This window comes from Schistosoma haematobium, chromosome ZW (assembly GCF_000699445.3).
Source record: "Schistosoma haematobium chromosome ZW, whole genome shotgun sequence".
Classification (NCBI taxonomy): domain Eukaryota; kingdom Metazoa; phylum Platyhelminthes; class Trematoda; order Strigeidida; family Schistosomatidae; genus Schistosoma; species Schistosoma haematobium.
The window spans coordinates 45,598,583-45,670,671 of record NC_067195.1 but is presented as its reverse complement, the minus strand read 5'-3'; the positions used below and the strand labels follow the sequence as shown (position 1 = coordinate 45,670,671).

The 72,089-nt window shown below is 32.2% G+C and overlaps 1 protein-coding gene across 1 annotated transcript; it reads right to left on the bottom strand.

Moving 5' to 3' along the window:
• Positions 1 to 44,438: 44,438 nt before the first annotated feature.
• TKR99D (Tachykinin-like peptides receptor 99D) lies at positions 44,439 to 71,516 on the bottom strand. The gene is made up of 5 exons (XM_051218767.1): positions 71,074 to 71,516; positions 55,977 to 56,243; positions 54,154 to 54,304; positions 52,621 to 52,817; positions 44,439 to 44,867 (listed from the first exon to the last, which is right to left on the bottom strand). Exons 1-5 carry the CDS (start codon positions 71,487 to 71,489, stop codon positions 44,753 to 44,755), a joined length of 1,146 nt encoding a protein of 381 aa, XP_051071619.1. The 5' UTR covers positions 71,490 to 71,516; the 3' UTR covers positions 44,439 to 44,752.
• Between the last annotated feature and the right edge of the window lie 573 nt (positions 71,517 to 72,089).

Here is a 72,089-nt window from a genome sequence, read left to right as displayed (position 1 = left end):
TATGTGTATCCAAGACTTCACTAAATAAAAGGTAAATGAAAGTGAGATATTAACTGAACATAAATCAATAAAGTTTTTCAAAATTTTTACAATACTTTTAAACTTTTAGTTAAACATTTTGTGAATATCACGAACTAATCTAAGTTAGACAACCATTTAAAACCTGTGAGTAATGGGAATCCATTTTTACCTGGTATGGGAAAATGGAAAATGATCTTGAAATATTGTCAATTGATTAAAACTAAACATGTATACCACTAGATAGCAGCTCATTGGTCTGGAAATAAAGCGTTTACGTTTGAAAAAGATGGTTCTAGGTTTAATTCTTGCTTATAGGGTTGTAGGTTTGCTCTTCTGAGAAGTGTCATACTAGGAAGGGACGTTTGTATATATATAGATATATTTAGATGGTTAAGATCATGAGTCAATTGAAGCTAGACAACCATGGAAAACCTGGAAGCACTGGACAACCATTCCGTCCTATTATAGGGCTCCTCAGCAGTGCGCATTCACGATCTCGCCCCCCTGCGAGATTCGAACCCAGGACCTATCAGCCTCGCGCGTGAGTGCTTAACCACTAGATCACTGAACAGGCATCGAACGGTGTTAATGTCTAACTTCAATCAATCCACGAAATTGAGCAACACATCCGCTATTATCATCAGTGAGTTACCACCTCACAACAGACGTGGTTGAACTTCAGTGGTCACTACTTCTCACTAGAACTCCACGATATACCTCTTGAAGCCAGTCACTAGTGACTCACTGAAGACAGTGGTGGATGTGTCGCTCAATTTCGTGGATTAGTTGAAGTTAGACATTAACACCGTTGGATGCCAGCCGGCTTAGTGGTTTAGTGGTTAAGTACTCGCGCGCGAAACCAGTAGGTCCTGGTTTCGAATCTCACAGAGGGCGAGGTCGTGGATGCGCACTGCTGAAGAGTCCCACAATAGGACGAAACGGCCTTCCAGTGCTTCCAGATTTTCCATGGTGATCTAGCTTCAACTGATCCATGATCGTAACCATTGGAATTACTATAACATCCGCAAAACCCACCTGATATATATATACATATACATTATCATCGAAGTAGAATCTATTGTTATTCTATTCTAAATCTCTACTTGATCCTACGAATTATATAACAATTTTATTTGTGAATTTTTTCTAAAAACAAATTCAGTCTAAGAAAAGTTCTATCTCATTTTTCTTTCTGTTTTTCAAAAAAAGCAAACAAACAGAGAAATAGAAGGGAATAAACACTCATTAAATGAAATAATATAATCATATTAACTAAATATTTCGTTTAATGATCAATTTGTCATTTTCATTCTATTTTTCTCTTTTTTTTAATTGCTTGATGAAAATACCCACCACCCTTCACCCTAGTGACTTGAATTTAGTCGAATTTTATTTAATTTAAGAAAAAATACTTAAGTGTTAACTCTTATATCACTTGGATACTTCTCATTAAGAATTTCTTTGTATATATATATATAATAAACAAATAATACAGAATATTTTATATTAGAATTAGTAAATGTATCAAACATAATTTTAGATAAAAGATGATGATTTTCAACAGATTAAGGCGTGATAATATGAAATGACTTGAATTCTTATCGACATCTCTTAGCTTATTTAACTTTGAATCAAGTAAAAAAAATAACGTTTAATAATAAAAAGGAAAGAAGAAGAAGAAAATTCTTCTTTGTACTTTAATCACCAAGCAATTTATTTTTGTTAATAATTATCATTGATAAAATGATGAATGCTGATAAAAGTATAAACGAAATGTTATTGAATGAAAATTATTGGTTGTCTAACTTAATTTTTTTTAGAAAAAGAAATAATAAACCGTTAACGAATAATAAAATTCTATTGAATATTTTGAATATAACGGCTTCTAGATTTTCAGTAATGGTCTAACATTCATGCAATAGCCTTATGTGGGAGAGGACAAACCAGTTTTCAGATGTAGAAGAAATTAGGAAAGGACATTGAAAGTAAATAGGACATACATTACGCAAATCATTAAATTGCATCATGAGGCAGGCCCTAACTTGGAATCCTGAAGGAAAATGGAAAACAGGAAGGCCAAAGAACACAATACTTCGGGAAATACAAGCAAATATGAAAAGGATGAATAGCAACTGGAAAGAGCTGGAAAGGATTACCCTGGACAGGGTTGGATGGAAAGTGATAGTGGGCGGTCTATGCTTCTTCACGAGAAGTAACAGGCGTTGGTAAGTAAGTACATTAGGAAACTGAGAGGTGATTAAAGTTAGGCTCAAACCCAAAACGATACAAAGATGATTCATAGTTTACATATCTGTTCGTTGTATTAAATTAACCAACAATCAACGATCTATAAAATTAGTAAATCACTTAGACAGTTAACATAACATTATTTTCTTATTTTGAATCTACTTTAATACTGAACATTTCTAATAATATCTTTGAGACTTTTCATATTTACTATTCAACTCGAAGGAAATGCTTATTCAATCTGTAGAGAACTGTAAATGTTTGAATTTTATTTAATTAAGATATTATTGTGAGTTCTTTAATTAAATTTGATATAATTAAGTTAACTTGATACAATGAAATGTATTTTAACAATCACATTTTATATTACAGTATTAAGTCAGTTAATAAATGTGGTTTGTTATTTAAATTTTTTATGTAGTTTTGTGAATAAACAAATTCTATACTCATAGTAATAAAAGTAAATTTGATTAATTTACAAATAAATTTAACACAGTAGTATCTGGGCTTATTTTTTTAAATAAAAAAGTAGTATTTTTACTTGGTGTATTATACCAAATCTTTCTGATGGATTTTAGGATTCATTCAAACTAAACTACCCTTATATGTAGTAGTATACGAATTGTTATATCAAATATTAGATTGGATAAATTTTGAAAAAAGAATGCTAAAATGAACGTTAATTGAAGCGAAAGACCGAAAAAGATATTACTGACTCCCAGGTGGGTATTGTAAAAATAACATTCTCCTAGTAATAAATTTTATGTAAACATAGATTATACTAAATTAAAAGGATTGAGAATTTAAAATGACTATGTAGTTGACTAGAGTTTATTTTTTTAAAAATGTAACTTAAATGATAATTCCTTATTGATAAATTAGTAAATTTATTTTTTATTTATTTATTTATGTTACTCCTTGTGAAAGATTATAGACCGCTAACGATGATCCTCCATCGAACTCTGTCTTGAACAATACGTTTCAGGTATTTCTAGTTGTTATTCATCATTTTCATGTCTGCCTCCAATTTACGACACAGTGTATTCTTTGGTCTCATTCATTTCCATTTTTCTTCAGGATTTCAAGTTAGTGCTTGCTTCGTGATGCAGTTTGGTGATTTCCGTAATGTATGTTCTATTCACTCCCAATGTCTTTTCCTAATTTACTTTTCAACTAGAAGCAGATATGTTCTCTCCCGCAGTGAGTTGTTGCTGATGGAATCCGGTCAAGGACATTGAGTATCGTGCATAGGCACTTGTTTATAAATGCCTATATATTTTTGATAGTGGTTGTAGTAGTTCTTCAAGTTTCAATACTATACAATAGGACTGCCTTGACGTTCTTATGGAAGATTCTCATCTTCCGATTGTTTGGTAGTTGTTTTGAGTTTCATATGTTCTTCAACTTTAAGAATCCTGCCCTTACTCTGACAATCCGAACGTTCTTATCTATATCAGATCATCCTTGTTCATCTATGATGCTTCCTAGGTAGGTGGATAATTCCAACTTTTCCAGAGCCTCTTCATCAAGTGTGGTTGGATTGGTGCTCGTTATGTTGAAGTTGATAATCTTTGTCTTTCCCTTGTGTATGTTGAGATTTGCTGATGCACAAACCACTGCTACACTGACTGTTTTCACCTTCATTTGTCGGTGTATATGGAATACAAAAGCTAGGTGATCTTTGAAATCCAAATTGTCTTGTTGCATATAAGCTGTTTATAAGACTTCGCGCTTCCCCTAAGACGCGGGGGACTTCACAATCCAACCGGTCACCAGAAGAAATTCAATTTACTAAAGTGAAACTTTCAAGTTAACTCGACGTTCTACACAAAATAAAATAGCACATTTCTTTATTTATTATAAGAAACAAATCAACGCTCACGATTTAAAAGTATGGTCTTTTTTCTTTTTAGTTAATCACATGCATTTATTATTGTCTGGAACTATTCCTTGTTTTGAGCAGAACAGATAGAATATGACTAATAGTGAAATAGAAAATGTTAAATTTTTCCCATTTAAGATTCATTAGGTGAATGAAACTGCACGTGTACCGCTGTCCTGGATTTCACTGCTAGTCACATTATATCTATTTTACGTAAACTTGTAAGATAGTCACTATTTCAAGACAGTTCACACACGACGCAGATATATCAACTAAGACTAATCAAAATTCATTCACAATATCAATGAAGGGATAACCGAAACTACTGTACATTAGAATTAAATTATTTTATAATTTATCTACGAAATATGTACATATATAAATATATATCAAGCAAATTAATACAAAAATGAAGGTTAAAATGTAAATGATGACAGAAATTCCCCAAGAAAAAAAATCGAAAGGAAATTGATGTTATGAGTTAATAAAATAAAACAATCACTTCGAAATCATAATGATGAAGATGAAATAGTGTTTACCGGAAGAATCTAAAACGAAAAAAAAATCAAATAAAATGAATAGAAAGTCAAGTCACTTAAAAAAAATATACATCGAAAGTAATTATATTAAAACAATATTTAATAAATATTAAAAAGAAAACCATTTCTCATTGGTTAAACATAAAATATTTAAATAGATTTTATTAAATCTTTTCATGGTAACCATTTTTTCTTTCTTTTTTTTCTTTCTTAATTTCATTCACTATGACAATGGTGTAATAAATTAAATCTGTTTGGAATTTGATTTCTTTTATAAATCGATCATAAAAGTAACAATTTTGTGTGTGTGTGTGAGAGAGAGCTAGAGAAAGAGAGAGAAGTGAGAGAGAGAGAGAGCTAAATAAGATTGTTTCTTTGTTCTTTTTACCGAAATAAACAAATTTAGTAAATCTGCATTTTTAAGAAATACAATATTTTAAATTAAATATATGTATTCAGTAGTTGGAGATTAAAAGAATTTTAATAAAAAAAACTTATATTATCATATTTAATGCTGGTAGATTACAGAATTAATTTATGATAGTATATGACTGAAAAATTAAACAGTTATAGAACACATGATGAAAATTTTAAGAAAAATCAAAACAAGAAGTAGGTGATAAAACAATGAAGAGTAATATGGGTTAACTAGTTTTACTTATGTAACATATGCATTATGTTAAATATATCCAAGACTCCATGAAATCGATAATTAGTTTCTGATAGCTTATTAATTATTGGATAGTGTTAATTGCAATATAGCTTGCAGTCTAAAAGACTCAACAATATGATCTACCCTGTTTGATTCCAAAGAGTTAGAGGTAATTAACAGATAACCTAGAACCTATGTTTCATTTTAACTATAAATCGCCAATGAACCGTATCTGTTATCTTAATCAAAACTATTACTGTACTTTGAAATCAAATTGATGCTACATAGAATAAAAAGCAGAGCTGTTACCATTGAGTTACTATTATTTAGTTAATGACTGTGCCTAAGCCAACGGGAAATAACAGTTTTCTGAGAATACAGGATAAATTTGTTGACATATGTCAATTAATAAACAGCCTAGATTCAGTGATTCATACTGGCCTCCATCAACCATCTATTATCAGTACTTACAAAATGAATCAAAATACTTTGTATTTAATGATTTAATTTTGGATACTTGGTCGTATTGATAAATAAGTTCAAGACTCAGTAGGACAAAATAATAATAAACGATGAAGAATTGATCAATGACATTGATTCTCTGTATTACTAAGTTATGATGAAACATCTTTCGTTCCAATGTCAATAATCTTTGTTACATACATGATTTAAAGTCAAATATATGGTAACCTTGTAACATATAGTTTTGAGTTAAATAACTTTTACTCAATCCGTGAACCTCAATTTTTATTATTTGTTCAATCATTTTCCTACTGAGTATAATAATAATCACTTGTTTCAGTATTAGAACAGAATGAATAACGAAAGCCTAAACGTTCAAGAAACATATTTAGCCCTATTATTTAAACTGAACACTATATTATGATGTAAGATAGCTGGAACATCAAAACAAGATCATAATGAAAAATATTTTGTAAATGCATTGCTATTTATTCTAATGGTATTGGTTCAATGACAGAGTATTGCGAACTCTTAACAAAATAATACTATACTTGTAAAATGTTCTAATTTATATCAGCTTTTTCGATTGATTTATTTTAATTCACATTAGTAAACAGCCCAAGGCAAGTCCTAGCTTGGAATCCTGAAGGGAAGTGGAAAAGAGGAAGGCCGAATAACATACTACGTCAGGAGTGAATAGCAACTGAGAAGAACTTGAAAAGATTTCCCAGGACAGAGTTGGATGGAGAGTGCTGGTGGGTGGCATATGCGCCTTCACGAGGAGTAACAGACGTAAGTAAATAAGGAAGGAATTAAGGAAGTAAGTAAACAGCCATTTATTTTCATCATGCATTTTCGTGATGTTCTATGATATTTAATTAACCTACTCTATTTTGAATTTAGTATGATATATAGTCAAAATATATATTAACAAAGAGTGTAAACTATTCTACAGATACTTTGAAATTCTATTATATTGTTGATTGTAAAGGAAATAAGTTTTTGAGAGAACTAACTTATATTTATCATTATGTGCTCAACTTATCTTGTGAAATAATTGATTAATGTCATTTAAATAATAATAATAATATTTTTGTTTAAGAAATTTATAAAGAATGAGCTAGAAGCTCATCAGTGTTTTTATTATTATTTTTTTTGAGTAGGGGGGATATTACATCTGAGTTAGTTATTGCGTACCTTCGAAGGCATTTTATTTATTTATTTGAAATACCGTTACAACTGACTTTCATGTTATACTATCATTTTGCTAAATAATTAATCATTCTTGATCGAATCGATTCGTATATATATATAATTTATGTTGACTTGACTATGCGTTGTAACGTTAATGTAAGGCTTTTACAAATTCTCAATTGTCCCTAAATTTTCTTCTATTTTTGTATATAGATTTATTATTATAATTAACGTTTTGTTCAGTGATAGATTAACTTTGCGAATGCTTGTGTGGAGGAGATGTTCAATTTTTTTCAATATGATTCTTCTGTCAGTTGTATTCATGGATGATATATTTTTTAATTACTGTTGTTTTTTTTAGCTTGCATTACACATTTCTACAGAGTTTACAAAAGCCAAACTCTGAAACTAATCTATATATGAATAAAAGAGTGCCTGTGACATTGAGTAGGTTCCCTTTATTCCAATTACTTTCGCCTGCTACCCTTCGTGCAGCACAATTTGGAGATCACGGATCTCCAATCAGTCCTCTCCAGGGCTCTACTTCACAGTTATTTCCAAGTGTTACTCATCCTTTTGATGTTTGCCTCCGGTTTCTGGTGCAGTGTGTTCTTTTCGTTGTTTTTATTACTTTGTCTTCAGGATTCCTAGTTACAGCACACCTTGTGATAAAGTTTCATGATTAACGTAAAGTGTTCTGATTTCGTTCTCGGTTTGAAGCTGTAAATTGTTGCTGATAGTGGTTAATGGATCCGAAGTATCTTGCGTAGATGGCTATTAATGAATACCCATACATTTTTGACAATGGTTGCAGTAGTTTTCCAAAGGAACTGCCTTGACGTTCTTATATAAGATTCTGACTTTGATATTGTTTAACAGTTGTTTTGGGTTACATATGTTCTTCAACTGAAAGAAAGCCATCCTTAATTGGCTAATCTGTACCTTCTTATCTACATCAGATCATCCTTGTTCGTCAATGATGCTGTCCGGGTACGCGAGAGTTTTCAAATCTTCAAGAGCTTCCTTATCAAATGTGGTTGGGTTGGTGTTCTTCATGCTGTATTTGAGGATCTTGCTTTTTCCCTTGTGTAGGTTGAAATCTAATGCCGCACAGACTAATACTACACTAGTTGTCTTCACCTTCATTTGTCATTGTGTATGGGACTGAAGTGCTAGGTGATCTTCGAATTCCAAATCGTCTGGTTGCATGTAAGCTGTACATTGTATATCGTGCTTTCCTTGAGATATGGAGGTCTTTATAATTCAGCTGCCATGTTTGACATCGCTCTTCACTTGGAATGCGTTTGTCAGCTGTCCTTCATCAATGATTTTGCACTGTAATCCGTCGTATGAATTCCGTATGATGTTGACAATCTTCTTAGGCACACTATAGTGCCGAAGAAGGTTCCATAATGTTCTCATATCCACACTATCAAACGCTTGATGTATAGTGACGACTTCTATTTACTTGACTGTTCAAGGATGATCCGTAGTGCCACAATTCGGTCGACTGACGATCGATCCTTATGAAATTCAGCCTGTTTGTATGACGACCATGATGACAATCCACTCGTTAATGATTCATATTTTAATTATCGAAACATTACACAGTAAACTTGAAGGTCACAGTATTATTTTTAACAAACCATACATCAGTTATTTACTTATAAATGAAAAAAATACAACCTATGAACTATATATAATGCATACTCCTAGTAACGTTTGAAAATGTCTCTGGTACATTCTCTTCTTCATAAATACAATAATCTATTATTCTTAAGATTTAGAAATGTGTTTTATGTGTAAATTTTAATGGTAATACTAATTTTATTCTTATTCTCATTGATATTGTGTCACTTTATCTAAACTCCCAGTTTTGTTATTGTCTTTTTTCCTAAGAAAATTAACTTCAAATTTTATGCAAAAAATCACTTTGTATGTTGTTTGTTACAGACTAAAATGATTCATATAAGCAAGCATAAAATTTTTGTTATACTTTATAAGTAGTAACTACTTCTTAAATTTCCCAATAAACGCAGTAACATTATATATACATGTAAATGGCGAATATTCTAGTACTCTGAACGAGAACGTAAGTGGGGACAATCGAATATCAGTTCAGGTGTTGTGGAGATTGTTAAGTTTTTGATTAAAATCATGAGTCAGTTGAAGCTAGATCAACATGGAAAACCTGGAAGTATTGGACGGCCATTTCGTCCTACTATAGGACCTCTCAATAGTGTGCACTCACTATCCCGCCTTGCTAGATTCGAACCCAGGACCTATCAGTCTCGCGCAGGCGCTTAACCAACTACACCACCGAGCTGGCATCCAACGGTGTTAATGTCTAACTTCAACCAATCCAAGAATCTCACGAGATGCGGGATGGTGGATGCGCACTTCTGAGGAGTCTCATACTAGGACGAAACGGCTGTCCAGTGCTTCCAGGTTTTCCATGGTTGTCTAGCTTCAATTGACTCGTGATTTCAATAAAAAACAATCAAATATATTTGAACACAAAATTACAGAATATTTTTGTACTACCTGAGAACCATACAGTAAATAATTCATTCGTAAAATGTCAATCAATTGTTTCAAACTTCATTGTTCTTTCGTTGCCACACTAGTTATTCTTTGTTCTCATGCTGTTTCCTTTGATCTTTTTAACATTTTTATCTCACTGCATTTCACTTTCGTTTGATGATACATACTACTTATATCTGTCGATATCAATAGCACACACACAATACATATAAATATTTATATTTATTTTATTTCTACCATTTTTTTCAATAGTGTTGTTGATGTTTCATCTTTTTTAAACCCAGTAAAGTACATATTGTACAGTTTTCAAAATAATAATACAAATAATTTATTTAAGAATATCAGTTAAATATTCATAAATGTCTACTATCATTTACATAGACACATTGTAAATGTTACAAATAAAGAAAATATGATGACATAACTAAGTTTCTTTTATTCACTGTAACGTTGATATCGTATAATTGTAGTTAAGACAGATGATAATCAACATTCATGAATGATGTGGATATATATATATATATATATATATATATATATATATATATATATATATATATATGAACAAGGTAAATTATATTTTCATCTGAATGATACATTATTTAATTATAATAGTATTAAGGTCGTTGAAAGATATTATATAATCCTGGCTTTTGTTGTTGTTCATACTTTTTGTGAGCAAAATTGTGTATATTTAGAGACGTAATATAAATGTTACATAAATTTAAAAATGAAGGAATTATAAATTAATAGTTTAGATCATGAGTCAATTGAAGCTAGATCACCATGGAAAACCTGGATGTACTGAATGGCCTTCTCGTCTTATTATGGGACTCCTCAGCAGTGCATATCCACTATCCCATCTCGTGAGATTTGAACCCAAGACTTATCAGTTTTGTGCGCGAATTCTTAAACTCTAGACTACTGAGACGGCATCCAATGGTGTTAATGTCTTCAAACCATCCACGAAATTGCGCGACTATCTTTAATTGTACTGAGGTAGATACATGTCTCTACCCGACATAGATTAGCTCCACAGGTTACTGTTTCTCACTAGAACTCCGAGAATTCACTCATGAAGCTAGTCATTAGTGAACACATTGTAATTATCATTATGAAGTTGTGGAGAATCTCACGAAAGGGATTGCAAATGTGCACTGCTAATGAAATTTTTTGCAAAGTGTTTCTATAATCTTTATGATATGAAGATAAAGTTAGAAATAAATATTCAAGAGTAAGTTTTACTAATTAAGTCCCAAGAAAAAATCGTAAATATGTTATATATCAGTCACAAGAGCTATTTAGTTAGTAAAAGTTTTTTTTTTTTGAAGTCCTTGCTCTCAAGTAATTTTATTGATTTGATGAAAAGAACTGATACTGTAATATTCTCACCAATAATAATTCATAGAAAATTCATATTGGACTTATACAGGACAATTCCTCCTTCTAAAACATTTTTAAGCATATCACATAAAATAATTTTTTCTGTATTGATACAAGTGCTTCGAGTTTCAACTGTCTCTTGATTATGTTTATATTAGATTTTTTAAAACTCTTTTTATAAAAATACACTAAGAACTGATCAGATTGATAATTTTTAGGTTGCCCGATGTTTGACTCCAGTTGGATTGTGTAGCGTGGTGTCTAGTCGCGATTGATTATGGACACCACTACAAGAAGACTACGTGCCAGTTAACCAATAAAATCCGCCGTAAGCCAAATATCAGAAGACAGTTGATGGCTGTAGTCGAGATGCATTTGTTGGCGATCTAGTGGTATCGAAAGGATACCGAGATCGTGCCAAAGGAGTACAAGCGTGGTTACCGAGCGTAACCGAATCCGTGCAAAGTCACAATCAAAGGATAACGGAGCAGTAATATGGCTGTCTTTAGCATAGTTAAACAAACGAGCACAGTAAAATAATCACTGGTACAATTGGTTATAATAATGATTGTTTCCGTTAAATCAATCGCCTCTCGGTAAAAGTAGGTCACTACAATTGTATGAATGTTATTGTAATACTCATGTTACCTATCCTCATATATAATCATCGACGGAATTAAATAAGTCAAATACGTGAATGGATGTTCGAATATATATATTTTGTACACTTATTGTTCTGGGCAGGCAATCAGAGTGACGAAACAAAATGACGCGTGGTGAAGAAGGCATGTAAGCAAAGTCCACATAACCGAGAGTTAATCAATATTTATAGTCACACAAAAATAAGCTACAGACATGTGATGAATAAGATAAAAATTGTACACGCATACGCTCAAATAAAAACAGTCAGGGTTGATAAGTGAATAATTAACAAGGTCAAAACGTGGCTCAAGAAGCATGGATAAATTGGCCTGTTCAGAAGCTAGAATAAGTTATATGGGCTTAGCATAGTACCCGACACTACAAATTCATAACTTCCAAGTAATTTTCAGATTATGTAATTAATGAATTCATTTCGAAATTCTTAATAAATATTAAACTCAATAGTTGAGATCATGAGTCACTTGAAGCTAGATAATCATGGAAAACCTAGAAGCATTAGACGGCCTTTCTTATCCTATTGTGGGACTCCTCAGCAGTGCGCATCCACTATCCGGTCTCGCGAACCCAGGACCTATTGGTCTCGCGCTCAAACGCTTAACCTTTAGACCACTAACTTCAACTGATCCACGAAATTGAGCGACACATCCACCAATATCTTTAGTGGGTTGCCATCTCACATCTTTTAAAGTATCAAAGTATTTCAAATAACTGAACTGTCAAAATGTACACATAAGTACTAAGTAATTGGTAAATTAATAAAATTATAGCCTACTATCATCTATAGAAAATAGATTTTTATAATTATGAATATAAACAACATATCAAATGTTTAAATAATGAAAATTTAAGGTAATGTTTAGTTTGAATATTCCGGTTGGTTAAAATAAACAAAGATGTTTAATTATTCAGTTATTTAGTCAATCGCCGTTTATTTATATTGAAAGAATTATCTTGATGACGATATAAATTATGGGACGTGAAGTGTACATGGCGAAACTATAACTTACGGACGAACTAATCAGGTATAAGATAATAGGTCTCGGATTTTGGCGTGAAATTCACTCATTCATTTGACTAAATAGAGTTTCGGCATTATAGCTGATGTTAGTTCGTGATGAAAACCCTAAATCTAATTCCTAAACTTAACCATCAACTGCAAATCATAATTCTAACTCCTAACACTGGTCTATAACCCTCATTTGGTCCTAGTTATTAGGTAAACACTCTCAAGGTCAGTTTAGCATCGCTCAAACATCGTCCATAAATTATAGTCTCACAGTGTACATGAGTAATGTTAGATTTGATTCTGCATTGTAATTCAAAATTTTTTGTCTCTGTTTAAACTATCAACTATTTTATTTAAGATGATGAACCGATTAATGTCCAACTACCATTGGAAACCTAGAAGCACTGGATGACCATTTAGTTCTATTATGGGACACCTAATTAGTGCACATCTACTATTTTTGATATTATTACATTTTGATTGATTCTAGCGAGATTTTCACTCGAATAAAATTATATTTACATATAACTATAAAAAATATGCACAATTTTGCCCATAGTTAACAAAAAAATGTAATGTATTCAAAGGATTAATTTGTTTTACAACATTCAATCTGAAATTAAATGAACTAGTTATTTCACTGATTGAAATCATGAGTCAACTGAAGCTAGACCACCATGGAAAACCTGGAATCACTAGACGGCCGTTTCATCATAGTATGGGACTCCTCAGAAGTGCGCATCCACCATCCCGAACTCCGCGAGATTCGTGGATTGGTTGAAGTCAGACAATAACACCGTTGGATGCCAGCTCGGTGGTGTAGTTGGTTAAGCACCTGGCACAAGACTGATAGGTCCTGGGTTCGAATCTTGTGGGGTGCGGGATCGTGGATGCGCACTGCTGAGGAGTCCCATAGTAGGACGGAACGGCCGTCCAGTGCTTCCAGGTTTTCCATGTCGATCTAGCTTCAATTGATACGTGATTTCAATCGGTGAAATTTCCAAAACCTCCACAAAACCCTTTCTGATAAAACTAGTAATTGCATAAAACATTTTTTTTCCAATTGTATAGCCTTTTTTTTAGAAAGTAACATTTACCAACCTTTGAGAAACTCTTGAAGTTAGTCGGAAATCACTAATCCATTTATTGATTTAAATTAATTTATAAATTTATTATATGATAAAACTATACAAAACTAAATAAGATTTTGTTTAATTGAGATAATATTGGAGAGAATGTCAGTAAATGATTATTCATTTAAAAAAAGTTTTTCTTTAATGTATATAAATACATATTACTAAGAAACCATGGAAATATTAAAATATTATTTAAGTGAAATATTTTTTGAGTACATTTTCATGTTGGAACTAATTTCTATCAATTATTAAACTAGTTACTTTAGTCTTATAGTTATAGTTATATAATATACCCTTGTGGGCCAGTGTAATTTTGCATTGGTTTTCAGGAGACCCAGACACTATCCAGACTTTCACGTGACAACCCAAAGAGTACAGCTCAATCCCGTTTAACAAGTGAGCCACACACACCCCCAGGCTTAGATTTCATAACTCGAGCAGTATAGCTCAATCTCGCTTCACAGGAGAACCAGACACCTTATAGGTTTTAACGCTACAACCTGAATAGTACAGCTCATTCCTGTGGCGCAACCACACAGGTACCAACCACCCTGGCGGACCATTCGCACCATTCATATACACATTCACATCACATGTATAGTTATTCCGATCAATGATCGCTTGAATCAATTATGCACAGCAAGAACAGGCCAAAGTTGGTCTATTCCGCTTACACGACAGTCAGACTCAATAATGTTAGCAATGGTGACTTGCCTTACAATGTACCAATGACAACGGCCCTTGAGAACGCTGAAAAGCAACCACCAGTATGAATGAAATCGGTTAACCAGCAAAACAATTTTGTGCATGAACAGTCAGGACAGAGTGGATTGGAGAATGCGGCCTATGCTCCATTAGGAGTAACAGGCGAAAGTAAGTAAAGTAAGTAAAGCATGAACAGTCAGTAAAACTTGCCAAAGCAATGCCGAACCATTCACAATACCAATGGCAAACCTCCAGCCTCATATGAGACCTTCAGCTCTACTTAGCCATATAGCTTAGTCTGATAGCTTTAATGACTATTATGAAAATAGCGTCATTCCTTATAAAAAAATCACTTGGTTATATGAACACAAAGATATACATAGTCATGAAAAGATAATCGTTTTTTGAATAGATAGCATATAAGCATGTAAAGTCAATAATTTAAAAATAGCTATAAGTGTTTATTCTGCAATAGATTTTGATCCATGATTATGAAGAGTATGAATAATTAGACAATAGTTTCTTGTTCATATTATTCCATAAATTAGTGAAACTAACATAATTATTATTCTATTATATCTTAAAATAGTTAAAAATGTAAGAATGTTTACTTCAGTCAGATATTGATAACTCACAATAAATGTCCATCTATTAATTTCTTTTACTTTGCGTTTAGATTAGTCAGAATGTTAAAAATAAGTTGTTTTTTTCTGAATATTAAAATGTAAGTGGATTTAATACTTTTTTTCCCAAATGATTATTGAACGCAATCTGAAATTTACTTTTCGGTGCGTAGAACGTGATAAGAGTATGTATCGTTTCAATTGCTAACAGATAACTATCACGAGGTAGAGTCTGAAATGGAATTGTTTTTTTTTGGGGGGGGGAAATAGATTTAGTATTACTATATTTCTGCCTATAGATACGAGAAAAAACAAAGTACAGAACTTTTAAATCCTGTTTTAAAATGTAGCGTAACACCTTAAACCGTTTGCTTTAAATACAACATTTATGTTAAATTTAATTAACTACTGATAAAAACTATGTTTCCACAGATGTAATAATAAAAAAACCAAGAAACTATACAGATATAGGTTCAGTTCATACTTTTTACAATAGCGAAGAGCTATGACTCAAAAGATTTTTGTTAAATAAGAAAAAAGTGACTTCATTCGGCACAAAGTACTGGATAATATGATATCAGTTACTACTAAATGATTAGTTAGTGTAACTTATCATCATGATTTCGGTTCAAATATATTCGAAAAATCTTAGTGATCATTTTTTCTGTCACTATAACTTTATGGCAAAGATCCAATCTTCATCAGTTGCATAAATTACATTGAGTCTGAAAAGTATGCTTTATTGATGAGTTCTGATTGGTACAGGTTTACAGCTATCCTCAGATCATTTCCAAATATCTTTTATCATAACCAATACATTGTGTCCTTGAAACTAATAACAATCTGGAAGTTTGAAAGATGGGATTCGATGAGCTATAAAGATAGTTTAACATAATAGTGACATTTAATAAAGTATTACTCAATGAGAAGTCTCAGTGCATATGATAATGTTGATTCCTAATGATATTTTGATTGCATGATGTCTTAATTTCAATATTTCTTCAAATAATCTAATTCAAATCTCTTTAATTCTGTTATAAAAAGTTACCATCTATATCTATGACAAAAGGCAATATATTTAAAATATAAGCAACGACAGATATTGGCCAGTAGTGAAATCCAGGACGCGCGTCTCGTCTTATTTAAAAATCATCAGTTCAATATACCTCCATCTCATAGTTGATATTCACTCCAAGATTTGAACTTAGTACCACTTTTTAACTGCCAGCCACCATTCATCTTTGCTTAGAATGCTTGTGAATTAAGGTAATACCGAAGTAATCTGCGCAGTATACATTTATGCCAATAACAGACTAATCATTTAAATCCCTAAACATCAATGGGAAGATTCAAGTAAACAATACCAAGTTGTTGTTTAAAACTATGCACATGTAATTATATGGTTTTACAACATTTTTCCAGTTTTTTTCTGTATTTTTTATGATTGGAAAACTCTCACAAATGAATAGCAGAGTTTTTAATGAGACTTAATCTTTGGCTTATTATTTAATTACTTTATTCTGATCATGATGAAATACAAAATTTTCAGCATTTTAAGACAACTAGTAAATGTATATAGGTATGAGATTACATATCTTTGAATTGCATAGAAAATTGGAGACTTTTGCACACTATAACTAACTTCTAAGAGTGTAGTGAACGAGAACACCAGTGAGAACAACCAAATGTATTTGAATACAAAATTACAAAACATCTTAGTAAAATTTGAGAACCTTACAGTAAATACTTCATTTGCAAAATGTCAATTAATTGTCTCATATTTCATTGTTCTTTTATTTCCACAACAATCTTCTTAACCTTCTGCCTCCAGGCATTTCACTTTCGATTGATGATCCATACTACTTATATCTGTCAACATCAGTAACACACACCACAACAGAAGTACTAGAATTGTAATGATGAATTAGTCAGTAATTAATACCATAAAATTTTGTAAGCTGTATTCAGTGGTCATAACCAATCCACGTTATAATTATTTATTTTCATCTATATGAACAAACTATCTAATCGTTATAAAATCGAACGTAGGCTCTCCTTTCTGTTCTGATTTTCAAATATTTTAGGTTGTAAGCAGCTGATGAGAACCTGACGAAATAAAATGAATTCATATTATTCTGCACCAATCTTTGTTCTTTCTCTCTTTAAAATAATAAAGGGAACTATGTGTATAAAATTGAATTTGTTTGGGTGCTAAGAAACACAGTTGAAAAACTTGAAAAAAAAGTTTCCCTTTCTTTATTTGTAAATTCCAAAATTTTAAAAAAAAACAGCTTATGAAATCTCATCTTTTTTAGACAAATTTATTTAAAGTTAAGATAAACCATAAGACTTAAAAGGTAAAACATCTATACTATTCAAATATAAATAAAATGAAGTATTAGACAACTAATCATGTGTATAAAAACGCAAAAATGGTTTAGTAAAATGGAATTGAAAGTTAATATATATTGTACAAGGGTAATTTAGCGTGATAAGACATTACAGTGAATACGTGCTTAGATAATGAATTATTATCTATGAATTTAGTAATCCATATAGACCATACAGTCAATTTATTAGTTATAGTTACTTCAACAGAGATAGATGAACCAATACTAAATTCTACCAACTCAATAAATGGAAAACTTTGACTATTAAATGTTAATGAAATTTTAAAAAAACTATAATATGCAAATTATCATTCATTTTCTTCATCTTCTTAGTGATTATAATTATGAGTTCCATTTCGGTTTATAGGCTATGTGTACTTGCAAAAACAGAATAACTGAACCCTCTAAACATTGTTTTAGCAGTTATTCCTGTTTATGAATTACTACAAGTATATCTAAACTGTTTGATTTCACTAGTTCTCTTCAATATTTAGTAAATAGGATGGTTCTGAAATAAGATTGTTTATATAAAATTATCTTTTAAACAATAATTTCATTTTCATAGATTTGCTTTAAATGAAAAACAAAACAGGAATTTATTGAGTTCTCTTATTTTAAAACTGTAAAGTGAAAGTGCTTGAACCAGATTGCCAGGCGAAACGTTGGGTTTACTTCAAAGGTCATTCGCTGAGATTTTACAAATACACTTTTCCTTTGTAAAGCGATGTTTTGTAAAATCCAATAGATTTATATATGTGTTATACCCGAATGAAGAGTAAATGAATGATAGCTGTTAGGAGTTACTTATGGATTAATATTGTACGTATATTCTTATTGTGTAATTAGATTATATGTATATTAATACTCCTTTCATTATAAGCTTTTATTCGGCCTATTGACTATTATCATACGAGTTAATATTCTTAAGATATTCCCAACTTATTAGTGAAAGTCTCTCAAAACCATAGCTGTTTTTTGGATCGATTTTGTATAATTGTCATTTTCTGTTTTATGGTCTGATAAGGTCTAATTTATTTGTATATAAACCCAGTGTCTGAAAAAAATGACTCGTATCGCAGAGACTGAGATTGGTGTTCTGAACTCAAAAGGCAGGATCAATAAGGACTCTACACTGTTCATACCGTTTAATACGTCATTGTTGTGGCACATTGTTAACATAGTATAAGTCATATTGTGATTGACGAGAAAATCACGTGACATTTAACAGGCTACAAGTCATAACAATAAGGATGTACTTTTTTCTATCCATAAATCTTCCAAAAATGATCATGAATTATTTTTCTTTACTACTATTCGAACCAAACACTGTCTCGTAACTTATTAAACAAAACTAAATAAAAGAATAAACACGACAAAAAATATTGATTCCATCCAAAAATGTCACATTCTTTTTCTATCGTATTAATAATCAGAAGAGGTTTTGTGGAAATTTTAGAAATTTCAATAGTTGAAATCACGAGTCAATTGAAGCTAGACCATCATGGAAAACCTGGAAGCATTGAACGGCCGTTTCGCCCTAGTATGAGACTCTTCAGCAGCGAGCATCCACCATCCCGCTCCCCCGCGAGATTCGAACCCAGGACCTATCAGTCTCGCGCGGGAGACTGTCTAGTGCCTCCAAGTTTTCCATGATGGTCTAGCTTCAATTGACTAATGATTTCAACCATTTATTAATAATCGATTATCTATAGTTTCTTGTTTTTTTTCCCTTACATATTGTAATATATAATAAAAAGATTTATATCATGTAATATAAGATAACCAATATTCATAATTAAAATATAATTAAAACAATGTAAAAAAGAAGATCAATTACAATTTGTTAAGGTTACTTTTAAATAGATAAAAAGAAAACAAAAAGGAACTATAATAACCTATTCAGATCATAAAACAATAGTTCAGTTCATGAAAAAAAAAGAAGAAAATGATAATAAAAAAAGAATAAATAAATCATTCTATAAAGAAAATGTTTCTGTGTATTAAAGTATTTAGCTTATGAAATAGAAAAGTTCTTGAAAAAGAAGAAAAAAAGGAGGTCAACTAGTTACATTTCTTATGATGAAAGATTTGAATGTTTCATAGAAATTTATTAAATTCACCATTGTATAACTCAATTACGAATATTCTCTGTTAGATATTATAAAGAAAATAAGAATGGAATTATATAAAAGTAAATGGAGGTTATGATGGTTTATTGATTTAATGTTTTAATAATAATTAATTAATCTTTATTGAATAGTTTATAATAAAAGTAAATGTTAATCAACGAACTAATCAGATTTACGATAACACGTCATGGATTTCAGCGCAAAATTATTTATATATTTGGCTAAACAGTATCTTGACATTTTAGCTGTTGTGAGTTTGTGATGTAAACCCTAAATCTAATTCCTAACCATAAACATCAAACGAAAATCACAATGCTTATTCGTCACACAGGTTTAAAATCCACATTTAACCCTAGTCAGTCGTTGGACATTCTCAAAGTCACTTTAGCGTCGCTTAAATGTCGTCTATAAATTATAGTCTCACATTCAGTTTTAATTCATTTGCTGACATTTTACGAATACATTCCTCTTCTTTAATGTCTGAAATCAAATCCACGCTCGAATACTGTGAAACTATTTGATGAATTTTATTCAAAAGTTCTTATAGATTTGATATTATGATTACATAACTTTCTACAGATTTTTGTCTGATAAAAGTTCCTTAACTTATGTCAGTCAGTGATGGGACCTGTTTATAAGGTGCATAATTATTAGAAAGTCAGCTAAATAAAAAAAAATACAACTATTTCTACAAAAATAATGTGAAAAGAAAATTTATATACTCCGATTAAAATGTCATGTACATAAAGTCCTGCAGCTCTTTTAACAGTTTAACTTAAGTAAATGAACTCTCAATGTAGTATTATTCACTTAGTGTTGTTTACTTGTATCTTTCCATTGTTATTTTAGCCTGAAATTGATCAGTCTCGTGTTGGCATATGTTCATCCTGTGCGTACTGTTTCAATATTGCCTGAAGTCTCAAATAGGACGAAACGTCCTTTCGGGATTCCATTGCTAGCCACCATTTATCTCAATGAAGTATTTTTGAGCCTAGTTTGCATCTACAGAGAAGTTTTCTACTTCGATTTCTTGTTAAATATAAAATGAAATATTTCCTACTATACTTTTCCAAAGTCATGTTTCCTTCTTGGCTATTACATAACATTTGACTTTAAGTTACATATGCTATTACGAGTATTTCTAGAATTTACTATTCATTTTATTTTTTTAATTGAAAACCAAGAGAGGAGCTGATATAGCATCAGAACAACACTTGCTGGTCGCCAAGATGAAATTGAAACTCAAGAAGTACTGGACAACAGGTCGGACAATATCACAAAAGTTCAATACGGACTTTCTTCGGGATACTAACAAACTCAACGAATTCAAAATAGTCCTCAGCAATAATTTTCAGGCCTTTCATGATCTACTCAGTGGAGGACGAACTACTATGGAGAGCAACTGGAAGGGGGTCAAAGAAGCAATCACTTCAACATGCAATGAGGTTCTAAGCCACAAGAAGCACCATCACAAGGAATGGATCACTGTCGATACACTGGATAAGATTCAAGAAAGGAGGAACAAGAAGGCAGCAATCAATACCAGCCGAACCAGAGCAGAAAAAGCTAAAGCACAAGCTGAATACACAGAAGTAAACAAGCAAGTGAAGAGGAGCATCAGAACTGACAAATGTAAATATGTGGAAGATTTAGCAATGACGGCGGAAAAGGCTGCAAGAGAAGGAAACATGAGAGAACTGTATGACATAACAAAGGAACTCTCTGGAAATCGCCGTAAACCAGAACGACCAGTGAAAAGCAAGGAAGACAAGGTAATCACCAACATTGAAGGACAACGAAACAGGTTGGTAGAACACTTCAGAGAACTCTTGAATCGACCAACCCCACTGAATCAACCCAACATCGAAGTAGACCTCCCAATCGATGTTGGCACACCAACAATTGAAGAAATCAGCATGGCCATCAGACAAATGAAGAGTGGCAAAGCAGCAGGACCAGACAACATTCCAGCAAAGGAACTGAAAGCAGACGTAGCAGTAACTGCAAAGATACTCCACATTCTCTTCAATAAGATTTGGGATGAGGAACAAGTACCAACAGACTGGAAAGAAGGACTTCTGATCAAAATACCAAAGAAAGGCGATCTCAGCAACTGTGATAACTACGTAGACATCACTCTTCTTTCAATACCGGGGAAAGTCTTCAACAGGGTGTTGTTAAATAGGATGAAGGACTGCGTAGACGTCCAACTTCGTGACCAACAGGCAAGATTCCGTAAGGATAGATCGTGTACAGACCAAATCGCAATACTACATATCATTGTGGAACAATCAATTGAATGGAGTTCATTACTCTACATAAACTTCGTTGACTACGAAAAAGTATTTGATAGCGTGGACAGAACAACACTATGGAAGCGTCTTCGATACTACGGCGTGCCTCAAAAAATAGCCAATATCATACGGAATTCCTATGATGGATTAGACTGCAAAATCGTGCATGGAGGACAGTTGAGAGACTCGTTCGAAGTAAAGAATAGTGTCAGGCAAGGTTGCTTACTCGCACCCTTTCTCTTTCTCCTGGTGACTGACTGCAGATCGTGAAGACGTCAACGTCTGAAGGGAAACACGGGATACAGTGGACAGGTAGGATGGAGCTGGACGATATAGACTTCGCAGATGATCTGGCTCTTCTATCGCAAACGCAATAACAAATGCAGGAGAAAAGGACCAGTGTAGCAGCAGTCTCAGCAGCAGTAGGTCTCCATATAAACAAAGAGAGAAGCAAGATTCTCCGATACAACACAGCATGCATCGATCCGGTCACAATTGACGAGGAAGATTTGGAAGATGTAAAATCCTTTACATATTTGGGCAGCATCATTGATGAACACGGTGGATCTGATGCAGATGTGAAAGTGCGGATGGGAAAAGCAAGAGCAGCATATTTACAACTGAAGAACATCTGGAACTCAAAACAACTGTCAACCAACACTAAGGTCAAAATTTTCAATGCAAATGTCGAGGGAGTTCTACTGTATGAGGCGGAAACCTGGAGAACTACGAACGCCATCATTCAGAAGATACAGGTGTTTATTAACAGTTGTTTACGCAAAATACTTCAGATTCGTTGGCCGGACACTATTAGCAACAACCTATTGTGGGAGAGAACAAACCACATTCCAGTGGAGGAGGAAATGGAGGAGAAGAGTCGGAAGTGGATAGGACAACCAATGAGGAAAGCACCGAAATGCGTCACAAGACCATCCCTCACTTGGGATCCCTAAGGTCAAGGGAGAAGAGGAAGTCTAAAGAACACATTACACCGGGAAATGAAGACAGATATGAGAAGAATAAACAACAATTGGATAGAACTAGAAAGGAAGGCCCAGGACAGAGCGGGTTGGAGAATGCTGGTCGGCGGCTTATGCTCCATTAGGAGTAACAGGCGTAAGTAAGTAATATTTTGTTAATAATATTACTATTTGTAGCAGCATTCTCCAACAAATATCAATAAATTTGAATGAATTTAAATAATACAATGTATTTTCAATAATAGAGGACTATACTAAGCATTAAATACAGGAAAATGTTAAAGTAAATATATTTGATCTCGAGATGTATAATGCATTGTATCTTTGAGAGTATGTACAGTCGTAGCATTCCTTCGCAGGTATTACAAATATGTTTCTTTTAAATATTTTAGAAAGAAAAACGTTTTTAAAATATGAAATCATAATACGTTTTAGTATGATTTTATTCACCTCATAGTTACGTTTCAAAAATGAATGAATGCATAAGAGGTTCAAGGTAAATATTTAAATCAATTCACTAATTAATTCAAAAACGAAGTATTTCCATACGAATGCATGGTTTGTATGTACGTACATAGTACCAGTTATATTTCTTAGACTTCATCGAATTATTTTCTGATATCGTAGCTTTTTTTTGCTATGCAAATTTAGATATTCAGGTGGTGAATATATATTCACATTGAATATTGAACTCAAAGTGAATACACATTCTAACTCTTATTCGTAATAAATAAACTTACAATTTTCAAATAAATAGTATAAAACTGTTTTTGATATAAGTGTTTCTTGCTTACATAATTAACCAATTAAGTCAAATTAAGGTGAAGTATCATCATTCGTCTGTAATTCTTCTAGGGTTAATTCACGTCTCGAACCCGGGTAAAAGATTGAGCATAGGGTTAACAACTTCATCCCGTAGAAAAAAACCTCGCTAGAAAAAAAACGTTAACCAGAAAAATTTCTAATAAAAATTATTCTTACAAAGCAATTACAATTTAATGAAGAAATTTGAAACATTTGTAGTTTTTTCAAAAAGAAAATAAAAAGTAAAGTAACACATTGACATTAAAAACTACAATCTTACGTTCAACCTTGTAGACACTTTAAAAATATACTTTACTTATTAGGTTAGTTACTAAAAGATAGTTACAACTAGATCGTTAAATCTTCAAAGTATATTTACATTAAAATGTTAAAAAGATATTTTATTGATTTTTAAAAAAAAAAAATCTGTATCTAAGTAAGGGACAGATTAAATTAAGGAGAATTTTGTTTAACATTGGAAGAAAAAGATTAATTGACAAAAGAAAATTTTTAAGTATAATTTCGTGTTTCTTTTTTGTTTTCTTCTTTTTTTTTCCTGAAAATATCAATAGTTTTGATGAACGTCAATGAATAATGTAACAAAGAAATTTTAATTTTATTTCATAATCAGAAAAATTTGATTTTTAGAATTAAAATAGAAACGTATTTTATTTACTTTAATAATATGGAGTTGAGTATATAGTTCATCAGGTAAATAGTCATATTTGTCCAATGGTACTTAGTGAGTAGCTATAATTTATTTCTGTTGAATTTCTTTTTTACTTACGCCTGTTACTCCTCGTAAAGGAGCATAGGCCGCTCACCACCATTCTCCATCCAACCCTGTTCTGGGCAATCCTTTCCATCTCCTTCCAGTTCTTATTGATTCTTTTCATATCTGCTTCTATTTCCCGACGTAATGTGTTCTTTGGCCTTCCACTTTTCCGCTTCCCTTCAGGATTCCAAGTTAAATCTTGCTTCGTGATGCAGTTTGATGATTTGCGTAATGTATGTTCTATCCACCAACTTCATCGTCTTTTCCTAATTTCCTCTTCAGCTGGAAGCTGGTTTGTTCTCTCTCACAGAAGACTGTTACTGATGGTATCCGGCCAATGGATGTTAAGTATCTTGCGTAGACAACCATTTATAAATACTTGTACTTTCTTGATGGTAGTTGTTGTAGTTCTCCAAGTTTCAGCTCCATACAGTTGAACTGTCTTGACGTTCGTATTGAAGATTGTGACTTTGATATTGGTTGAAAGTTGTTTTGAGTTCCATATGTTCTTCAACTGTAGGAATGCTGTCCTTGCTTTGCCAATCCTCGCCTTTACTTCTGCATCAGATCCTCTTCGTTCATCAATGATGCTTCCCAGGTATGTGAGGAATTCTACATCTTACAGAGTTTCGCCATCAAATGTGGTTGGATTGCTGTTCTCCGTGTTGTATTTGAGGACCTTGGTTTTCCCTTTGTGTATACTGAGGCCTACTGATGCAGAGACAGATTGCTGCTACACTGGCTGTCTTTATCTGAATCTGTTCACGTGTACGTGATAGGAGGGCTAGGTCATCTGCGAAGTCCAGATCGTCTAATTGGTTCTGAGCTGTCCATTGTATTCCGTGTTTTCCTTCAGATGTCGAGGTCTTCATAATCCAGTCGACCACCAGAAGAAAGAGGAATGGAGAGAGTAAACAGCCTTGTCTGACTCCGGTCCTTACTTGGAATGCATCTGTCAGCTGTCCTCCATGCACTACTTTGCACTGTAGTCCGTCGTATGAGTTCCGGATAATATTGACAATCTTCTCAGGAACTCCGTAGTGTCGAAGAAGTTTCCATAATGTCCTCCTATCTACACTGTCGAATGCCTTTTCATAATCAATGAAGTTGATGTATAGTGACGAGTTCCACTCAACTGGCTGTTCGACGATGATCCGTAGTGTCGCAATTTGATCTGTGCACGACCGATCCTTAAGGAATCCAGCTTGTTGTTCTCGAAGTTGGGCGTCTACTGCGTCTTTCATCCGGTTCAGCAACACTCTGTTAAAGACCTTCCCTGGTACTGACAGTAGTGTGATGCCTCTGTAGTTCTCACATTTTCTCAGATCTCCTTCTCTTGGTGAGGTGTCCTTCTTTCCAGTCCATCGTCACTTGTTCCTCCTCCCAAATCTTCTTTAACAGAAGGTGGAGCATGCTTGTAGTTACTTCGATGTCTGACTTCAGTGCTTCAGCTGGTATGTTGTCAGGTTGTGGCGGCCCATTAATCTGACTCCAATTTAGAATGTACGAATGATTGTTATCGCTGATTCTCGTATATAATCGTCGACTTAAATCGCGTTATCCAATAACGGAATTCAATAAGTCGAATAACGAGAATTGACTTGAGAATACATATATTTCGTATATGAAGTGAATGAAGCACAGCAAAGCAAAATGACACGTATGGAAGATGGCTGGGAAGCCAACTCCATTTTAATCAAGCGTTACTCAGCATTTATAGTCAGACAAAAATAAACTACAAACATGTGATGAGTCATGGGACATGAAGTGTACACACATATACGCTCATATATAAAACAGTCAAGACTGATAAGTGAATAATTGACAAGGTCAAAATATGACTCAAGTAGAATGAATAAAATGGAATGTCCGAAAACTAGAATATAAGATATATGGGCTTAAAATAATGACTGACACTACAAGGTCTTACTGCTTTCGCGCTCCTGATTTGTTTGATGGCCATTCTGATTTGTTCCGTCGTAGGCGGATTGACATCTATAAGCTGATGTTAACTACTGTCTTCCTGTTCTTCCTTTCTTTGATCCTGTCCAGTGTTTCTAGAGATCCATTCTTTGTGATGATGCTTCTTGAAGCTTAGAACTTCCTGACACGCTGAAGTTAACGCTTCTTTGATACCTTTCCAGTTGTCCTCCATAGTAGTTTCTTCTTCCTACAGTAGATGCTGTAAGGCTTGGAACATGTTGTTGAGAGCTATCTTGAATTCATTGAGTTTGTCAGTATCTCGAATTAAGGCTGTATTGAACCTTTGTAGTGCTGTTTGTCCACTTGTCCAGTTCTTCTTTAGCTTCAGTTTTAAATTGGCCACAACTAGGTGGTGATCTGAAGCTATGTCAGCTCTTCTCCTGGTTCTTACATCTTCCACTATCCTTCGGGACTCTTTATTGATGCAAATATGATCTATCTGGTTCTCTGTGATGTGGTCCGGTGAGATCCATGTAGCTTTGTGTACACGTTTGTGTGGAAATATTGTGCCCCCTATGACCAATTTGTTGAATGCACACAGATTTACGAATCTTTCCCATTTTTCGTTTCTCTCTCCCAGTCTATGCTATCCCATGATATCTTCATATCCGGTGTTGTCTATCCCGACTTTGGCGTTTAGATCTCCCATCAGAATGGTCAGGTCCTTTCTTTGGCATTCCTCTATGATTGATTGCAGCCGCCTATAGAATTGATCTTTATTGTCGTCACTGCTATCATTGGTGGGTGCATAACATTGGGTAATATTCATTGTGATCCCGTCCTTCTTTGTTTTGAATGATACTTTGATGATTCTGGATCCGTGAGATTCCCATCCTACAAGTGCATTTCGTGCTATTTTGGACAGCATTAGGGCGATTCCCTGAGCATGTGGAGCATTTTCCTCTTCGTAGTCGGAGTTTGGCAGCATCTCTCCCGTATTTAGCCTTTGTTGTCCAGCTTGGGTCCAATGGATTTCTCTGATTCCCAGTACTGTCAATTTGTATCTCTTCATTTCCGTTGCTATTTGACTGGCCTTCCCGGTCTCCCACATTGTTCGGACGTTCCATGTACCTATAAAAAATTTTTCGCTGATTGTTAGAAGGGGCATTGGCCTCGTGGCTTCCGAAGGAACTCGGCTTTCAACATGAGGCGTCATAGTTCTTCTAAATGAGGACCTTCTAACTCCCAGGGCAGAGTTTGAATGGTTTGAATTATTTTTTCTGGTAAGCGTTTTCTTAGCGAGTTAGTTTTCTACAGGATGGGTTCTCTAACCCCATGCCCAACCCTCCTCCTTTACCCGAGCTTGGAACCGGCAGTAACTCTAGAGGAGCTACAGGCGGAGTTATTTCTGTTGAATAAAAATATATATACACAAAACGAGTTATAAACCTTATAAGCGTTAAATTCACTTGGTATTGTTTGTTTGAATCATCCCATTGATTATCAGGACTGTAATTGATTGCCCCCAAATGCCCTGGTATGGCCGAGAGTGGCGAGAGTCTGCTCTCTCTCCAAATGCTCTCATATGGCTACACGTATATAGCTTCTCCCACGGAAGTCCTATTCACTGCCTTCTCGTGGAGAGGGTGTCGTTTATGAAATTGAGAGGACGAAAAGCAGACGTCCGGCTCTTTAACCGAGTTGGTGAACACGGAGAGTCCACCTAGGGGAGTCCGAAAACCCTTATTCCAAACCAATGGTGTACATTGGCTACAGTATCCTGAAGGAACAAATGGCGTATAAACCAATTGTTGGTCACCGGCTACCATGGGACTGCATCTCCTTACGATGCTCCATTGCCTTGTGGATCAGACGTTTAGGTCGAAGGTTCCAGGTTTGTCCCTCTAAGAAAACCACCTGCTTCGGTTTTGGCACCCGGACAGTACCACAGCCCTCACACCTATAAAATGAGATTTGTGTGGCGCATATGTATTTGGTGCTTCCTTGTACCAATATTTATGTGTTCAAATAAATAAATAAATTGATTATTCTCTTGTCGGCATACGTGCATCCTGTGCGCATTGCCTAAGCATTGCCTTAAGTCACAAGCATTATAAACAATGATGGATAGTGGCTATCAGTGGAATCCACGACGTGCGTTTCGTTCTATTTTAGGATTCGTTGTTATCACACCCCGGATTCGAAGTTCACTTTGGGGATCAAACCCACTACCGTTCCCACTGCTAGCCACCATCGATCTTAGCCTTTAATGCTTGTGAATTAATGCAATAATAAGACAATACGCACAGGATGCACATATGCCAATAAGAAACTAATCAATTGCAGTCTTAAATACCAGTAAAAAGATTCAAGCAAGCAATAACAAGTGAATTTTAAATTCACCTCATCGCACAAACAAGTGGCTATCAGGACTCAGTAGTTAAGTGGATAACGCGATGCCTTTTGAAGCGAAGTGAACATCAACTATGGGATGCAGATACATCCGGCTGACGAGTCAGAAATAGGATGAGACGCGCGTCGTGGATTCCACTATTAGCCACTATCCATTTTTGCTTGTAAGCGTTATCTGTAATTATTTTACTTTCCAAATTTTGGAAGGACACATTATCACTCCATGTTTTTACAATGAAGACCTAATAGAACTTTCATTATTAATCACACTATCCCAATACGGTTTACTCGTTAAGAATACAGTTTTAAGAAACCAGAAATCTGATGTTAAGTTATACCAACGCTCAATTTGACAACTCCTAGATTCTTGGTAGAAGCAGACAAAGTCTTATAAAATCAACGTCTGTATATTATTTCTATTTTAATATACCTCGGATTACATCAAAATCGTCGGAACAAGAAGCTTCGTGGCTAGCTTGTTAACCGTTGAAGTGATACTATTGGGTTCAAGTCTCTACATAAAAATCAATATGAAGAATCGGGTACATTCAGATTATCTGAATTTGAGTGTGATATAATTTCTTAATTCCGTTTCTAGCCGCAATCCAAAATCTTCAACAACATACTCAGGTTGATAGCTAAATATTTAATTTTGTTAAAACCTTAAGTTGAATTAATTGAACAAATTATGTAGTATGAATGGTTTCTCTTTTGTGCAAATTGAATGATATATTAGTTTTATTCTTTCGGTCTATCAGATTAGACCATTCACTTGTGAATCTAATGTTTATTTACAAAAGACACTGAATCATGCATAGTGATATCAATAAATTTTGAAGATAGTAGTTTGTTTATCCTAAAAAATCTAATTTTTTTTACTGGAACCATGTTTTTTAATGTTCTCAAGTTATCATTTTCCAACTAACCTTATTGTTCACTTCGATATTAAATTCACATATGGATATGTTGACACATTTATTCAACTACTGATCACTATGAAAACGTTTACCTCAATTAGGATTCAGTTAGGCTTCGAAATATTTGACATTTAGAATTATTTTAAGTAAACGACTAGTCCAGTACGTTTTCACGACAGAAAATTAAGTAAATGCTAAAGAATAATATTTAACTTATTATCGCAAATTGATTTCCTCTTCTTTATGGCTTAGGGTAAAAGTGGTCACGTAGCATCTTACCTTTTGTTAACTAACTGTATTCTTATGTCCAGTTCTTTTAAAAACATTGTTATAAACTTGTAAAGTATTAATATCTATTTGATCAAGAGTGCTAAATTCCTTCATCTACAGTTTTTTCAGCTCCCTTACTGTTTTCATTTGCATACATACGAAAAAAACGTTCTATGTTTAAAAACCCTAAACAAAGAGTCACTTAATGTATTGGTGGCTCAATTCTTTCCTACATAGTAGGAGCTTATCACCGTATCCAAATATGAGCCCCAAACAATCTACCTAAAAGAACAATATTACCTCTCGAACCCGATAGTTTGAGACATATGAATCAATCCCAGAAGACAAAACCTGTGTATCGAAAACAGGTATATTTTGCCTCTTTAGTTACCTTGGTTTATAATCGGGTCACTCTATATCTTAGATGTGCATTGTAAACTCTTACCTACTTTACTAACATTTTGTGTTCATCTTTACTTCATTCCTAATTGAGAATCCATCTTTCTCTTTTGAAATGAATCTCTTTTCATTATTATACTATATGACTATTATCAGTATTATTAATACTGTTATCTCAATTAATCCACTACAACATTTATCCTATTTTCCATTTCATCCACATAATTTATTTGTTTATACTGACTGTAACTTAATACATAAACTTTTCTAAGACGATGTCTGAAATCTATTTAATAACATATTTTGTACGTAATTGAACCACAATCAATATGAAATTTATTATTACAAAACGTAATCCTATTTAACTCAGTAAAATTAAATATGCCCTATTTTGGTCGCCGTAATACATTAGTTATAAATTTAAGACTTTAAAGACAGATAATGTTGTAGTTACTGAAAAAAAAATTTGGATGAGACTATAATTTAAAGACGACTTTTGAACGACGCTAAAGTGACTTTGAGAATGCCCACCGACTGACTAGGGTTAAATGTGGGTTTTAAATCTATGTGCAGGATGAGGATTATGATTGACATTTGGTGTTAATGGATAGAAATTAGATTTAGGGTTTTCATCACAAACTCACAACAGCTAAAATGTCAAGATACTGTTTAGCCAAATATATAAATAATTTTGCGCTGAAATCCATGACGTGTTATCGTAAATCTGATTAGTGCGTCCATAAATTATAGTCTCACCGAAGTGAATTCAACATTTCACCTGGTAATCTGGTCCAATAAAAATATCAGATCAAATAATGGGACTCACTAAGATCCTATGCAGAACATCTATAAGCAACAATTAGATTTTCATAACTCTCATATTTGTTAAACCTTTTGTTTAATATTTTATTGTTACTGAAATTCGGCATGTATTTTAAATGATAAAGTAAATATTAAATATTTAGTACACATTTATATTTGTTTAAACTCCATATGGTCATGTATTTTTTTGATACTTATATATATGATAGACTATGCATACTTGTTATAATGCCTATGTTTTTTATTCGACGATCGACAAATGCTCTCCCTTAAATAAACACTCACATAAAACTGTCAAGGAATAACACTGAATGTTTTCAACTACACTCCTTCACATGTGATAAGTTGTCTGATTGACTACTATAAGTTACATATTTTTGCCTTTAATTTCGAGGTCACTTATATTTGAAGGTAAACATAATACCTTTTAAACGAGATCTTAACTTCTGGCTAAAATGATACAGATATCTCTAAAAAGAACATTTTTTGCTAGCACTGAACATAAAGGAATTACACTCTCAGTTTACCCTCAAACTGGTAAATATCATAGTTTATCAGTGGTTATCACAAACAATCATATGTAAAAATACTAAAAGACTATTAATAAATACACTTGGTACTGTTTGGCTTGTATCTTCCCATTGAGGTTTAAGACTGTAATTGATCAGTCTGTAATTGGCATATGTGCATACTGTGCGTATGCCTCTATATTGCCTTAATTCACAAGCTATTTGTAAGCAATGATGGATAGTGGCTAGCAGTGGAATCCAGGACGCACGTTTCGTCCTATTTGGAACTATTCAGCTGCATGTACCTGCATCTCAGAGTTGATGCTCATTCTTGGATTCGAACTCAGTACCATCCGCCTCAAACGTCATCGCGTTATCCACTCAGCTACTGAGTCCTGATAACCACATGTTTGTGCAATCGGGTGGATTCCAGTGCTAGCCACTATCCATCATTTCTTGCTATTAATAAACAGTTCTATATTTTACTAATTAATATGAATATAATGTTCACTTCTTATTTCGTACTTTTTACCATAATTACGCGTTACATCTACTTGAGAGATAGTTAGCCTTTGAGTGAACAAAATGTATATCTAGAAAAAAACAATTCAAAGTAATTACATCATAGTTTGAAGTGGCCATTAAAAAATAACATTTAGTTTTGTCCACAAATAATAATAGGCGATTCGTTGAACAAAAACTCTTGAAAGTTCTCCGATAAACAATAAAGAGTAAACACGTGATTATCCTTTAAAAAAAAGTCGATTAAGATAAATAAATAATTAAACTATCCGATAAGTTTATTTACAAAATTAACTACAACTTGCTTGTCATCATTATTTCTGTTCTATTAAAATATTCATAAAACGCTTAAACTCGAAATAAAGTTCCTGGTTAACTAAGATAACATTTTGTAAATTCTCTTTGTAAGTAAACCATTTGTAAAGTTTACAGATTATGAACATGTATTCACAATTCATTATAGTTCAGCGATATAGACAGTCACACATTAGACCAACGCATAGTAATTGAAAAAAAATTTCAAGAAATATAAATATGTGAGATTCACGGAAACAGATGTTTATTTTATGAGAAAAAATGGATGGTGGATAGCAATGGAATCCAGGATGTGCGTTTCGTCCCAGTTAGGACTCGTCAGCTTTGTTTATAATGCTTGTGAATTAAGGTAATATCGAGGTAATACGTATGGAATGCACATATGCCAATAAGTGACAGATCAATTGCAGTCCTAAATATCAATGAGAAGAATCAAATAAACAATGCCAAGTGAATTTAAGTGCTTATTTTGTCAATAATTCTTACACAACAATCTAGCAGACAGCTATAACATGTTTAATCAAATTGATTTTGGAATTTTCAATATTTTAAAAATAATAAATATCTCTCTAAGGTAGACAATTTTTATGTACACTAGTAATTATTCAAATCGTGTGTCAGTTGAAAACGTTGGAAATGCGAAAAAAACTATGAGGAATACTCCAGATGCATATATTTAATGCTTTGATGAAATATGTAAGGTTGCTTTTCAATCTATTGTATAAATGATTGTTTTAAATATATATATACACTTACGCCTGTTACTCCTCGTAAAGGAGCATAGGCCGCTCACCATCATTCTCCATCCAACCCTGTTCTGGGCAGTCCTTTCCAGCTCCTTCTAGTTCTTATTCATCCTTTACATATCTGCTTCTATTTCCCGACGTAATGTGTTCTTTGGCCTTCCACTTTTCCGCTTCCCTTCAGGATTCCAAGTTAAATCTTGCTTCGTGATGCAGTTTGATGATTTGCGTAATGTATGTTCTATCCACCAACTTCATCGTCTTTTCCTAATTTCCTCTTCAGCTGGAAGCTGGTTTGTTCTCTCTCACAGAAGACTGTTACTGATGGTATCCGGCCAATGGATGTTAAGTATCTTGCGTAGACAACCATTTATAAATACTTGTACTTTCTTGATGGTAGTTGTTGTAGTTCTCCAAGTTTCAGCTCCATACAGTTGAACTGTCTTGACGTTCGTATTGAAGATTGTGACTTTGATATTGGTTGAAAGTTGTTTTGAGTTCCATATGTTCTTCAACTGTAGGAATGCTGTCCTTGCTTTGCCAATCCTCGCCTTTACTTCTGCATCAGATCCTCTTCGTTCATCAATGATGCTTCCCAGGTATGTGAGGAATTCTACATCTTACAGAGTTTCGCCATCAAATGTGGTTGGATTGCTGTTCTCCGTGTTGTATTTGAGGACCTTGGTTTTCCCTTTGTGTATACTGAGGCCTACTGATGCAGAGACAGATTGCTGCTACACTGGCTGTCTTTATCTTCATTTGTTCGTGCGTATGCGATAGGAGGGCTAGGTCATCTGTGAAGTCCGAATCGTCTAATTGGTTCTGAGCTGTCTATTGTATTCCGTGTTTTCCCTCTGATATCGAGGTCTTCATAATTCAGTCGACCACCAGAAGAAAGAGGGAGGGAGGGAGAGAGGAGACAGCTTTGTCTGTCTCCTGTCCTTACTTGGAATGTATCTGTCAGCTGTTCTCTATGAACTACTTTGCACTGTGGTCCGTCGTATGAGTTCTGGATAATGTTGATAATCTCAGGAACTCCGTAGTGTCGAAGAAGTTTCCATAATGTCGAGGATTTTCATTAACTTCCTGTAAGAGCATTCTGAATATTATACTTATTTTTAGTGAAAACCATCTAATAGGATTTAGTAGGATCATCCCCTACAACTTTGTAGAGTTATCCGATGTATGAGTGAAATCATTCGGTGCGTAATTGGGTTAAGAAAATCGATCAATGTCAGGACAATTGAGTACGTTTTAAAAGAGTACATTCACATTGCTTCAATGAATAAAAGTAAATAAACATACGAACTTCCGAACGAATATATATGTAAAGTATCTATTCAAAATTCATCGGCAGAACTGGTAAAATGAGATTAAGAGAACTAAAATCGAGAATTGATTCTGCACGACAAGTGGGCGTCATACAAGTTCAGAGTAGAAGAAGTCCGTATGGGTATCAATGGGTTACTATATATATATATAAACTACATGATGTATAAACAATTCAAACGATACTGTTCGAAGCATCATTAACCATAGTTTTGGGTTTATTTACATTCAAAAGACCGAAAGATATAAAAAATTAAACTTATTGAAGGAATTATTTTGGTAGAATAACCTATTTTAAAACAACGAACGTAAAAGAATGTAGTGTTTACTAGGAAAATAAAAGTACATTAGATATAGTTCAACCTAATACCATTTTCATGTATTATATAGACTAGAATATTTTATTAGACATTTCCATGTATGACGTTTTTCTTTTATCAATCTCATGATATGTTAATTCAAATCACATTCAATTTCTTTTTTTAAACAATTAAATATTTTGTTTGTCAGGTCGAATATTGATTATCATCTCTGTTTTTGACAATACTTAAAAAATGTACTCTTATTTTTATAATGTTTTGTTCACAATTGTTACAATTTCATGAATTGTCTTAGTAATTAATCCAGTTCATAAGCTAACAACTAATTGTAGAACGATTCAATTAGATTTGTAAGCCATACCAGACTATGTGCTTCATGCTGTGTTAGTATTAATAGACGGGTTGGATGTTGGTGTTTCAATTTGACTAAATTTACTTATTTATACTGTGTTCATAGTGATTAGGTTGTTTGTATGGGTTGAATGGCATATTTCTTGTTTTTTTTATCACAGTACCTAGAGTGTCGATCTCTGATGTCGTGAGATTTTTTTAATAATTTTGAATGTAGATAAAAACTTAATCCATTACGTTCAATATTATATGTACGTTACTCAGAGTTTGTTGTCAAATTATTGTGCCGTTTATTTTGCCTTATGGTGTATAGACGGCAGTGTTCATAGTTTTAGTTCATGATATTCATTTCGCATGTATTATCAAGGTATGAGAGTTGGGACAAAGAGTTAACTGACTTTAACCAAGCTTTTATATCACGCGAGTAAGTATGCTAATTCCTTATGTTTTTAGGTGCAAATTAATTCAGATTGTTTGAGGAATCCTTAAAATATATACCATTTTTTATGCTACCGTTTAGACCCACGAATCGCCAAGTGTACAAATAATTCCGGGACTAGTTATCATCTGACTACAAAGTTTCTACATAAAGGTTATCGACTTGAAGTCTATATTAACATGTCGATGCAGTTTGTTCTGTATATGTATTTTAGAAAAAAAGACATCCTTATCAAAATATTTTCTTGAAGTATTCAAAACTACAATTCCCGATCATCTAAAATATGTTAATAAAGTTTTCTTGAAGGATTATATCTAATCATTATATAGCAGTCAAGTATACTTGGCACAAGAAAATATTGACATGAATGCGTCATTTATATGTAAATATGTTTTATATAACAATTAACTGAACACAATAAGCTCTTAAAAATTCATTAGTTGACATAATGCTAATAAACGCTTGCCACCAGACCATCCAATGGATATATTTTGGGCTTCAGTACCATTGTACCCTGCTGCTAGCGTATCCAGTGTAACATAACTAGACAAGCCGGTTAGCAAACACAATTATAGTAAATATCTGTACTTGAGATTAAATCTCTAATGACAACTACACTTTAATATCTCACATTCCTATGTTAATGAATAATAGATCGTAGTAAATTCAGCCACTCTATGATGTGTTGTTTTTTTCGCTTTTTTTATTTTAAAGAAAAAAAAATGTAGAAACGATCGTATTGTGTTAAACGAAGCATAATGAAAATGTAATAGTCAATTATACTGTTTTCATTTGTTTGTTAGGCATACTCCAATCAACTTACTGCATACTACAACATCAACTGAAATTTATATAAGAAGGGTTTTTGTGGATATTATAGTAATTTCAATGGATGTGTAGTAAAATCATGTATGTAATATGTTAGGTCCTGGGTTCGAATCTCAAGAGGCCGGATCGTAGATGCGCGCTGCTGAGGAGTCCCACCACAGGACGAAACGGCCGTTCAGTGTTTCCATGTTTTCCATAGTGATCTAGCTTCAATTGACTCATGATCTCAACCATTGAAATTTATATAATAGCACATATTTGACCTATAAACAATGATAGCTGATGTCAGAATACCAATAATAATAATGTTTAGTGATGATGCCAGCTTCGTAAGTAGGTAAATATAGAGTAGAACATTGTTTTTGTCAGTTGTACTATAAATCTCATTTACAAAATTTATCTAATTCAGCAAATTATCGTTTTTCTAAACTGAAAGGCTAATTTCCATCATGAAGACTAGATTGTTTGAAGGAATAAAATAAGATATTTAAGATCAGTGTTTTCTATTTGAATACATTGTTCGTTTAATAACTATGGGAATAAGACTCATTCAAAATATTATTTTACAAATACTAGGGTGTAATTGCCTTGTCCTGTTAAAATGTTTCTTTTTTTTCTGTCAATACAATTACTCATCTTGATTTCAGTTGCTTAAACATGTCTACAAGTCTTCAGAAGTTATATTATCTTAGTCTTGTTCAGATTTTGTAAATAACCATCTTAACTGCGAACGTTTTTCCTGAATCGTATATATAAATAACTGTCTCGTCCACTAGTAACAATCCACATATCGATATACCTATTGGAAATGCAATAGATCATGTATTTTTTAAGTTTTAATTAACATATGGTGTTGACGATTGTTATGGTCATGATTGATCTTTATTTATTTATTTATTTATTTGAACACGTAGATATTGGTACAAGGAAGCACCAAATACATATGCGCCACACAAATCTCATTTTATAGGTGTGAGGGCTGTGGTACTGTCCGGGTGCCAAAACCGAAGCAGGTGGTTTTCTTAGAGGGACAAACCTGGAACCTTCGACCTAAACGTCTGATCCACAAGGCAATGGAGCATCGTAAGGAGATGCAGTCCCATGGTAGCCGGTGACCAACAATTGGTTTATACGCCATTTGTTCCTTCAGGATACTGTAGCCAATGTACACCATTGGTTTGGAATAAGGGTTTTCGGACTCCCCTAGGTGGACTCTCCGTGTTCACCAACTCGGTTAAAGAGCCGGACGTCTGCTTTTCGTCCTCTCAATTTCATAAACGACACCCTCTCCACGAGAAGGCAGTGAGTAGGACTTACGTGTGGCCATGTGAGAGCATTTCAAGAGGGAAAGAAGACTCCCCCTACTCTCGGCCGTACCAGGGCGTTTGGGGGCAATCTTCATACTATTTTTATATTACTCAACAGATATTTTATGGGGGGGGGGAAACACTTAAAAATGTTCAGATTATTATTCCGATGGATTACAAGGATATCAATATCATACAAGGAATATCACTTGTAGTCTAGAGGTTAGTATGAAGCAGCAATTTTAATTCGACAAAGAATAAAACGGACCGCTTCATTAAAACAAACAAAAGAAATTTCAAAAACAAAGCAAATTATAGAAAAGGAAAATTAATTTTAATTTTGATAAGACGGAAAAATGGAGTAAACTAGAACAAGGTCGTTCAATGTGTACTTTATCCAAAAGAATTCAAAAACATTATCCGGCGTGGCTAAGAAGAGAAGGGAACGGCTCAATAAGACGTTCAATAATCGGACAACCTGTCAACACAGATCACTCAATCAAGACAAACTCTGCGTTAAAAGTCATCTACAGGGTAAGTAAAAGTCTTCCGAAGACAATTAGACTGCATCTTCTTAGCATTGCCGAAGCAGCACCTATAGATCTGGCAAAACCAGAAATATGTGTCCAAAAGAGATTGGTATAACCTCTTCTTCTAACATGGTCTTAATGTCTTATGGTTCTTTTTTATACCCTTCTTCCTTCATAGTCATCTGCTTCCCCCAACTTGCCTCAAGCTGCATTTACTAAACAGCTACTAAAACTCATTGTTCATCAACATTCTTTAGCGTGGTAAATCAAATGTTATAGGCTTTTAGAGACCATTTTTGTTTCAAAAATGGACAATAGTCTATCTCTGAATTGATAAATAGTGTATTTACTTTTTTGAGTTTAGATTTTTAAAAATAATTACATTAAAATTGACTTAACATTCACCCGGATAGTGAGCAACTACTACGTCAAACTACTACTTTTAGTGGTCCCAATATGATCATGTGGTTCTCATTATCGACTTTTACATCTCATCAATCCTCGTATATATTCATCGACCTAACTCACGTTAGTAAATAACGGAAGTAAACACGTTGAATACGAGAATGAAATTTTGAATACAGTATATTTTGTACAATCATTGATTATAACAGACAGTCAGAGAGACGGAGCGGAGGAAACATAGAGGATAGAGCGAAGTAAAAGGTATTGGAGAAGGCATGTTAGTCAGGTCAATTTAATTAAGTGTTACTCAATATTTATGATCAAATCGAAGCGAGGCAAGGCGAAGCGAATAATTAACAAGGTCAAAATGTGACTCAAGAAGAATGAATAAATTGGCCTGTCTGGAGACTAGAATAAGCTATGTGGGCTTGACATAGCAACTGGCTCTACATACGTATGGGGATAAAAGCTTTATAATAAATACAAACATTAGGAAAATTGACATGTGACTACAGGAATGTTGTTCATAGCTGATAAACAGAGATCTAAAATACTCGAAGTTGAAGTTAGACCTTGACACCGATGGATACCGGCTCAGTGGTCTAAAGGTTAAGGGCTCGTGTGCAAGACCGAAAGGTCCTAGGTTCGAATCTCGAGGGGGCGGGGTCGTGGATGCTCACTGATGAGGAGTCCCATACTAGGGCGAAACGGTCCTCCAAGGCTTGCAGGTTTTCCATGGTGGTCTAGCTTCAATTGACTCATGATTTCAACTATTGAAAGTATAAAATTGTCAACAGTTGAAATGTTAGATCCAATCAAATTTTAACTAAGAAGAACTACAGTTTTCAACATCATTATTGTATTAGTTATATTGAAATGCAACTAAAATTATTAAATATACTATTTGAGCATTGGTATATTATGTGTGTTGAAATCGTTCTTTAAAATTAGAAAGTCATGGACATTGAAAATAAGTCTGCTAACCTAATCATTATTTTAAAATTCCTTGTTTAATATCAAATTATTCTTGATTATTTATAGAAACATTAAATAAGCTAATTTACATACAAATTTTGATTCATATTTGTATGAAATATTTTTATATTCAGTCATACGACGACAGTGTAGGCTATTTTAATTTTCCAGACGTATTCATAAAATGTTTTTGGAATTTGTGGAGATTGTACTATTTTCGGGACTCGGTTCCATAACTTTCAGTGTCGCAAGCAAATTTTTAACCTCTAGACCACTGGGTTGGTCCTTTGTTCAAACCCCACCTGAGAGATTGTGAATGCTTTCTGCTGAGGATTTCCATACTAGGACGAAACGGCCGTCCGATGCTTCTAAATTTTCAATGGTGTTCCAGCTTAAATTAACTCATGAGTTCAATTTTGTCTTCATAAATGTTAAGGTTTATATTAAGAACCATCATTGTTATTTTATCTTCAGAAAGCATTTTTAAAAGGTAAAATACAACAGACTACTCTAAATGTGGCATTCAATTACAACGTTTTAACTGTAATAACAATTATCTATAGTTTTCAAACGTTTGTTCATATGGACGTGATAGTTAATCAATTTTTTATCCAAAATATATTGCAACATATCTCTGTATTTGGTACTTTAAAATAGTTTATGATGTAAAATCACTCCATATTCACAGTTTCTTAATATTCGTTAAGTCGATATTGATCTTTCGTTTGTAATCTATTTTCTTTTTGATTTATTACACAATTTTAAATAATTCAAAGCACCTCTGTTCTGGACCTCTGTGTACTAATTAACTATAAATACGATTGCATATCTTTAATAATTACCATTGTCGTAACGAAAAACTACTTTCACTGAATTATCCACTGCTTCTTTTTTTAAAAATGTAGTTACGTATAAAATCTATAAACAATTGAAACGTCTTTGTTTGTACAATATTGTGAACATCTTATTTTATTCATGTAGTTTCATTATATAAGAGGTTGGTCGCGGCCCAGATATCCCAGTGGTAACGTCTCTGACTGTGAAGCTGGGTGACACGGAATCGAATCCGTCAGGGAGCACCAGTTCCCACAAGATTACAAGTACACCTTGATGACGAATGCCAAGTAGCACGAAACCCGGGTCCAGAGTTTCCTGTTGACTACCTCTAACCACCATCTTATCTCAACATAGGGCGCACAATGTCGAGTCACCTAGACTAGTGTTCACATTGCAACTTGGTCGACAGCATTCGATTTGCACTAAAAAGGATTCGAGACACATGACATTAATCACCACACAGTGATCAATCAATTGTGATAGTTTCACCATACATTTTGGCAACAACTGTGCAAGTAAATTTTGGTTCATAATTATAAAAAAGATTACATAAGCTTTACTAATTAATAAGTTGTTGAGACTCACAAAAAGGATGGTTTCAGATTTCAGTTGAATGTTACCAGACAGTAAAAGCAATTACATGTGTAACCTAAGTTACTGGGAAAGTTTTCTTCCTCAAATGAAAAGTGTTCTTATAAATTAAAAGTATCTTTAAATCAATTTTATTTCGAATATATTTTAAAATCAATGAATTTTCGTTGTAATTAACACAGATCATAACTTTGGTATAAATGTAACAGATGTTGATCATACAGTAAAAGTACATTGTAACATAGTTGTCCGTCAGTTTTTTGTAAATTAGGATAGAAAGATTAGTTTTTATATTTATTGTAAGCCAATCAATTAATCAAATATAAACTTAAGTCATATTTCAATAAAATAATTTTAGAACGTTTTATTTAGCTTATTGAAACTATGATTCTTTTACAATAACCGAATGATGAGGTCAATTAGCCTGTACTGAGTTTGTTTTCGAAAGTTAGGTAAAGTGTACTCTGGAAAACTTAACCAGTTATATAACAATCAAGTATTTTTAAGGATGATTAGAGTAATATTGAACTTGTCAATTTATGGAGAAAACAATTTGTTTTACACAAAATTAGTCGAATTAAACAATGCATCCTGTTAGTAATAATAAGTCAGGTTTACTAGTGATATATGTGACTCTATTAAAGTAAGAATTCTATAGGTATTTTGTCTACTTAACAAAGCAGCTAATTTAATAAAATGGAGGCAATGTTGTGTAGAAAACATACGATTTCTCTAAATGTCATTTAATAAACCATCTTTAAGGTTTTATTATTTTGGCCACTGGAATAATCGACTTATGGTACAAGTTATGAAGAGAATCACTGCAAACTATATATATATATATATATATATATATATATATATATATATATATATATATATATATATATATATATATATATATATATATATATATGGCGAATATTTTAGTACTCTACCTGCTGTATTCAGGTCCGAACTGTACTAAATTTAACCCTACAGAGCGAACATTTATTCTATAACGACACCATACTTTCTATTAAATAATTAAATAAAGTGGAAAGTCTTATGTCGAAAAAAGGAATTTTTGTCTTATAAGTAGGACTGTAGATTAATGGTTATGGGCAAACACCACATAATTAATCATAATTTGATTTATAGTTTGTAAAATAACATTCATGAAATAAAGGAGACAATATTTTAATAAATAGAGCGTGACAATCTTCCTTTTCCCGCGCTATATATATATTATCGTGTGTATATAGGTACAACAACGAATTTTATATAATCCGGATCTTCAGGAATTTTTTCTCTAATATTTAAAAAAATGCCGCTACTTACAGAAAGTTGAAGTCATTTGTTAGCTCTCAGTGTAATCATGATAATACGTGGTTAAAAAGAATTTTCCGCCTATTTAGTAATTCACCAAGTCATTTTCATACTGTCAGTAGCTTAATGTATAAATCTTTGAAGTAGAATTTTTAGCTAACTATTTGTCAAAATTACAAACTTTACTGTGCATATACATAAAATGTCAAAATGATTACCTTCCAATAACCATAAAATGCTTAATAATACTAGTTATCTACGATATGTCTTATGAGCTCTAAACTGTTGATCTGCGTATTTTGTATAATTTTTTTACCAGCATTACAACTGCATTGAAAGCACATTTTAAATAACAAGAAGTAGACAACATAATATGCTTTTCATAGTCAATATACAATCTTGTTTATTTTAATTTTTATTCAAATGTAAATGTTTAAAGTAACCTAAGAATTTAAAAATAAATAAAGCTATACTTATCATTGAGAGTGTGAAGTTATGCATATTACAACTAATTTAAACAATTATCAGTATACGGTTATGGAGATTATAAGTTTTTGATTGAGATCATTAACCGATTGATTTTAGACCACCATTGAAACATTGGAAGCACAGGACGGTCGTTTCGTCCCATTGAGGGACTCTTCAACAGTGCACATCCACGATCCCACCTCGCGAAATTCGAACCCAGGTCTCACGCGCGAACGCTTAACCTCTAGACCACTGAGCCGGCATCCAACGGTGTTAATGTCTAACCTCAATCAATCCACGAAATCACGCGACCATCTTCCAATGTATTGAGGTAGATACCTGTCTCTACGCGACACGGATTAGCTCACTAGTGACTAGCTTCGTGAGGGAAGTCTCGGAGTTCAAATGAGAAGCCGTGAACATGTTTAAGTTAGACAATTTACTAGTTTTAATTAGTATGTGAGTTCGGTAATAATAATGATAATAATTTGATTTTTCTATAATTAATTATAATCATTACATTAACTCACGTGTTATGATTGTTAAGATTCTTCTCTATTATTTAATGGTTTAAAAATAGAAAAGTATATTTGTTTAATACACTTAAGTATTTGTTACATTTCAGTCATTATTTTCTCTATGGTTGTTTTTTTGTAAAACAATGAATAGCCTTTTCTTCTGAATATCTTATTTAATTGCATTCTTGTGATTTAGAAAAAGGGAGGTAAATGAATTTCTTTTATGTAATGTATCAAGTGAAAACTGTGTTTTGAACTCATGACAAGATCTAAATGAAATAGAATTCATTTATTTTATTACCTTCTACTATTTGACTTCTGGATAAATAGTAATGATTCAATTCGGTATATTCCTTGGATTTTACTAATTATGTATATTGTTATTGAGGAAACCAAATAACAGAGCGTTTTATTCGTAGACGCTCTTAAATACTAAATACCGACGTCTCCCAAGATAAGTAAAGATGGATAGTGGCTAGCGATGGAATCCAGGACGCGCGTTTCCTCTTATTTGGAGCTCGATACCTGGACGTACCTGCATTTTTAAGTTGGTGTCCACTCTGAGACTCGAACCCAGATGCACGTACATCCAGCTGAAGAGTCTCAAATAGGATAAAACGCGCTTCCTGGATTCTACTCCTAGCCACCATCCATCTTTGCTTAGAGTGTTTGTGAATTAAGGGAATATCGAGACAATACGCACATTATGTACATATGCCAATAAGAGATTGATCGATTGCAATCCTAAGCATCAATGGGAAGATTAAAGTGAACAATACCAAGTGAATTTGTCTTTAAGGATAGTTTATGATTTCTGATTAGAATCCTTTGATTCACTACAAAATCTATTGTATGTATAATATCTATTTATGTTCGAATGTTTCATTCCTACCTAAGGTATTCCTAATAATCTTGAAATTATGTCTAATTTTTTTTTTTAAAGAAAAATATTAAATTTTATAAAAGGATTCTTAAAGTCAAATATGTATATTTGATAACAGAGAGAAATAGACATGTAAAATCACATTTTATATAATTAGTTTAACTGTGTAATATGGTTCAACTTGTCTAAGTTTATGCATAATTGAAAATGAACTTGTCTTTCTTCATTAATTCTCGTAATTCACAACAGAAATCGTACATCCACCAGTATATCTGACCATAACATAACATGTATTGAGATATTCGAAATATAATCCAATATAGTCAATTATTACATCATCGTGATATGTAATTATGATGAAATGGAATATTCCACTGAATAACCAATAAGAATATTTCATATTCAAACTTGTGATGTACGAATTGATGTCGCAGTCGTTCTAATCTTCTTGTCTTTTTTAATGTATTCACGACAATACGGAAAACATGAAAATGCTGCATAAAATCCTTTACGAAACCTGTTTTGTTTTAGTTTATTGGTATCATGGTAGAAAATAGTTGAGATTCGATTTTGAGCAGTTGATAATTGTCATTTTTTTAATGAAAAAAAGAAGAAAGAAAAACACAAAACCATATTATTAGCAAGAAAAAATCCTTGAACAAAATAACATTAGAGGAATGAATATAACTATAACAATTAGGGCTATATGGATTAAGTGGATAATGGAATGGATGTTAGAAGTGAAAGATATTGAGTTCGAGTCCTAGAGTGTATGTATATCCAACTGAAAAACCCCAAATAAGATGATACTCACATTTTAAAATTCACCGCCAGCTACTATCAAAATTTTGCCTAAAAATGCTTGTGACTTAGTTTTACAATCTAATCAATCTACCTAGGATGAAAATACGTCAAAAAATACCCTCAAACATCAGTTTTACCACCAATAACGGTAAAGCCCTACAAAAGAAATTTCTCAAATAAGTAAACAATGTTATATTGTTTCCATTTTATTATCATTTCTAATTATTAATTATCGTGATAATCTATGTAATATATCCATTGAGAAAATGCAAAATTTTAAAAATCAATTATATTGGAGGTTTTTAATTTTACATTCATTTCTGAATATATTCCTTTAGTAACTTTTTATGTAGAAACAGTCTATTTATCAAACTACTGTAAAATTATGTAAGTTTGGTAATTTTACAAACATTGAACATTTAATAGTTGAGATCATGAGCCAATTGAAGCTAGACCATCATAAAATACCTGGAAGCACTGGATGGCCGTTTCTTTCTATTGTTGAACTCCTCAACAGTGCTCATCCACGATTCCTCACGCGGTATGCGAACCCAGAACCTATTGATCTCTCGCGATAACGCCTAAGTTCGAGATCACTGGACATTCGTAAATAAAATGAATGATCTTTCATATTTGTAACATAATGTATAATCAAATCTAAGCTCATTAAATTTGCTATAAGTTAGTTAAGTGTCTATTTCATTTCCATATTTGCTATATGAAATATTTATGTATATATCAGCACATAACTATTAGTTCTGTCAAATTTATCCAATTCAATAGATTACGTTTTATTTTTCATTCACATGGAAAACAAATTTGTATACTGGAGTGTAAAATGTACTTGAATACTCGCATGGAATATCAATTCAATGCCTTTTTAAAAAAAATTGTAAATTGTGTTTCGTTTTCTAAAACAATTAATGATTTCACGAAAATAACTTTAAAATCATTAACTATATGGCGGTTATTATACTAAACATTGAAGTGTCTTATATATATTTTATAAACTGAAACGTAGCTCGTAACTGTACGTACAAATTATATTTTGATAAGAAACCAGAACTGAATGGTAGACCTTGCATTAAGGAGTTTTATCTGTAACTGTAAAATACCGTTTATGAAAATAAAGAGTTGACAACGCATTGTGAAATGTACTATTGTTTACTGACTGATTGATCAATTCATTAGTTTTAGCAAAAATTGTTTAGCGTTTTAGCGTTTTTTTAGCGAGTCAGTTTTCTACTGGATGGGATCGTTAACCCCATGCCCAACTCTCCTCCTTTATCCGGGCTTGGGGCCGGCATTATCCCTAAAGGGGCTAGTTTGCATTGTTCTCATGGTTGGTGGAAAATAATTTATAAATGAGAAGTATCTAAATTAACTGTTCAAATAAAACAAATAAGAAAACCAAATATTTGAATTCATGAGTCAACTGAAGCTAGAACATCATGGAAAACCTGGAACCATTGGATGACCGTTTCATCTTATGATAGGACGCTTCATCAATGAGCATCTGTGAACCTGCCTCGCGAGATTCGAACCCAGGGTCTTTCGCGTGAGCACTCAAACACTGGATCACCAAGTCGACATCCAACAGTGTTAATATCTAACTTCAACCAATCATCGAAGTTGTGCCACCGTCCACCATTGTCATCAGTGTGTTAATATCTCACAACAGACCCAGTTGAAAGAAAACATTTAAAAATTTAAAAACATTTTAGAAACACTTGGTATTGTTTGGCTTGTATCTTCCCATTGAGTTTTGAGACTGCAATTGATCAGTCTGCTATTGGCATCTGTGCATACTGTGCGTATGCCTCGATATCGCCTTAATTCACAAGCTATTTGTAAGCAATGATGGATAGTGGCTAGCAGTGGAATCCAGAATGCGCGTTTTATCCTATTTGGGATTCGTCGGCTGGATGTACCTGAGTGGATAACGTGATGGCGTTTGAAGCGAATGGTGCTGGGTTCGAGTCCCGGAGTGAACATCAACTCTACGATGTAGGTACATCTAGCTAACGAGTCCCAAATAGGACGAAACGCGCGTTCTGGATTCCACTGCTAACCACTAGTCATCATGTTAAAAACATTTTTAATCTAGGAACTAGTTAAATTTGTGCTATCTTTTTGAAGAAAATATTTAATATATATATGCAACATCTTTTTGATACTTGAAATTTATAAGCACTTTACATCATATTCATATTTTATTGTCCTTAAAACTACTGTATAGTTTTATGTATAGTCCAACAAATTACCTTAATATTTACTCCATATTGTAAAGTTTCTAATTTTGTGAATTCATTTTTAATTATTAAACTTAATCCCTGGATACCTATTTTGTATATATCAAAGAAACTTCTTATTTTTAATTTAAAAAACAATCTAAAGATGATTATTTTTATTTATTTCAGTTTAAACCCGTTTTATTTTAAAATTTCCCACGTACTGAAAATTCTTTTTAAACCTTATGTGAATAGTGATAAATATACAACAAAGCAGCTAACTATATAATCAATTATAAAGTATGGATAAGATTTTCTTTGATCCCTTAGTGAATACAAATAAATGAATATACTAATGTTGTAAAAGATTGTTTCCAAGTATCGAGAAGGAAGAAAAAAACTTTAAATACATTTTATTATCTCATTAAAAGAATCATTTCAAAACTAAGTAACATCAACTTTCGTCAATAAGTAATATGTATCTACTTGTGATTTGAAAGATAAAAAAAATGTAAACAAAATTGAATAACTAGATATTACCATTTAAATTCTTTCCTTTGTGAGTCAAAGTCTGCTTCAATAGTCCATTATCGTATGTACAAACTCATTGCTTTAATTACTCGACGAATAAGATTTTCATAAAATAATCACTTATTATCGTTGGTTACAATGATACATGCCATTGCAACCAACGGCAAAGTCAGAATTTTCAATACAAATGTCAAGACAGTTCTATTGTATAAGGCGGAAACTTGGAGAACTACGAACGCCATCATCCAGAAGATACAAGTATTTATTAACAGATGTCCACGCAAAATACTTCAGATTCGTTGGCCGGACACTATCAGCAACAACCTTTTATGGAAAAGAACAAACCACATTTCGGTGGAGGAGGAAATCGAGAAGAATAGCTGGAAGTGAATAGGACACATATTGAGGAAAGCACCGAACTGCATCACAAGGCAAGCCTTCACTTGCAATCCTCAAGGCTAAAGGAGCAGAGGAAGACCAATTAACACATTACGCCGAAAAATGGAGACAAACATGAGAAGAATGAACAACGATTGGATAGAAGTAGAAAGGAAGGCTCAGGACAGAGTGGGTTGGGGAAAGCTGGTCGGCGGCTTATGCTCCATTGGGAGTAACAGGCGTAAGTAAGTAAGTAACAATGACACATATTGTTTCGAATTGATATCATAATTCAGACTAATCACAGGAATATAATTGTAATTAGTGAAATGCTTTTTAAGTTCAATATAAATATATAGTATTTGTGAATTGTGATACACTAATAATGATTAATTCAATGTTTATTACTCTACAAGTGAAGTGTATATATATTCTGTTAGTTATATTAATACAAATAAAAATAAAATGTTGGTAAGCCATAAGCGTTAATATAAGATGATTGAAATAAGTAAAAGACATTAATTGACATTAATGTATTGTATTTAGTTGACTTGATTAAGATCAATGAAATATATTGATTGTGCAATTTTGATTAGAAATTCACTCAAAAGAGAACTCTTCATTGAAGTGATCTTTCTTATTTCATAGCTAAATGAAGCGATTATAAATTTCTTTCAAGTTTCAGATCAGAAGATCAATGTGATTTTATGATAAAGTGAATATTATTAAATGTGTTGGTTACTACTTTTAATTTTTTTGATAATTTTTTTTACAGAAAAAATGAAGATAATCATATTATTTTTCATTGTGAAATATATAATTCTACTTTTTTGAACGTAAAATTAATTATCAGTATGCGGTTATTACTGAGGGGTTCTATACTAGAACGAAACGGTCGTCCAGTTCTTACAGGTTTCCAATGGTGGTCTAACGTTAATCGGTTCATGATGTCAATTAAAAACTCAATAATCTCCGTAACCTCATACTGATAATTACCATGAGCTTATTAGTGACTAACGTTGGGAGGGAATTCTCGGAGTTCTAGTGAACAGTCGTGATCAGTAAAGCTAATCTGTGTCATGTAAAGACAAGTATCTACCTCAGACAATGGAAGATGGTGGCATTGTTTCTTGGATTGGTTGTAGTTGGACATTAACACCATTAGATGCCGGCTCAGTGGAAATATAATTCTAAAAACGTATTTTAAGCTTAGCAAATTTTTTTTAAATGGAGCATAAAACTATAAGTCAGAGCAATGATTTATGATAGAAAGCACTTACGAATAAAGTAAATTAATTTATCTAACTAGAAATCATCTGTATTTAGATCAGATTTGTTAATAATTAGAACACCTATTAAATCTAAATGTATGAGCCGGTTCTCTTAATTGTTTTCACTTAAGTTGTAAATAACACGCACACATATCTTGTTGATTTTGACTATCAGCTACAAAAGAATAGATTTAGTAGATTGTATGTTTAATGACAATATAAATTTTAGTAGATTTTAAAATGACGTTTTTTGTGCCGCTATCAAAATGCAATCACACTGATCACATACCACTGGGTTTTAACAAAAAGAATCATTCATTTTATAAAAAAAGAGCCAAATAGTGAGCTGAGACCTGACTCCACGTAGGTAGTTTTTAATTGCTATTGTAATACATATGTCGCCAATACTCGCATATTGTTATAAAATTAAATCGCGTTGGTGAATTACTTAATTAAATAAGTCAAATACAACAATGAACTTTGAATGCGTATATTTCATACAATCGTTGATCTGAACAGACAATCGATCGGAGAAACGAAGCGAAGAAAGCGAAGTGAAATGAGGCGCGTTGGAGAAAGCATGTGAGCCAATTCAACATAACCAAGCGTGAAATCATATTTATAGTCAGACAAAAATAAGTTACAGAGATGTGATGAGTAGGATAAGATATGCACGCACATACGCATACATAAAAACAGACAGGGTTGATAAGTGAATAATTAACAAGGTCGAAAATATGATTCATGAAAAATGAATAAATTAGTCTGCCCGAAAACTAGAATAAACTATGAGGGCTCGACATAGTACCTGACATTACAGTCAATTCAATGGTATATTCTTTAACTTATTAACAAATGATGGTAAATTTCTTTTAAGTAAACCTTTAATCACGTCACAAACTAATAATTGGTGATAAAAACAAGCTTTATGCTTCTGTTTGACATTTGTAAATAAGATAATTATAACATAAACCAGTTGTTAGTTAACAGTTTATAGCAGAATCTAGTTTGTGATTTTATTAAACCAAACTTTAGGATAACGTATTTATGATGAAACTTTAAAAAAATCGAGCAAATGAGAATATTCTTATTATGTTTAATTATCATTTCTGTTGTGTCATATACAATAGAAGTGGAAATGGGACCATTAAGTTGTTATCTACAATACAAAAGGTTGTACGTTTAATTTTGTACACTCATGCATGTAATCAATATACTACATAGAAATTAATGTGTAACTCTTTATGATGTCAACCAACTTTATTTTGTCTGATGTTATTCAGTCAAAGATATGTGATATGCTTAGAAGTTAATATAATTACATGGAATACCTTAAACTGTTCAATGATAAATAAGATTTCAATGGATTCTATGTGAAATAAGTTCAATATTTAAAAATAAAAAAAAGTTTAGAAAACTCAATTCACTGGTGGTATTAATTTATAGATAAGATCAAAAAGATTATAACCCATAACGTGGTAAATGTTCTCATTAATAATCCTATGATTATTTAAAGTTTCCCTTGGTAATAATTTTACATTCATAGACTAACATACGTTGTACCTTAGTCATACAACTGATTTTTCATTGTCAAATTTGATTCATTTTGTTTTTATTGTTTAAAACAACTGGTAATTTTGTTGTTTTGTTACAGAAAAAAAAACTTTGTCAGCATGAAAATAGTTGAGACTTTATGCTAAGATAGTGGTTGGGGGTAGTCAATAGAAAACCCACTATCTTATGTCAACATAATGCATGCAATGTCAAGTCACCTAGACTAGTAGCTACATTGTAATTTGGTTGATAGGATTCGATATGCACTAAGAAGGACCTGATATATATGACATTGATTACCACCCAGTGATTAATCAATTGTAGAAACGTTATGCACAAATCAATTCCAGAAAAAACAAGAGAATTTTGAAATATTTAGTTATAGCCTTCACTTATTACTGAGGATATAAATGTACTGTCTTCTTTAGTCATCAAACTAAGCTTACAAAATAAGGGAAAAGAGAACATTTGATAGTCTGTCAGTTGTGATTAATTTTTTTGATCATTCACAAATGTTCAAAATCTTATATTTCAATAACAAAATAATCAGATGAATGGTAGAGGGATTGACATATTTCTAACACTGATTGTAATATGAGACTGAACAAAGAAAAAAGAGAAGACTGAATAAAAATTGCATGAACTATTATTGAATCTAAAGATCTAAATCATGATAATGAAGAAGTGTCAATTTTACCTAATACCTTGCATTAGTTACAGGACTACACATTCCATCATTTCTGTTAGAAATAACCAAATGAATGAATGAAACTTTGAAAAACATTATTTAATGAATGTATTGTCTTAACTAAAAGCTTTCATTCAACACATCCACCATTGTTATATCTTTTACTGTTCATCAATTACAGTTATTGAAATATATATTTATTACTTAGTACTGTACTACAAATAATCTGATTTTGTACAAAGTGATATTACTTATCGCCAGTTGTATTGTTTTACTTAATATAAATAATACTGTGAGTTTAAAAAAATTGAATATACAGTTCATGTCGATTGACTTGTGTGTTCTGATTTGAAATTGATAAATATAAAGAATTTCAAGAAGTTCATCAGATTAAGCAATTACCAATTATTAGAAAAATCAGAAAAAAATAATAAAAACTTGATTATATTAGAGTATTGCTTTGAAAAGACTTATGTTTGGACAGAAGTAATCTAAGAATGTTTCAGGTATTGATAGTTGAAAGTGGAATTTAGTTAAAATGTTTCTTGAATTCCGATGAGATTATAATTTTTAGACGACATTTTAACGATTCTTAGATGACCTTGAGGAAATACGATATCACGTAACATATACTAGTATTCTCATTGTAACCTGATGAACATTACTCGATTCGCATCAAAGAACAGATAGCATGATCGAAGATAATAACAAGCGATAATGACTGTAATAAGAAAAAAAAACCGAGTTATTTTCTCAAAACAAAAAGTAAAATATAATAATACATTTATTGTATACAGTTAAATATCAGCTTACTTTTTATTCATTAGAACATATATAATTGGATTGTACACTGAATTACTCATTGCTAACCAATAACAACATATAAATATAATCGGTAAACTATGACTACTTTTAATTGTTGGACTTAATTGTAACAGAATGAAAAATAATTGATATGGAAGCCAACAGATTGCAAATATCAACATAACTGCACATAACATTTTCACTGCCTTTAAGAGAAGTGAAACGGGTAAAATATTAAAGAAAAGAAAGATGTTTTAAGAAAATATTTAAACGAACTTTCTTTTTAAAAAATACTTCTGATAAACAAATTAACAAATAAATTGCATTTAGTTTTTACAATAAACTTCATGGATCCTTATTAGTATTAAGGTAATATATGTCTTGTTATAGTTTATAATTAGGAAGTTAATGAACACATGATGTGAGCTACAGGATTTTGAGGATCTATACATATAAAAAGTACTTGAGCAGCATCACTGATGAACAAAGAGGATCTGATGCAGAGAGAAAGGCAAGGAATGGCAAAATGTGGACAGCATTCCTACATTTTCTGAACATATGGGACTCAAAACGATTGTCAATCAATATCAAAGTCAGAATCTTCAATACGAACGTCAAAACAGTTCTACTGCACAGGAGTGTAACTTGGAGAACTACCATTATCACTATCAAAATGTAGAAGTATTTATAAACAGTTGTTTACTCGAGATACCTAATGTCTGTTAACCGGATACCATCAGCAACAGCTCTCTGTCCGAGCGGACAAACAAGCTTCCAGCTGAAGAGGAAATTAGGAAGTGACATTGGACTTGGATAGGACATACGTTACGGAAGTCACCAAACTGCATCACGGGGCAAGCGCTAACTCGGGATCCTGAAGGGAAACGGAAAAGAGGAAGACCAAAGAACACACTACATCGGGAATTGGAATCAAACATGAATAAAACCAATAGAAACTGGAAAGGATTATCCAAGACAGGGTTGGATGGGTAATTTTGGTGGGTGGCTTATTCTCCCCCACGAAGGGAACATACGTAAGTAAGTAAGTAAGTAAGTAACGTACAAAAACTCCACGAGTTATTACTAAAAATAGTAATTGGGTATGGTACTAAATAGAGCTAAAATACTAATATATTTTGATGACAGAATAATTATTAGAATGATAAATTTACCAAATTTATTTTTTGTGAACACCGTGCATACATCACGCATAAGTGAAAACATTTTGAGACGATTTCACAGTATGAGATGCGGCGTTCAATGTTTTCTAAACAATTCCTCATTACTTAGCAAGGTAGAATTTTTGTTTTGTAGTCTTACTACTGTGTATCTGTGTACCTACCCGAAATTTTCTGATTACAATCATCTAATATATTAATCACTATTTTTGAAACATTACAAAACCTATGCTGTACTTAGCAATTATTCCATTGAAATTCTAATGCAAGTTTAATCCTATCGACGTTCGTAGTGAACGTTTAGGATACAACATTACTTAAGGCAACATTCAAAGAAATAATTATATAGTATTGGATTACTTACTCGTCTTTTCGACTGAACATTTTGGGCTTGTGCCCTAGTGACTTCACCAAGTCCTCTATGAAACCATAAATGAACTGATATTGGAATATAAGTTGTGGCAAGTATGATAAGAGGAAGAACATACATTAACACAAAAAGTGTATAATCGTACCTATAAAATAAATATGTTGAGTAACAAAACATTATTCCCTTTTTTTTAAAAAACTTCCATGATTAAATTATCATTTCATTATGAAATAAAACAACGTACTGTAATGAACAAAAACACAGATGGGTACGACCAATATATTCTAATGCTAAATTACACAGTATCTTGGTAAAATATAATAACCATACATTGAATACTTTATTTGCCAATTTCCATCATTATTCCTTCACATTCCGTATGATACTTCAACTTCACAATATCCTTATATTCTCTTCAACTTTATCTTCTTAACTTTCTGATTCCAGGTTTTCCACTTCCAATTGGTGTTACATACTACTTATATGTACCACAGTATATATAATTTAAAACTTATAGTTCAATGCTTAAAGTAGGTATCTTTTGTAAATATTTAGTTTTAATGCTTTCAAAAAAATTTTTTTCGGCGAGACTATAATTTGTGGACGAAGCAATCAGGTATAAGTTGATAGGTCTTGGATTTTGGCTCGAAATTCATTCATCCGTTCGGTTAAATAGAGTTTTGACATTCAAGCTAATGTCAGTTCGTGATGCAAACCATAAATCTAATTCTTAATCCTAACCATTAATTATAAATCATAATCCTTATTCTTCAAAGTGCTTCATAATCCTCATTTAGCTCTGGTAAGTAAATGGACATTCTCAAGGTCATTTTAGTGTCACTCAATGGTTGTCCATAAATTAGAATCTCACCGTTTTTATATGAAATTTGATTTTGTAAATGAGTTGAAAATCTATAATGTAATTTAGTGTGCTGACATAAAATTAATTCCTGAACCAAAGTCAACTTAGGTTGTGTAGATAATGGTGACGGTAGCGCAATTTCGTGGATTGGTTGAAGATAGACATTAACACCGTTGGATACCGGCTAAGTGGTCTAATGGTTAAGCGCTCGCGCGCAAAACTGATAGGTTCTGGGGAGGAGTCCCATACTAGGACGAAACGGCCGTCCAGTGCTTCCAGGTTTTCCATAGGGGTCTAGCTTTAACTGACTCATGGTTTCAACTATTGAAAGAAAAAAGCATTCAACTTTCTTAATTTTTATAGATCATTTTAAAATGATTTGTATGGTCTTTGTATGGTAAGAAAGGAGTGATGGTAGCTAGCAGTGGAATCCGGGACACGCGATTCGTCCTATTTGGGATTCGTCAGCTGGATCCACCTGCATTCCAGAGTTGAAGTTCCTTCCGGGACTCGTAACGCCATTGCCTTATACACTTAACTACTGAGTTCTGACAACCAGTAGCTTGTGCGATGGGGCGAAGTTTACATTCATTTTGTAAGGTGTTTCATTGAATTTAGTTATGAAGTGTATATGTGTCATAGCCGTGTACCGCACATAGTAACTGGTACACTTTAGAGTTACGCGCCATGTTTTTGCACTTTTGTCACATTGTAACTAATGAAGCAAATCGAAACAGGACTTAGGAAATCACCAGTACTACTCTTGCTCATTTCATCCTATGCTGTACTGTATTGGATAAGCATAAACGCACCATTTTGAGTGTGATAGCTGTATGTTCTGTTCAATACAAGTTTTCATGTAAATAACAGATGTTTACTAATGTTTATGACGGCCAGAATATTTGGAATTATTACCAGATAACCAATTTGTTTTCTAAAACAATCAATAACTTACGCTTCAGACCACTCTGATGACCAGTTAAGAATACAATCATTTGAAACATATTGATCAGGTGAGTTAACCGAGATTTGTTTCACCACAACAAGTAAATCTGTACTATTTGCTATATTTTGTAAGTTTGATAAGTTTTTTGGATAAACCGTAGCTACAATTAAACCAGGCAATCCAATTGCAAACGAAATTAACCAAATAGCTACTATTGCACAAATAACTGTCTTCAGTTTTGAACGTGGACGAAGAGGAAACATGATTGCAGTATATCTAGAATGGCAAAAACATATTAGGTTAAAAACAATTAACAATTTAATCAGTACGTGCAAATTAGACAGTTTTCTTACTTACATACAGAAAAAACAGGTATTGCTCTGTGCATGAATAAATTTATTTTTCGCATGGGACGTTTGTGAAAAGTGATGAATGTTTCATAGTTTTTATCACGGACTGGCATCATTTAATCATTTGAAACCAGTAAGCACTGTAGAACTGCCTCATCTTAGTACAAGACTCCTCGATAACGTACATCCAGGACCCAACCAAGAAACTTCGTTCTCGTGTCGAGAGCTTAACATATATACCACTGGTTCAAAATCAAGTTGTATACATTTCTAACTTCACTCAGTTCACGATACTGGTCAACCATCTAACACTGTAGGAGGTGTTTAAATGTTTCACACTCAAAATTTCTGTAACCCACTGATGATGTGTTTCTACAAGAACTCCTGGAAGAACCTCTAGATTCTAGTCACCAGTGAGCATTCAAAGCCGAAGGTTCTGGATTTCATCCTTCGTGGTGTAGTGGACGTGCAATATCCGTAAATTTCAAATACCACTGAGCTCGCACCCAGTGGTCTACCTTCAATCAATTCATGGTATTACGCAACCTTCATCTATAGTCTTTGGTGGATAACTATCTCACACACGACATGGTTGAATTTTAGGAAAGTGAATGTATCTCTATAAGTTCGAACTTTATTTCTTCACTTAATATAAACGATAGTTCTTTATTTTGAACATATATGTTCAATGTAAATTTTGGTTTGTGCAACAGTTCAGATAACATTTTATTTTCACTGTTGAATTCACGAGTCAATCTAAGCTAGACCACCATTGAAAACGTGAAACTATTGAATGGTTTAAATCGACTAATGAATTCAACTGTGGAAGTACTACATCTTCACAAATCCCCATACTAACAATTTATTTATAACCAAAGTGATACATATTAATTTTTGATTATTAATTCAAAGTATATTTTAATCCACTGTGTGGTGTTTGCTTGCGCACACACAGAGAGATAAAGAGTGGTCTCATCAATTATTCCAAGCGTTCAAGTTTATCTGATCATGGATATCAGTAGTAGAATTTTTAAAAGTACATTGTCATTGTTCAAGGTTAAATAAGAAACGAAAAATACACTGATATACAATAAAATGAAATATTGATAATAAGTATTTTTATGTTAAATTCAGTTAGTATTGTTTACTTGAATCTTCTCATTGGTGTTTAGGATTGCAATTGACCAGTCTCTTATTGGCATGTGTGCATAATGTGCGTATTGCCTCGGAATTGCATTAATTCACAAACATTCTAAGCAAAGATGGATAATGGCTAGCATTAGAATCCAGGACGCGTATTTTACCCTATCTGAGACTTTTCAGTTGAATGTACCTGCATCTAGATTCTAGTCTTAGAGTGGAAATCAACTCTGAAATGCAGGTACTACCTGCTGACGCGTCCCAAATAGGATGGAACACGCGTCGTAGATTTTATTGCTAGCTACCATCCATCTTTGTTTATATTTTTATGTTAATTTTGAAATTTAAGTTCAGTAATGAACTGAAATATTTTATCAATTAATACATCAGTGGTCATTCCTTCATAAAAATTTCATAGACTATTTCATTCCCTACTTTTTTTCCACTAAGTATTAGCGTAGTGTTACTGAGAATATTTTATACTGAGGAAAAATCGTTTTACATATTTACACTAAATGCGTGTGATTACTAGATGATGACCAGATAATCCTTTTGCTAGAGTGAATTTAGAAAGGTAGGTATCAATGCCAAGGTTGGATTTGATAATTTTGAATAAATTAAGAATTGGGTAGAAAGTCGATAATAAATATACTTTTTGATATATCACAAAAAGTAGAAAAATTGTATCTCTGACGTTTCATGATTTAATGTCAGCCACTACTTCACAGTAAATGAATAAGTAATAATTATTGAATTTGGAAATATAAACCATTATTTATCAAGTTGTTGTTAAGCAAATATAATTCTTACCATGTGATCAAAAGATTCTAAATTTGACTGTCAACAAAGTAATGGATGAGAACTGTTAAAATCCCTACAAGAACAAAGTGGCTTCTCAATGATGTTTTCTTCAGAATCATTGTCTAGCTAAATTCAGTTCACGTTTTAAAGTTTCTACAAAAGTCTCATTTCAGTACTATTCAAATGTCATTCTTTAAACACTTATGACATATTCAAATATTTAGTTTATTAAAATATTTATTTTGGTATGAATTCTCTAAGCCATTACGAATTCTGACTTTTAAAGCTTATAATGTTTTGGCTGAAAAAGGAGAGGATTTCACAGTCGGTATTTTTCCTCTACTGACTATTCATCATTTATCAACGTTTATTGAATTTACCATTCTCATTTATAAGAATAACTTTGTTAATGTATTGATCAAATCAAACGGTTTGAAACTATACATAACAATTAAAATGTTAAATGATCAAATACTTTTAACGGAATGAGTTTGTTAAATATACCACAACACCCCTATCTGAATATTTACGTATGATCGATAAGTTAGGAAAACTGGGAAACGAACCACATACTGAGTAATGAAAATTACGTTTGTAATATAAAGTATTATTATGTACATTTTGGGATTTGATCACTCTAAGATTGTATACTTCTTATTACACTATATTATACCGTAAATTTAAAGATTATATATACTTGTTATGAATATTTTTTTACATTTAGTGGTCTAGAGGTTAAGCGTTCACGCGTGAGACCGACAGGTCAAGCGTTCGAATCACGCAAGGCGGGATCAAAGATGCGCATTGATGAGGAGTCTCACAGTAGGACGAAACGGCAGTCCAGCGCTTCCGGGTTTCCTGTGGTGGTCTAGCTTCAATTGACTCGTGATCTCAACTAGTAAAATTACTATAATATCCACAAAAACCCCTTCTGACAATAGTGTAGAAGTTGTATATATTATTATTCCATGACTAATTGATTATACTCACGTTTAACCGGATAATTAAAATAATTTCAGTCAGAATAAACATTTCTACAAAAATGTCAATAAAATGATGTAATCTGTTGCCTGTAAACGCTGGATATTTATCTTTTATTTTTATTTTTTAACTCATTCCATTTATTGCTTATTTTCAACTGTTTTAATAAGCTGAATTTTATTACACAGTTTGTACTTAAGAAGTCATTGATTTATAATAAAGGTTAGTGTTCTATGTAATAAATTATATTTAACTCATTTAGTCTCTAATCATATTCAAACAGATAAATTATAAGTAATAATGAATTCATTCAAAAGTAGTCAATTCTTTTTTAATACATAACTCCGGAAATGAAATAAAGTACTTCGAATTGAAGAAATGATGTTGAATTTCATTGAAAAAAATGCTGTGTTTAATTATTTCTACAGAGATTAGGTGATTAGAAAAAACGGAAGAATACACAATGAGGAAATCAAAACATTAATCGAACTAAGTATATCATTATTTTTTTAATGTTTTGTTAGATGTAGCTAACAAATTAAATGTATACGTAAATATATTTAATCTTTTTCAATGAATATTATTGTCAATAGATCAGATCATGAGTGAACTGAAGTTAGACCACCATGGACGGTGGCGCAGTTTCGTGGATCCGTTGAAGTTAGACATTAACACCGTTGGATACCGGCTCAGTGGTCTAATGGTTGAGCGCTCACGAGCGAGACTTATAGATCCTGGATTCAAATCTCGCTGGAGGGCGGGATCGTGGATGCTCGCTGATGAGGAGTCCCATACTAGGGCGAAACGGCTGTCCAAGGCTTGCAGGTTTTCCATAATGGTCAAGCCACAATTGACTCATGATTTTAACTATTGAAATTATTAAAATCTCCACAAAACCGTTTCTGACAACAAGAAAAACACAGAAATTAACAGTTGATTCAACTAATTAACACGTTTTTTTAGTTAAGTTGATTGAAACCTCCAACTATTCATATACAATGCACCCAGTAATATCGATTTTTGTTCTTGATATCCAATAACAACTTTTTCAAAACATAATAAACGGACTTCTGTAAATTCTTCAGAAGAAAGATATTCAACTACTCTATATGAAATAAGTAACGTTAGTAAGACCAACGTTCCTATTGAATCATATCAAGTACTAAGAAAATTATTATTTCTAGGTATAACGGTTGGATATTAATATTTTATGATCAATAAATTAAATAATATTTCTTTTACTTATAATTTGGAATGTACATCGAAATTTATTTGTATAATGCTGTGAACCGGAATAATAATACTTTTCACTTTGATGTAACCAAGTTCTGTATTTTTTAAAAACGAACTGATCAACAACAACAAAATAGACAAGTTATTTGGGATAAAACAAATGTTTACTATTCATAAATGGGTTTCTAAAGAGCTATTAATAGATAATAAAAAGGTAACAAGTTGAGTTTAATATTTTTGACTTGACGGTAAATCACTTTTGATAGTAAAATAAGATGACGAAGATTATTGGAACTGTCGAAATCTATCAAAAAGGGACTAATTACTGTAAATTATTTGTTTGATTCTAATAAAACACATTTTTTCTCACATAATACCAGTTCTTACTTTATTCAGTCGTGACCAACATGATCTCGTGTGCTATTACGGATATGAGGGCTGATGTCACTTCCCGGCTGCCCACACCGTGGAAAGGTATTTCTCGAGGAACCTGAAAAGAAGATTAGATTAGTGTTGGTCTTAACGACCCGGGAGCGTGACCGCAGAGCCCAAGGGACAACTGTTTGACGCTGGTACCGCACGGCCTTTTTGTGGGAGGTTTTTAACGTTTGAGCCCCGTTCTTCAAGAGACCTTACCGCCGGAGACGGAGATCCATGAGGTAAGGTGAGGTGTGAAATTTTTAGGGTCGACCTTTTCTAACCCTTCCTTCCTTCTGAGAAGGCAGCGTCTCTGCAGATGCTGGTTGTATGAGGGAAACACCCTACTGGTGTTACACCTCCTCAGCAGTATGACTTCGCCCTCAGACCTTGGGTTGCTGCTTTTAGTCTTACCGTTCTCCCAGCGACCTGCCAGGCATGGTAAAACCTAAAGGAACATATGTTCCAGCCAATATATCTCGGTTGGGTCACTATGATAGACAAGCAGACCACACGTCAAGGTAGCAGCTACGGCCGGGCTATATTCAATTTTCGCAAATCTAAAATGAAATGTAATGTACACTACATCTATTGGCTATATCGTTAAATGTTTAATATAAGAGTCACTTATAAGCATAATACTTATTTTTAATAATGCAAGAATGTGAAAGTATTACACAATTGACTTCCTTAAGGTTAACCTCTTTAAACATTTGAGTCGGATATTTTCCAAATGGGAATATATTGTAATTAATCTTCTGATTTTTAAACTCTCTGAATTGAATAATTATGAACCCTGAACGTGTTTATTTCCGCATTATTATCAAATGGTCAAAAACTATTGAAGTAAAGCATACTGGAAAACTCAAATAAAAACATCTCAGTTCTTGACAAGTTTAACTTTTTTCTGCCCTTTGAAAATAGTGGAATTAAAGTATCATTTATATGAAGAATAAAGGAATAATTAATGCAGTCTAATTGGTAGGGAATTTTAATTACTGAATATGAATGGTAGACACTGACTATTAAAAAAGGTTTAGAAAAGCATTTTAAGTAATTCCAATCTAAATATCTAAATGTTTATTATCAGAATGAGGATATGTGGAAATTGTAGTAATTTAGTAGTTCATTTATTCTAGACCACCATGGAAGAACTCAAAGGACTGGACGGCCGTCTCGTTCTGCCGAGGAGTCCCATAATAAAACGAATAGCCGTTCAGTGCTTCCATGTTTTCCATGATAGTTTAGCTTAAATCAACTCATGAATTTAACTATTAAAATATCTATATGTGTTAAACAGATATTTGTAAAAAGGTTTATCGTATCAGTTTCAGCTATTATTAGGAATAAGTAATAAAGTAAATGATCCCTAATTACTGTCGTATCTTTTCAGAATTTTAATAAGAATTTCATAACAACTATCACTGTTAACCAAGACATAGACTGTGTAATTTTTAGCTAATCTTAACAAAATTGGTATCAAAGACTAAACTAAAGAGGAAAAAGCCAAAGATTTATTATTAATCATTCATTTCATATTGTAGACTATTATTCATCTAATTGAAAATCACCTGACACAGATATGTAGAGAGAGAAATTAAGTTATCTAAGTTAAATGGGTAGAAGTGCTGTACATAAAGTGGTTATATGTACAGAACTATTACATCAATACTCTGTTATAAATTACAAAAGCAAGAAAGTACTGAATAATAACCATTTTACTAATGTGATAATTCAAAACTGTTTATTAAACAATGATGGTTAATCTTGAGTTATTAGGCAATAATTTGTTCATTAAAGTTTCAATAACTAACACGAAAAAAGAAAGATAATCTTGTGGTGAATGCGAACACAGGCGGTGACAATCAATTGTATTTCAACACAACATTACAAATATAAGAGTCATACAATAAATACTTCACTTGCAAAATATCCATCAATTGTATCAAACTTTGTTGTTTCTTTGTTTCCATACCAATCACTCTCTGTTCTCTTTTCTTAGGTTTTCTCAACCTTCTACAGCCAAGCATTTCACTTTCGATTAATGATACATATTACTTCTATCTATCAACATCAGTAGCACACACAACACAGTCTTGCTTATTGCAAGGTTGGATATTTTTTCAGTCAGCTATCTAGCTCTATGGATAATTATATATCTTCTTCAAATTTGGAAAGAGTCTATCAAATTTTGTCGATTAACCATTTGCTTTCCTTCATATTATTCATTATCAACAACTCTAGATGACATCACTAACTATACAGTTGTGAAATGTTGGAAATTAAGTTATCTTAAGGAGTTTTATAATGACAATTTACCTGAGATAAGATAAAATATTTTCGCCAACTATCAATAGCTTATCTGCACTCACCTTATTAATAATAATCATCGTTAATTAAATAATTACTTGGAACATATGCTCAATGAAATGAACAGTTCATGGGCTTTATTTAAGTTTTCTTAACATGAATATAAATTAGAAGATCTGAATATAGAATTTTCAAAAGATTATTGCTTGACTTAACCAATGAATTTTGAGAAATGACGAGTCTGCTTGTCTAAGATTATAAACACCGTAATTTGTATAGAAAAGGGAGATTTTCATATAAACGTAGTAAAAATGTAATAAACTCACTGACAGACAAGTTTCATAATAGATTTTATTCAACCGCTTAATCAATTATACCTAGAGAATGTATCAAAGTTGACCATCGTCAGAAATGTCCACCGATGACCTTACTATTAAATGTGCTTATATGTAGGATTAGGTTAAAACACTATAGTCTCTATAGGTATCATTACCACGGTTTGACTTGATGATTTCGAATAAATTGAGCATTGAGTGGATTTTTATAAATAAATTAATATGCTTGTAATATTCCTGAGTAAAAAAAATTAAATTTTCTGACGTTTCATGACTCAGTGTAAGCCACTTCTTCAGAGAATAAATAACCAAATCAAATTCAATCCAAGTTTAAATAGTACAAAATTACAACAACACTGAGTCATGAAACGTCAAAAAATTTAATGTTTTCTACTCATTAGGATAGTACAAATATAATAATCTATTTATACTATAGTCTCTGTTTATAACTTTGATTAATTCGCGATATTAATCGATTATACTTTACTGCCTTTATTTATAGTTGTCACACTGGAAACTTAGAAGAACTCCACCGACTATGGTTGATGTAATCTGTCATGAATTTAAATTTAAATTTACCAAAATAAATAATTTTCAATCAACTTGTCATATATGAAATTGAAAAAAGAAGTACAACTCATAAATTCAGTAATGTTTAACTAAAATACAATGAAATGTCAACAGTGTATGGAAAATTACCCTCAATTGTTTTACCTAGTAGCTTGAATGATTACATTCAAAATATCACTGATTGAAACCATGAGTCAATTGAAGCTAAACCACCATGGAAAACCTGGAGGCACTGGACGGCTATTTCGTCCTAGTATGAGACTCCTCAGCAGTGCGCATCAAAAATCCCGCACCCGCACATTTAAAATAAACAATTACATTTCACTTCTGTTATGTAAAAACTGATTCTTTTTACATGAAAATATCATTCATTTATAATAAAGGGAGTAAAATATGAAAAAATCTATTTGAAATGATCAACTAGTTTTTAAACTAAGTTATTTCGAACTCTTTAAGCTTAATTCCCCAACAATAATACTAAGCATAAATGTGTGACAGTAAATTTTTGAATGTTTATATGTTACTGAAGAAGTAGCATTTTAGTCATTGTTTAGTAGTAACATCAACTCATAGATGTAGGTACATGCAGCTGACGAGTCTCAAATTAGACGAAACGAACGTACTAGACTTCACTGTTAACCACTATTCATCTTTGTTTATAAAGCTTGTGAATGAAAGCAATGTCGAGGCAATACGCACAGTATTTACATATGTCAACAAGAGACTGATTACTCTCAGTCCTAAAGATCAATGGAAAGGTACAAGCAAATAATACTAAGTGAATTTAAACTTCAACCTATTGCACAAGCAGGTGGCTATTAAGATTCAACAGCTAAATGGATAATGCGATGATGTGTGCAATGAACGGTACCGGGTTTGAATCTCGGGTGATCATCAACTTTGTAATGTAGGTACATTCAATTGACGAGTACAAAATGGGAAGAAACGCTCATTCTGAGTTCTTTTGGTACCCATCATCCATCTTTTCTTATAACGATTAGTAATTTAAAGGAAGTTTGATTTTTTCTACAATCAAGGTACCATCTGTTATAACTATTACATTTTGTATGTTATCAAGTGTCAATAGAAAACATGGTACTTTTCTTATATTCTTAATTAATGATAAAATAACTTGTAAATGTATTTTCAGTACTATTATATACTACTTATATGAAAAATTCTTTATATTTTAGTAATCAGTTAATAATTCATAAATAACTAATTATTATCTCATTTAAAATACTAATGTCATTAATGAAATACCAACTTAGTACATGTCCTATTCATTTTAAAACTTAACATGCATCTAAATTCAAAATGTATATTGGATAAATATAACATCAACATCTTGTAAGCTCATTTGAAATTATAGTTAACAAACATAATTATATTATTCAATACTGGACATACTAAGTATATAAACAATAAATGTAATGATCAATGAAGAACATTTAATCAGTAAGGGGAATAAATAATATGTAAAGTTTTAAATTATTTAAATAGTTTTACAGAAGAAAAAAGAATGAATAAACAGTTTTCTATAGCTCAATACATTCATCTATAGGCATATACAATATGAGATGTGTTAAGCATGACTGGTTTTCTTTTTTTTTTGTTTCTAAGGGAAATGGAAACCTTATATATGATATTGTAAAAAATGGCATTTCTTTTCAACTTTCTATGTTATATTATGTATAAAACTACGTTTTTAAAATTCTATATCATTACGAACTGTCTACATACACATTGTATAAGAACTATTGCATATTTGATATTAATAAGATATTTTGTACATTTTAGAATCTATGATAGGCTTTTATACAGATGAGTTTCTATGTAAGTGTAATAAATATGTTCCCCATGTTTCATATACACAAGGAAACATCATATGAATCGATGGTTTATGTATACGAAATCACTTTTTAATAATTTACATTCATATCAAAGGTAAAATAGAAGCTTGAATATATAAGGGGGATCATTAAACTTCATGCAAAAATGTTGTTTATAGTAAAGTATTCAATCATTTATTTAGATAGATATCCATGAACAGTTTTGTATTTGACACTAGATTAACAACCCGGCATAATTCAAAAAAACGATTGAACAACTGTTATATAGATATTTAAATGTGTAGGATTTTTAAAGGAAAATACTCGCTGTCTCGTTTAACAAAAGCGACAAAAAATGAAATGTGGAAAAATCATCTGGGACAATGTTTTCATCTGGATGTTCAACAGTTTATAAATAGAAACCAACAATAATATAAATATGCAAATCATTGGATCCAGTTTCAGTGCTATAAACGTTAATCATTTGCACATAAAGCAAAATGTCCTGAATTCCATTCACAATCGTGGAGTAGTCAATGTGCACTCCTGAGATGGTTCATAATAATAAGAAATGGTTGTCCAGTTTTCCTAGGTTCTTAATAATGGTCTAGCTAGAACTGATTAAGTATTGAACAGTTTTTAAACTTCTTATTTTATCTTGGAAACATGAAGCTCAACAGTTTAATATTATTATTAAAGAAATATGCTAACAAAGAATTTTTACTTTAGGATTTTTCAGTACTAATTTATCAATGATAATTACACTGAGACGAAGCAACTGAAATTTCGAAAAATCTTATTCATATTAATGATCATAACGCCAGACAATAGTAACAATGTTATTTAGAACTAGTTTGTATGAAAACGACCACTAACTGATTGTTTTTTTCTTTTGCGGTTGACTTTAGTGATTCAGTGATTCAATTACATAATTGGTCAAATATTCTTTATTATACAAGACATCAAACTTTAGATGAGATGTTTTATACTCCTCTAATTATTGATTTGTTTACTCTAATATAAGTTTGGTAACAAAATAAAACGTTTTTCATTTTGAAGTTGTAGTTTAGCTCTATGAAAATATAGATTCATATTACAAATACATTTTTGTATTTATTTGTAAAGTGTAGAGAAAAAAGCAAATGGTAATTGTGAGAAATATTTTGATATCAAGATGCTATTCCTACTTTACCATTCATTTAAACTGCACAATTGAGTTGGTATTCATGAAAATATGATTGTATGATTATTCTGACAAAATAGTCGTTTGTGAAATACAACTGATGAAAAATACGTAACTATAAAACAAGCTTTGTAAAAAAAATTTTAATTTCATAAAAATTATTTTATGGTCTGTATAGTTATTCATAAGGATTTTGTAGTGAACGAGAATACAAATGGGGATAATCTAATGCATTTGAACATAAAATAACAGAATCTCACAGTAAAATCTGCAAAATATCAATCAATCGTCTCAGACTTTATTGTTCCTTCATTTCTACAACAATCATTCTGTATTCTCCTTCTCTTTTCTTCGATCTTATTAACCTCCTGTCTCCAAGCATTTTATATTACTTATATCTATCGACATCAGTAGCACACACTACGATGTCAGCAATTGAAGTAGAATGTCTAAAATGACTGTGTTTACTGTATCAATACTGTCATTTTCAGCAAGCAGTCAAAATATATTAGACATCAATGATGTAATCAGATGATTTTAAATAAAATCATATAATTATCTCATAGTATATCTGATGCATTTGTGCATTATTATTATCGTTTGCTTATTTGTAAGTTTCTCAAGTATATTCGACGTATTATGTTTACAGCTGTCCTTTTTTCGAAAATGATAAATTTATGCTAGAAATAATTGTTGGTTAGCTAATATTTACTTATTTATTTATTATTAGCATTATTCAATATTATATTTTTAGTACAGTATATAATTCTCAGCACAAAGTATTTCAGCGAGTTTCTGTTTCTTAGTTTTTTTATCGACCGTGACGATATATATTTAGTGAGGAGTCTCATACTAGGACGAAACGGTTGTCCAGTGCTTACAAGTTTTCTATGGTGGTCTACCTTTAATTATCTCATGAATTTAACTATTGAAATCTAAACAGTGTTGAACTAATGGCATTATTACTTTACAATTAATTTATTTAACTGAAATATTATCACTTACAAAATAACTATAAATGTACAATAATTGTTAGTAATAAAATAGAACTCTGATTCAATCCCTCATGTATATATAAAGTGTATTATAAACTATTTCCGAAATACAACTGAATTATTGGAATTTGATTTTATGATTAATTCTTAAGGGTCAACTGAAGCTAGACCACCATAGAAAAGCTGTAAGCGCTGGACAGCCGTCTCGTCTTATTGTGGGACTCCTCGGCAGTGCACATCTACGATCACGCCTCACGAGGTTCGAACCCAGGACCTATCAGTGTCGCACGTGAGCGCCAAACTTCATGACCTCAACCATTGAAATAACTATAATATCCACAAAAACCCTACTGAAATTAATTCTTAGTTTACTCGGATATAATTTTTTTTCTTAGATTTTTTTGAATTTTAGATAATAAATACTTTAACTTAGTCCTATTAAGATAGTAATCATATTCTTCGAATGTCATATGTAACTATAAGAGGGAATAATAGATCTGTTTGAGCTTAAAATGTATTTTTCATCTTATATTATTAATTGCTAGAATTTTATTGAATACCATAAAATATTACGTAACAATATTATCGCAATATGGTACACTTCAGTAGTATACAGGTATCAAATAACTCAAGGTTATAGTAACAGTTGTCATGTTTTATATTGATTTTGATACTTGCAAACTCTTAAGTCAAGGAACCTTGTTTTAATCAAGTTATTACTTAGTAAAATAGATCTTTTGTGAAAAGCTGGATAACTTTCTTTACCTTGACATTTTTCGATCGATATGTGAAAGACATCTCCTGATATTTCGTTGATACAAAAGCGAATTATTAATCATTTAAAAAAAGTTCAGTAGTATGTATTATTTATGAGTAATGTCCAACAAAATACACTGCATTTATGGGTTCATTTTATTTTTTATTTATTGTTTAGTGATGTTTGAAATTTTACATTTTTCCTTCCTTCAACAAATTGACAGTTCTTTTCTTCCTTGTGACAAAGTTGTTTCAAATAAATCTTATTCACAATACCCTTTAAGTTAATTAATCTTATATGATCACATTAGATTATGATGTTTTATTTGTTATGTTTAATAAGAATTAAAAGTAATACAATCATAAACAGAGTTGGATAATGGGTAGCAGTGAAATCCAGGACGGGCGTTTCGTCGTATAAGTAAATTAAGGCAATATTGAGGCAACACACACAATATGTACAATATGTCAATAAGAGACTAATCATTTGCAGTTCTAAACATCAATGAGAAGATTCAAGTAAAAAATTACCAAGTGAATTCAGAAGTAATACAGTTTATTAAAATGAAAACAAATAATTGTTTTATTTTGTGAACTCATTAACATTTCAGAATAACTTTCATATAGATACTAATTTTACTACATTGAGAGGAAATATTTCTAATATTTTAATTACAGTTGGATAGTAGTAGCATTGGAGTCAAGGACTCGTATTTCGTTCTACGTGGATTCCAATATTAATGTAAACACATCTACTCGAACCCAGTATCTTTCATTTCAAACACTCTGTTGTACCTAATATAGAGGAAATTTACACAAAATACATGTATACCAAAAAAGAGACTGATTAATCATTACCGTTAGCAACATTATCTAGAGTAGAATAACACTTGAAAATTAAACTAGAAATATTTCTTCTTCTAGTTTTTTATAAAGAAAAATATCTTAGTAAAGAGTAATAAACAAGATTGGTTCATACACTTTATTAAGTAAACCACTCAAATAAATAAGGGAGAAAAATAAATATTTCTACAACAATTCAGGATTTTCTTATCAACACTCCTCTTAATTCTTATAAAAAATCTGATCTCAATTACATTATTTAAACTGGGAAGTAAAATATTCATAATATAATATTTCCAGTTTTGTTGTCGTTTACACTTATAATTGACAATAAGATAAGAAGGTATGGTTGTATATAAAATATTTTTTAAAAGTGCTAAGTTAGAAGTATAACACTGAATGCATAACATTCAAAAGCGTCACAAACTCTAAGTGATTTTTTAACTTTTTATCATTGTATATACTAAATGTTATTTTCATGACAAACCAGAATGTAATTTTCACATGGTATTGTTTGCCTTATATCTTCCCACTGAGTTTTAAGACTGCAGTTGATCAGTCTGTTATCGGAATATGTGCATAATGTGCGCATCGTCTCGATATTGCCTTAATTCACAAGCCTTTTGTAAGCAATGATGGATGGTGGCCAGCAGTGGACTCCACAACGCGCGTTTCGTCCTATTTGGGACTCGTCGGCTGAATGCATCTGCATCTCAGAGTTGATGTTCACTTTGGGACTCGAATCCAGTACCATCCGCTTCAAACGTCATCGCGTTATCCACTCAGCTACTGAGTCCTGATAACCACTAGCTTGTGGAATGGAGTGAAGTCAAATTCACTTGTTATTGTTTGGCTTGTATCTTCCCATTGAGGTTAAAGATTACAATTGATCAGTGGATAATGCGATGGCATTTGAAGCGAATGTTACTGGGTTCGAGTTTCAGAGTGAACACCAACTCTCCGAGATGCAGGTACATCCAGCTGACGAGTCCCCAATAAGACGAAACTCGCGTCCTGGATTCCACTGCAAGCCACTATCCATCATCGCCTACGAAAAAAAATTAGGAAGTAGTTCATAATTTTATATATATATATATATCTGATGTCTACAATGTCCGCTGCACATCATTGGATCTTAGCTCAGTTATCCAGATGTTAAATGTTCCATAAACCAAACCGAATGTCTTACATTCAATTTTAAGTTGCTTATTCGTAAACGTACACTTCTAAAAGAATTCCACATCAAAACTAAAGAGTTCTCTAGTACTAACAGATTTTAATGATTATGTAACATAAATCTATTCGTGATTTCAACTTTTGTTTGAAGAAAGTCAATAAGGTTACTACTAAAAAAACTTACCTATCCGATGAAATTGCAATAAATGTAAATACACTAATAGCTATATTAAATGATGTAAAAAATTGTGAAAATTTACAATAAGCAATACCAAATATCCAATCATTTTGTAATACATAATAAACATTTGGTATAATTTGAAATATTGTTAATAAATCAGCTGCTGATAAATTAAATAAAAAACAATTTGTTATTGTACGCATTCTACGATTATTTAATATAATCCACATAACTAATATATTACCAAATATTGAAAATATAACAATTAATGAAAACATAAATGTGATTATTATACATGATGTTATATTAAATACATTATCTATATTATTTGTATCTATAGGATGATTATTTGATTGTTTAATTATAGATGATGATTGAATAAATTCAGTTGAATTATAATTATCTAATGTCATATTCATTATTTAAAAATAATTAACATGGAAACTATGAAATTTTCTTAATGTTTAAACTAGATTTTATTTTTAAAAAAATATTTTTTTCTTACTTTTTAAAAAAAAATAATTTATTAAATAAGAAAGGGAATTATTTGATTGGTTGATTAGAATTCGATTTGTTCTGATTGGCTAGTTTAAATTATTTGCATAATACATTAATTTGATATTGTTTTATTTGATTCTTCTCATTGAACAGTCACTTATTAACATATGTGTATACTGTGCGAATTAGTTCAACATTGTTTTCAATGACAAGTATGATAAGTAAAGATGGATGGTGGTTAATAGTGGAATGTATGATGCGCATTTTATCTTATTTACGACTCGTCAGCTGGATGTACTTATATTACAGATTTGATATGGATAGTGCCATGGCGTTTGAAATGAACGGTACTGGATTTGAGTTCAGGACTGAATATCAATTCTGTTATGCAGATATATTCAGTTGACGAGGTCCAAATAGGACGAAACGTACATCCTGAATTTCATTGCTAACTATTATCCATTTTTATTTGCATGATATATTTTAAATGTGTGTTATTAGTGATTATTTGTGTGTGGATC

Excerpts from the sequence above, each read along its gene's own strand:
- TKR99D (XM_051218767.1), bottom strand. The coding sequence starts at position 71,489 with ATGAATATGACATTAGATAATTATAATTCAACTGAATTTATTCAATCA. Across the intron at positions 54,305-55,976 it reads TCATCAGAGTGGTCTGAAGC|GTACGATTATACACTTTTTG; the intron begins GTAAGTTATTGA and ends TTTATTTTATAG. Across the intron at positions 52,818-54,153 it reads ATGTTCAGTCGAAAAGACGA|GCAGTGAAAATGTTATGTGC; the intron begins GTAAGTAATCCA and ends CTTCTCTTAAAG.